Source organism: Salvelinus sp. IW2-2015, linkage group LG12 (assembly GCF_002910315.2).
Source record: "Salvelinus sp. IW2-2015 linkage group LG12, ASM291031v2, whole genome shotgun sequence".
Taxonomy (NCBI): domain Eukaryota; kingdom Metazoa; phylum Chordata; class Actinopteri; order Salmoniformes; family Salmonidae; genus Salvelinus; species Salvelinus sp. IW2-2015.
This window is the reverse complement of record NC_036852.1, coordinates 12,680,037-12,752,125: the sequence shown is the minus strand read 5'-3', so window position 1 is coordinate 12,752,125 and position 72,089 is coordinate 12,680,037. Positions and strand designations below refer to the sequence as shown.

Genomic DNA, 72,089 nt, shown 5'->3' with positions numbered 1-72,089 from the left:
AAGAAAACCATAATAGAATGTATCTATGTCTATGATGAAACATCCTGATTTGTGGTTCCTCCTTTAAAATCTTTATTTTATTTTATGAATAATCTTTATTTTATGAACGAAATGTGTTTATTTGTTTATTAGGCTACTGTGCAGTCTACAATACATACTGTAGTAAACATGGGAAAGTGCCTAATTCCTTACATAAGGGAGAGCAGGCCATGTCTGTAATACAGAATGCAGGGCACGCGGGAGGACAGTGTTATTTCATAGTTGTGATGTCTTCACTATTATTCTACAATGTAGAAAATAGTAAAAATAAATAAAAATCCTGGAATGAGTAGGTGTGTCCAAACTTTTGACTGGTACTTGCTTAATTAATTTGATTAATATTATGGTATTTCTACTCCATGAAAAATGAAAAACCCTCCGGGTTTCCGTTAGGATAGAACCGAAAATATAGCGCTGTACAACGTGACGCTCATAAATTCAGAGCATTGTTGGTTTGTAAATTCAGACCGTTTTTCTCTCGGAGCGCACACTGGACGTTCGGGCCAAGGAGTAGGGTTGATTTGAGCGTTCTGGCCTTACAACGGCCATAACGCTGGCTAGCTACTTCCAGACACAAATGAGACCACTCTGACTATTTTTCTCGCCCTAGCAGAGCTGGTAAGGCAGTTTTTGTGTTAACCAGAGCGTTGATGACTGTAAATGTGCTGCTGGAAATATTCAACGGGTATTGAGCGCTCGTAAAGTAATTATTCTGCGCTCTGGTACACTGACGAGAGTGCTCTGAAATCCATGTAGATAGAAGGCTGGACACATGACATTTTTAACAACGTTCTTTTCTGATAAAAAACTAGTTAATTGCATCCGCCATGGAGCCCAGTTTCATAATATGACCATATTTCCCAGCTGCTTGCCGTCGTTTTGAAGTAATCACGAAAAAAAACAGGCCTTAGTGCATTTTTCACCCTGCCAGCTCCTATTAGTTATATTGAGCACCGTGGTACCAACTCGCCTTCCGAACGTCCTATTCCCAGTTTATTGTTCAACGTCACAATGCCTGCTTCACTATTGTTGACAATGAGACCTGCTCACATTGTTTTATAGTTAAAATGTAAACAACAAAAATAATATCGGAACTCTGCAGTCTTCCCATTGTTTCCTATGGGGGAAATATAGGCATGTCTGTCTATTTCACAAAATATCTCGCAATGTGTATATTTAGATATTTTTTCAAGTCGACGCCATTTTAAACATGAGAATCCCCTCTTTTTAATTATGTAAGCCTGGGCAGCTAGCTCGGTTGTCATCAAATGCTAGCCCCCAAATATTTTTTGCCCTTGGAACGCTGAGCTCCCCCCATTGTTTTCCTATGGAAAGGCATGCCGGTCTATTTCGCCAAAAAGCTTTTTTCAAGTAGGGCACCATTTTAATCAGGAGAATCTCCACCTTTCTAATTATGTAAGTCTGTGCAGCGAGCTCGTTTGTCATCGATCGCTAGACCAGAAAGTCTGAAGTTTTTATTTTTTCCCTACTTTTTCTTTCAGAGACATAAGCACAGTTGACACCATCGAGGTGCGGATGATACTTTCTACACAAGTAGTTTTTTTTCCAGTTTCGTCCCACGAACAGATTGTAGTGGTAAAAGAAAAAGGGATACATTTTTAATGGAATTCTAACCATCACTCCAGTAAAAACAGGCTCTGCGAACGTTCGATTCAATTAATTTGCTATGGGCTCGCGCTAGTGTTCCAGTTTAGCCAACGTTCTTAAGCTGTTTTTCAGCCTTGGGTGATTTTTGACTCGTTCTATTGTCCAGCCTATAGATAGCCAGAGCGAATTTACGAAAGCACCCAAATGTCCATTGAGAAAACACAACGACTATACCATTTAGCTAAGCTAAAAATGACAATTATAATCAAGTCAATAAACGTTGGGTAGATAGTTAGCCTATAGTTAATATACTGGCAAGTTTGATGTATAACTACTAACGTTAGGTAGCTAGCTGACTGTGACGACCCTCCCACTCTGTCTGCCGAATTCTKTCTCTTGGCTCTTGTTTTCCTTAAATAGGATGTCGGTGGGCGGAACCGGGAGGGTCGTCAGTGAAATGGGACACACCTGGGCTCGGCTGTGTCCCAGGATAAATGCACCTCTTCCCCATTCATTGGGGAGACTCTCCATACAGACACAGACAGATTTTGGTTGTGGCTATTTGGTTTGTTTGCGTTGGCACCTTTCAACACCCCTCATCACATGTATACACGTGACCACTCACTTACACTACTGACTAAACACACACCATTGTTAATTGTATTTACTTTACTTCAGTTAATAAATATGTTTTGTTATKTTTTATCTCCACGTTGTCTCCATTTTTGTTACGGGCTTCGAGCCGGTTCGTGACACTGACATACCAGTACATACTGCTGTAATGATATGCTATGTGGTTCATAAGGACAGCGTACCTAGCAAATTGTCAGCCAACATAACATGCAAGGTAACTTATTTGAAAAGTAATTACTTTATTACATTGAGTTGCAAGCTACCCCTTGGTCGTTAGGTCAAATCTGGTCTGTGATAGGAGTTTTTTTTTCTTCTCACACCTAGCTCAGCTATTAGACTATTCTTTAGTAAAGGTTTTATAGTCTATTGTTCAGCTAAGAGCCCCCCTCCCCAACTTGCAACAAATTGTTGTTCCCATCTCATCCCTTTCCCTCTTCCATGCGTCATCATTCTGCTCCTGAGTGGCTCGCTTGTGGGCGTGCTGGCAGGATATGGCAGCATCTTCGGTTGTGTGTCAAGAATTCTGCATACAGTAGCACATTTGTATGAAAGTGTGGTTCTTCACAGGCAAATTGTTATATGCTATGGAGCTACATTTTGTGTCTTTTTGTCGAGAGAAAAAACGTTTTTATTTTCAATCAAAAATAATTATTCTGAAAGCAACTTTTTCCCCGACAGAAAAGGAAGTCAAAGCGGACACCTACGAAGATGGCATCTCAGGTAAGCAGCACTGGGCTGTATTGACATATCCCAAAAAGGACATCTGCTGATTTAAATTGAATGGTCATATCTCAGTTATTGTTTTCATATCTATAAAAAATAAGCTATTTTCTTAACTTTCAGAGAGCGAGCTGATCAAGGGGTCGAAAATGTAGATATTGCTAGATGTTCACTGTCCGAGGAACAGGCCATGGAAGCTTTATTGCTGGCAAAAGTGTCCATAATTAATTAAACTGTTCTGTGTTCTTTTTCTCCATCTCTGTCTGGTTTTTTGTAMATTTTTTGTACCTGTCTCACATGCATTAATTTAAAAAACTTTAAGATGTCAGCTGCTAATTTTCAGATTTACACCACATTAACACAGCCAATTTTTCACCTGTTGTTGTTCTGTTGCTGCCAATTCATGATTTCCCTGGTGGTGAGACACATAGCCCTCTATATTTAAATGTTTCACGTACACTCCGATAGGTGTCTGCGTCACATACAGTATCTTCTATTGACATTATCTTCTATTGTTTGTCCTCATGTGTCTGTTTTTCAGCATAAAGTAATCTGTAGCCACTTAATGTAGACACCAGGTGAGACCACACACACACACAATAACAGTCTCTCTTCTTCACTTCATCCCTCTCCCCCTTCTCCCTAAATCCTCTAGGTTATATCAGCTGTTTAGGTGAACCCCTCCCGCATCTGAACTGGCTGACACTGAGGGCACAGCATGATCATAGGTGAGATGTCAGTTGGTCGGGTCAACAGGAAGTATTATTAAAGAGATGCTTTACATTGAATTACAGACAGAGATGTAGTAGTCCCAGAGTTAATGATCCAAGGTCAGTTTAGCATTTCACCTCCTGATTATGATGACTGACCCTGTTAGAATAAAAAAAACAAGGCTTAATCATGCTCTCTCTCTATCCATCTGTCACTCGTCTGCAGGTATGTTTGGATGTGAGAGAGGAAGCCAGTCCCGTCATCGCCACCTCACCCGCTCTTAAGATAAACAGGGGGCCCAAGGAGACACCGCAATTGTGATGAACTGAGAGAATATTAGGGTAGCACTGTAATTCATGAATCATATGCTGTCTGCCAATGTTCTTACCTCTTTCCCTTTCTGTCTTCTACACCTCTCTCCCCACCTCAGAGCAGGAGTGGTAAACACTGTTGAAGTGTATAATTGTAATACATACATGCATACTTGCAGATATGCAAGCAGACAGTATTTAAACGACGTACAATATGCACTCAAGTTTAACTGAAGTATTATCAGAAACCCGTTTCATCGTTTTCTCAGCTTCTCATTTCGTAAAAAACGGTCAAACTGATGACATTTCGCACAGGAACAATCTTTCCACTGTTTTGGAGTTATTGCATTTATTCGGTCCCTAAACGAAATACAACTTCATCAGTGTTAATTAGAATACTAATACATAATCTTTTTTGATGTAAGACATTATTCTGGTGAGCACTACTTTATTTAGTCTTCTGGAGAAACAAGTTATGACAGAAGAGAACCTGCATGTATCTAACTACAGTTAACAAATAAATGGCCTACCAAATGTCAGAAATTATAAGCAGAAATGTATCTAAATTAGGGATAAAAGTAGCCTAAGCCAGTAGACTACAAGGTCCAGTACAGAGCATCGGCAAAATAAATGATTATGGTGGATAGAACTGCTCAGCTAGCCTACATTCTGAAGTGATTTGTTTGACAATTAGATGAAAACATCACACAACACCCATGATCTCCGAAACTAAGCCTACGCAGACCGTGAAAAACAACCGTAAACTGGATAAGATGTTTACATGCCACAGTATCCTGTCTAAAATCAGCATATCCCAGGCATCTTATCCGGGTTTCTCATAACCAGAATTCAAGGTTTTTCGGGTTATTGTAAATGGGATATGATGTTTATAGGAGTCAAAAACAGAATACTTGAGTATCCCAAATAACAATGGGATATTGGAGTGCATGTAAACGTGGTCAGTGATATGCATGGGCATATTTTGAGGAGGTTGAGATGCAGCTCTTCCTCAGTGTAGAATCAACTGGACATGTACTGTTACTGTCCTGACCCCATTCAGAATGTACCCCATACACTTGATTGACCCACATGCAATCCACAACCCGCCACACCATAGTCCCTGTGTTTATGCCTGAATGCCTCCGGCAGTGTATATCTGTCTCAAACATGTATATAGCGAGAACACATCTGACTTCATGTACAGTATCAGCACAGGTTTTTTAAATGATTTTTTTTTTGCACTTGTAATAAAAAGGGCAACCTTCATAACAAATATATTTTTAAACAAGCATTTTGTTTGCTTTATTCAAAACGAGAAATACCAGGATGTAATGCAGAGATGAAGAAATTGAGCGACGTCGCCGTGATATTTTAACAACCATCTAATTTTGCCATTCATCTTAAATAAATATTCTATGGAATGTTAATTGTGTAGCTCCACTGTGTAACCCACAATAGATCAGGTGAAAAGAGCAACATTAACTTTGCTGCACATTATGCACATTACAAAAGGCTACATACAACCACATAACATGCTAATAATATCAGAAATAACTCATTATAAAACACAGCAACACAATTGTGACCTTATTTGGGGATGAACATCTGTTGAATCAACACAAGAAACCATTTCAGGTTGTTTATTCGTAAAGGCGTCATTCACGTTTTCTGGTAAATCTTTTACAGCTTGCTGTAATTATATAATTTTTTCTGACTATTCATATATGACTCAACACTATACACGCCAGCTACTACAGCAACTGAAATGACTGCAACACTTAACAAAGAGCTGCAGTTAGTTTTGGAATGGGTAGCAAGGAATAAGTTAGTACTAAATATTTCCAAAACTATTGTATTTGGGACAAATAATTCACTTAACCCTAAACCTCAACTATGTCTCGTAATGAATAATGTGGAAATTGAGGTGACTAAACTGCTTGGAATAACCCTGGTTGGTAAACTGTCATGGTCAAAACATATAGATATAACAGTAGCTAAGATGGGGAGAAGTCTGTCCATAATAATGCGCTTCTCTGCCTTAACAACACTTAACAACACTATCAACAAGGCAGGTCCTACAGGCCCTGGTATTGTTGCACCTAGACTACTGTTCAGTAGTGTGATCAGGTGATATTATATGTGGTGGTGTAGGGATGTTATGTGATGTACTGTTTTATCTTTAGCTCATTCATTACAAACAGTTCACTGTTTTATCTTTTGTTTTATATATAATGTGGGTGCTTTGGTGTGTTTGGACCCCAGGAAGAGTCTAATGGGGATCCCTAATAAATACAAAATTATACACTGAGCATACAACACATTAAGAACATCTGCTCTTTCCATGACAGACTGACCAGGTGAAAGCTATGATTCCTTATTGATGTCACTTGTTAAATCCACTTCAATCAGTGGAGATGAAGGGGAGGAGACAGGTTAAAGAAGGATTTTTGACACAACAGTGGGAAGCATAAAGCATTGAAGTCAACATGGGCCAGCATCCCTGTGGAACGCTTTAGACACCTTGAAGAGCATGCCCTAACTAATTGAGGCTGTTCTGAGGGAAAATATTGAGTGCAACTCAATATTAGGAAGGTGTTCCTAATGTTTGGTAAAACTCTGTGTCTGGGACAATCTTCACTTTATGGGTTGGCTCAGCTAAGTTCCTCCCCCGTCAGCCATGTTTGTGACATTAGTGAAGTGATGTGGTGACTAGTGTCGTTGTGAGCTCGTGAGATAACAGCGGCGAAGACTTGGCTTCAGAAGCTGGACAGAATCCAGTATATAGCTTTAAGGATATGTTCTGGTGCATTTAAATAAACATCTGTATGTGCCTTACTAGTGGAGGCAGGTGAGATGCCTTTGGATATACAGAGTAAAAAATTGTCATTAGCTTATTGGGTTAGGTTGAATGGCTGTGAAGTTGAGCATCCCACTGCTACACTTGTAGATGACGGTTGGGAATATACTAGTAGACAGGCAGTGGTTTTGGTTGGACAGTTGGACAGTTGGAAGCTTGCTAATGAGAGTGGTTTGAAGGAGTTGGAGGTTGGCCCTTCTGTGGTGATAGGGGATGTTCCTCCATGGTTACTCCCAGATCCTGTTGTTGATCAAGCCTTGGTAGAGAAAAGAGACGATTGGTCACAAGTCAGTGATAGAGGGTAACTGGTTAACAATTACATTGTCGGAAGTTTTTCACAGATGGATCCAAGGACCCAGAATGTGGGCGCACAGGAGCAGGCGTTTATGTTCCTGAATTTGATGTGCAGATATGTAGAACAGTAACAGATGAACTGTCAGTATACTCAGTTGAACTGTTGGCGATAATAGTTGCCTTCCAGTGGGTGGAGGAAGTGTAACCTGTTAGAATTATAGTATGCTCAGATTTGCTGTATGTATTGAATAGTTTATCATATGGTAAATGGAATAGGAGTGACCTACTATTGGAGGTATTCATGTTATTATGGAGAATTGAGAGAATTGGTGTATTAGTGAGATTCTGCTGGGACCCAGCACATTTGGGTGTGGAAGGGAATGAAATTGTAGACCAGTTCTCCAAAAGAGCTTTAAAACGAGATATAATTGATATTAATGTTCCACTGGGTAGAGGTGAGGCCAAACATAAGATGTGTGGCAGAAGAGATGGGACTCTGAGAATAAGTATTTACAGTGCATTCGGAAATTATTCAGACCCCTTCCCTTTTTCCACATTTTGTTACGTTACTGCCTTATTATAAAATGTATTAAATTAAAAAAAATCCTCATCAATTGACACAATACCCCATAATGACAAAGCGAGAACAGATTTTTAGAAATGTTTGCTAATTTGTTCAAAATAGAAACCAGATACCTTACACCCTCTAGTGGTGTGGGGTCTGTGCTTTGGCAAAGTGGGTGGGTTATATGCTGCCTGTTTGGCCCTGTCCGGGGGTATCATCGGATGGGGCCACAGTGTCTCCTGACCCCTCCTGTCTCAGCCTCCAGTATTTATGCTGCAGTAGTTTATGTGTCGGGGGGCTAAGGTCTGTCTGTTATATATGGAGTACTTCTCCTGTCTTATCCGGCGTCCTGTGTGAATTTAAGTATGCTCTTTCTAATTCTCTCTTTCTCTCTTTCTTTCTTTCTCTCTCTCTAAGGTCCTGAGCCCTAGGACCATGCCTCAGGACTACCTGGCATGATGACTTCTTGCTGTCCCCAGTCCACCTGGCTGTGCTGCTCCTCCAGTTTCAACTGTTCTGCCTGCGGCTATGGAACACTGACCTGTTCACCGGACGTGCTACCTGTCCCAGATCTGCTGTTTTCAACTCTCTAGAGACAACAGGAGTGTAGAGATACTTTCAATGATCGGCTATGAAAAGCCAACTGACATTTACTCCTGAGGTGCTCGCCTGTTGCACCCTCGACAACTACTGTGATTATTATTATTTGATCATGCTGGTCCTATATGAACATTTGAAAATCTTGGCCATGTTCTGTTATAATCTCCACCCGGCACAGCCAGAAGAGGACTGGCCACCCCTCGTAGCCTGGTTCCTCTCTAGGTTTCTTCCTAGGTTTTGGCCTTTCTAGGGAGTTTTTATGCTTCTACACCTGCATTGCTTGCTGTTTGGGGTTTTAGGCTGGGTTTCTGTACAGCACTTTGAGATATCAGCTGATGTAAGAAGGGCTATATAAATAAATTTGATTTGATTATTTACAAGTATTCAGACACTTTGCTATGCGACTCAAAATTGAGCTCAGGTGCATACTGTTTCTATTGATCATCCTTGAGATGTTTCTACATCTTGATTTGAGTCCACCTATGGTAAATTCAATTGATTGGACATGGGCTCCTGAGTGGCACAGCGGTCTAAGTCACTGCATTTCAGTGCTAGAGGCATCACAACAGACACCCTGTTTTGAATCCAGGCTGTATCACAACCGGCGGTGATTGGGCGGTGCACAATTGGCCCAGTGTCATCTGGGTTTGGACGGTGTAGGCCGTCATTGTAAATAAGAATTTTACCTTAATTGACTTGCCTAGTTAAATAAAGGTTAAATATTTAAAAAATGTATTTAAAAAAAATTGGAAAGGCACACACCTGCCTATATAAGGTCCCACTGTTGACAGTGCATGTCAGAGCAAAGACCAAGCCATAAGGTCGAAGGAATTGTCTGTAGAGCTCCGAGACAGGATTGTGTTGAGACACAGATCTGGGGAAGTGTATAAAATAAATTCTGCAGCATTAAAGATCCCCAAGAACACAGTAGCCTCCGTAATTCTTAAATGGAAGAAGTTTGGAACCACCAATACTCTTCCTAGAGCTGGTTGCCCGGCCAAACAGTAATCGAGGGAGAAGGGCCTTGGTCAGAGAGATGACCATGAACCCGATGGTCACTCTGACAGAGTTTCAGAGGTCCTCTGTAGAGATGGGAGAACATTCCAGAAGGACAATCAATCTCTGCAGCACTCCACTAATCAGGTGTTAATGGTTGAGTGGCCAGACGAAAGTCACTCCTAAGTAAAAGGCACATGAAAGCCCGCTTGGAGTTTGCCAATAGGCACCTAAAGAAACAAGATTCTCTGGTCTGATGAAACCAAGTTGGAACTCTTTGGCCTGAATGCCAAGCGTCACATCTGGAGGAAACCAGGCACCATCCCTATGGTGATGCATGGTGGTGGCAGCAATTTCTGCTTCAACAAAGTACTGAGTAAAGGGTCTGAATACTTATGTAAATGGAAGGAAGAGTTGGTGTTTGCTCGATTGCGCTTAAGAAATTGTACATTGAACTTGTCATTACATGTGGTTGGCAAGCATGTGAATGGTTTGTGTCTGGAGTGTATGGTCGATGAAACGGTGGAGCATATGTTGTTATTTTTGTAAGTATGTTGAAGAGAGGGTTGGATTGAAGTGTAGGGTCATTCAGGTTGGGAAAGGATTTTGTGGATGGGGAAGGGTCTATTAGAAGTTAGTAGTGCTCTTTTTTATTTTCTCTGAAGTACTGCGTTAGGTAGGAGGATTTAGAAACGTTATAAACCGTGAAGGACCACACACTCCAGCACAGTAGGTGGTGGCATGCACCTTTAACGTTGGTTTGCGGACCACTATTATATCATAGAAGAAGAGCTCGCGAGATCTGGATGTATTGTACGAGGCTAGTTGTGAACGGAATGCAACTTTGTAACGCCGAGTACAGCAGCTTTCAAGATTCGGTTTATGCATGTGGGCTTTACAATCAAATATTGAAGCATGTCGAGGTAGCGATCAGGCACAACGGACGACTTAACGACACATTTGGAAGTGGCAGTTGAGTTGCCTGCTAATCTACATTACTTAGCTATATTGAGAACTGTCAAGCTAGCTAGCTACTTGTCTGTCACATTTGACACAAGAGACTGGACGAGTGGCTCCGTCGCCAGGTACATCCTATTCTTTTGCACTCAGTTGTAACCATGTGGCCCTGCATAACAATATTTAGGCCGCTTCTATTGAAATTAAGAAGCAGGTATGCTTTCTCAAAGGACACTCAGCTAACGTTAGTGTCACCAAGCAAACTGATCTTCAGACCCAGTGCATCATGTACAGGGGTGGGGAAGAAATGGACTCGACCAACAGGATACGACACGGGGTTGAAGACCTACAACAGCCTCACCAAACAGAAAGAACCACTGGTATTGGCGAAGGAAGGAATTGCTACTTGGTATGGAAAACATGGGATTTCATATAGCTAATTTACTGCTGCTGACCGGGTATTGACGGTAGTAACTATTTGTACTGTTACTGCAGGTATAGCTGTGGACCCACTGTCTATGACCATGCTCACCTGGGGCATGCATGGTAACCCACTCTCAAAGTATATTTTCAATGATACAAAATTAAATGTCATAAGTTGATTTTGCTGTACTGAAACGGCTGAACTTTAATCTCTCTCTTAGTTCCTATGTCAGATTTGACATTATCCAGAGGGTTCTATCCAGGGTCTTTGGCATCAATGTCATTCATGTCATGGTCATCACTGACATCGATGATAAAATCATTAGAAGAGCTTTGGAGGTAGGCTTATTATTCCTCCAATGCAGCCCTTATAATTGAGATGCTGTTGTGCTGATGATATTGATGTATTTTTCGTACTTTGATTATATTTTTGATGACATTGCAGAATAGCATATCTCCAACAGTCCTCGCCAGAATGTACGAGGAGGAATTTAAAAATGACATGTTAGCCCTGAAGGTGTGTGAGTATGTAATGTTTGCTGGGTGGAAGAAATTTGAGCTTTTGTTAGCTGTGTATTATATAGTACTTACCCTGCATATATTAATTACTGCACATATATTTGATATGTTGGCAAAGATATGCATGTTTATTTATATTTTTCAAGGTTCTTCCTCCTGCTGTGTACTTGAGGGTCACTGAGAATATACCTCAAATCGTGGCTTTCATTGAGGGCATCATCAGAAATGAACACGCCTATGCCACAAAACAAGGTATGTCTATATGTAAAAGTCATTGTTGATACATTCTCGTTGTTACTTTCTCAAGCCAAGATCAGTTTGTAAATAGTTGCAGGATCTGAATTCCAGGTGTTCATTCTTCTGCAGGGGACGTGTATTTCGATATCGGGTCCATCGGGGACCGTTACGGCAAGCTTATGGGTGCTAGAGATGCAGTTGGTGAGCCTGGTACGTGTTTACATCACTTCATTGTGACATGTTTTTGTCATACTTTAAAAAAAAATATTTCACCTTTATTTAACCAGGTAGGCCAGGTAGACCTGGCCAAGATAAAGCAAAGCAGTTTGACAAAAAACAACAACACAGAGTTACACATGGGATAAACAAAHGTACAGTTAATAACAATAGAAAAATCTATATACAGTGTGTGCAAATAGGGTAAGGAGGTAAGGCAATAAATAGGCCATAGTAGCGAAGAAATTACAATTTAGCAAATTAACACTGGAGTGATAGATGTGCAGATGATGATATGCAAGTAGAAATACTGGTGTGCAAAAGAGAAAAAAATTAAATAAAAACAATACGGGGATGAGATAGGTAGTTGGATGGGCTATTTACAGATGGGCTGTGTACAGCTGCAGCAATCGGTAAGCTGCTCAGATAGCTGATGCTTAACGTTAGTGAGGGAGATATGTCTCCAACTTCAGCGATTTTTGCAATTCGTTCCAGTCATTGGCAGCAGAGAACTGGAAGGAAAGGCAGCCAAAGAGGTGTTGGCTTTGGGGATGACCAATGAAATATACCTGCTGGAGCGCGTGCTACGGGTGGATGTTGTTATGGTGACCAGTGAGCTGAGATAAGGCGGTGCTTTAAGTCAGAACCTTTCAGAGTAGTGATGCTGGGCGGGCGGGCGGGTACGGGCAGCGATCGGTTGAAGAGCATGCATGTAGTTTTACTAGCGTTTAAGAGCAGTTGGAGGCCACGGAAGGAGTGTTGTATGGCATTGAAGCTCGGAGGTTTGTAAACACAGTGTCCAAAGAAGGGCCAGATGTATACAGAATGGTGTCGTCTGCGTAGAGGTGGATCAAGGAATCACCCGCAGCAAGAGCGACATCATTGATATATACAGAAAAAAGGTTCGGCCCGAAAATTGAACCATGTGGTACCCCCATAGAGACTGCCAGAGGTCCGGACAACAGGCCCTCCGATTTGACACACTGAACTCTATTTGAGAAGTAGTTGGTGAACTAGGCGAGGCAGTCATTTGAGAAACTAAGGCTGTTGAGTCTGCCGATAAGAATACGGTGATTGACAGAGTCGAAAGCCTTGGCCAGGTCGATGAAGATGGCTGCACAGTACTGTCTTTTAATGATGGCGGTTATGATATCGTTTAGTACCTTGAGCGTGGCTGAGGTGCACCTGTGACCAGCTCGGAAACTGGATTGCACAGCGGAAAAGGTACGGTGGGATTTGAAATGGTCAGTGATCTGTTTGTTCACTTGGCTTTTCAAAGACTTTGGAAGGGCAGGATGGATATAGGTCTGTAACAGTTTGGGTCTAGTGTCACCCCCTTTGAAGAGGGGGATGACCGTGGCAGCTTTCCAATCTTTAGGAATCTCGGACGATACGAAAGAGAGGTTGAACACACCAGTAATAGGGGTTGCAACAATGGTGGCGGATAATTTTAGAAAGAGAGGGTCCAGATTGTCTAGCCCAGTTGATTTGTAGGGGTCCAGGTTTTGCAGCTCTTTCAGAACATCTGTAATCTGGATTTGGTGAAGGAGAAGCTGGGGAGGCTTGGGCAAGTAGCTGCGGGGGTGCGGAGCTGTTGGCCGGGGTTGGGGTAGCCAGGAGGAAAGCATGGCCAGCCGTAGAGAAATGCTTATTGAAATTCTCGATTATCATGGATTTATCGGTGGTGACAGTGTTTCCTAGCCTCAGTGCAGTGGGCAGCTGGCAGGAGGTGCTCTTATTCTCCGTGGACTTTACAGGGTCCCAGAACTTTTTGGAGTTAGAGCTGCAGGATGCACATTTCTGTTTGAAAATGCTAGCCTTTGCTTTCCTGACTGACTGTGTGTATTGGTTCCTGACTTCCCTGAAAAGTTGCATATCGCGGGGACTATTCGATGCTAGTGCAGTACACCACTGGATGTTTTTGTGCTGATCAAGGGCAGTCAGGTCTGGAGTGAACCAAGGGCTATATCTGTTCTTAGTTCTACATTTTTTGAAAGGGGCATGCTTATTTAAGATGGTGAGGAAATTACTGTTAAAGAACAACCAGGCATCCTCTACTGACGGGATGAGGTCAATATCCTTCCAGGATACCCGGGCCAGGTCGATTAGAAAGGCCTGTTCGCAGAAGTGTTTTAGGGAGCATTTGACAGTGATGAGGGTTGGTCGTTTGACCCCGGACCCATAACGGATGCAGGCAGTGATCGAAAACAGCTGAGGTGTATTTGGAGGGCAAGTTGGTCAGGATAATATCTATAAGGGTGCCCATGTTTATGGATTTAGGGTTGTACCTGGTGGGTTCCTTGATAATTTGTGTGAGATTGAGGGCATCTAGCTTAGATTGTACTTCCTTTGTGTTTGGAAGACTGCATTATGCTTTTTCAAAACCATAGGCAATGATTGACTAACTGATACATGTTTTGGGTAGGAACTAAGCTTTAACATACTGTTTCCTAGGGGACACAGAGAAACGGGACAGCAGAGATTTTGCCCTGTGGAAGGCTTCCAAGCCGCAGGAGCCCTCCTGGGAGTCTCCCTGGGGCAAGGGAAGACCCGGCTGGCACATCGAATGCTCCACCATTGCCAGGTGCCAACCTCATTTTACTAACCCTTGGTTATTGAAGAATAACCCTATATTCATCATTTAGGACTGACATAGTACCAGATCTGTTTGTGCTGTCTTGCCAATGAAAATGACCACTGGAGTTGGCAAGACGGCACAAACAGATCTGGAACCAGGCTACTTTAGGTCATCATCATGTCTTTGCTTTTGTTTTCAACTCATTCTCTGTCACAGCAAGAAATATTTGCCTACCTTCCATGGCTTGTGTTTAATCTGATAAAATATGCATTTTATTATCACCATGTAATTTATATGTTGGGAGTTCACCGTATGGAGTTAAATAATCCCCCTGGTGTCTGTCACTTTGGGCTGAAAGTATATGGGAATGCATTTCGATCCGTTTTCCGAAGGTTTACTCTCACCTCTCTGGTCTCCAGCTCTGTGTTTGGAAGTCAGCTGGACATTCACTCTGGGGGCGTCGATCTGGCCTTCCCTCACCATGAGAATGAGATCGCCCAGTGTGAGGCCTACCACCAGTGTGGCCAGTGGGGGAACTACTTCCTGCACTCAGGTAGGACTCCACAGTCCCGTGACACGTAGGTCGTATTCAGTAGGGCACACCGTAGCAAAACGGAAATGATTTTCTTCTTATTGTACATGTCCAAGGGAGTCTCTTTATGTTTCAGTCGGTTTTATTTAGATTGAAAGATAATTAACATGACTGATGTCCACTTACATGGATTATGCTTTACTCAAGTCCTCCATGGGTAACGATGGAGATAATTAATATCTGTATTTCTACTTTTACTTTGTTTTCTTATGCAGGACATTTACATCTTAAAGGAAGTGCTGAGAAAATGTCAAAGTCCTTGAATAATTATATATCGATAAAGGTAAAGTGTTGATCTACAGTACATTACTACTTTTAAATCAATAAACATCATTACATGGTTTCAGGCTTGCACTATAGAAAAGGTAATTCGTTTTATAACAAGCCTTCATTCTTCCTAATTGAGGTAATATGTACTTCATGTGTATTCATCTCTCTCACTTGTAGGATTTCCTAGAATCGTACTCCGCCAATGAATTCCGAATGTTCTGCCTTCTGACCAAATACAGATCAGGTGTGAACCCTTTTTGGTTGTTTTGATGATGGTAAACTGGTTTTAATTCTACTCAAGTGATGTTGAGCTCTGGGGTCATCTTTTTTGTTGTTCGCAGCAATCGACTACAGTGACGCCAGCTTGAACGAAGCTCAGAGCTCCCTGGCAACCATTACTGCCTTCACCCATGATGCCCAGGCCTACATGAGGGGCCAGCTGCAGTGCCAGGCTGTGCAGGAGGGGGCATTATGGGAAAGGTAGGGCCTACATCTCCTTTCTGCTATTATACTTTATATGCAGTGTAGTACCGCATTGAATACACACACACACATTCATTCTAGTGCAGGAACGTCGCATCAGGAGAGTCACGTGCATTCTCAGTTCATTGAGACATTACTGCCATTTTCGTTTCTGATGACGCCTTTGTCAGGGTGATACGTTCACTGGCATATTTTACACAAGGTGGGTCACTTATCTATGTTTAAGTGTCGTAGGTCAGGTTGAACAGTTCATTTTCCTACCATATCCCATGTCCTTCGGAAGGTAAGCAGATTAACCTCGACCAATTCCTTGGCGTCTGTGTTTTCAAGGTTAGCTGAAACCAAAGCAAACGTTGTCAGAGCGCTGGCAGATGACTTTGATACGCCAAGGGTCGTTAATGCCATCATGAGCCTTGTTTACCATGGGAACCGCCATCTTCAGCCCGTCACTAAGGTAACCTGTCCAAGATGAGAACCATGACAAATGTAGCGTACCACTCTGAGGAACAGTTTCAGGCAAAGAAAGTCAACGTCTCAGCATGTCAACACACAACTAACCTGAATAAGATGTAACATAATCACAAGTCATACCTTCACACATTGCATTGAATTGTTACAAAGATGACACAATTTCTCATGTAGATATTCCTGTGTTTCATAAGGGGATGGCTTGTACTGTATGGTGAATGGTTCACTGTTACTTGTTGTGCCTTGTCTGAGTAGCCTGACAGATCACCAAGGAGCCCAGCTGTGTTTGGGGCCTTCCTCACCTACATCAGGGAAGTCTTTGATGTCCTGGGGGTCGACCTGCTGGACAGAAAGGTCAGAGATTAAAGTTCATAGTAACACACAGCTGGCTGACATTATGACGGCACAATAGGAGTGTATCTCCTCAAATACTCAGCGCACCACTAAGGCCGGGGTTCAATCCGATCGGGCTTTGCACCTTTTAAAGCAATGTTCGCGGAGACCGTATTCACAGTAAATGCAGCATATGTCGGCTCAATCAGAAATAGACTTTAAATATCAATAAGCACTATTATACGGATCTACCACTGATTGGATTGAATCCTGGCCTTATTCCAGTGCAACATATGATTGTGTGTCTGCACCGTTTTAATGGTAAATGTCCATAAACGATTGCCACCATCTCTTTGATGTAAATGCCAGCAGTATTGGTAGTATGGGGTAGTATGTTGTCTTTTTGATGCAAGTTACTTTTTTTCTGTGGTTAAAATGGCACCTATTATTGGCCTAAAATCAGGTTAATTATAACCATTTTATGTTACATTTGACATTTTAGTAATTTAGCAGACACTTTTATCTAGGGCGACTTAAGTGTAAGTGCATACACGTAAGTGCATACATTTTTGTACTGGTCCACCGTGGGAATCGAATCCACAAACCTGAGCCACACAGGACCATAACCCTAACTGCTTTACTTGTTCCATATCTCACCTCTCTTCATCTTCAGGAGGCTCATTCTGTTGATTCTTCGGGGACCCTAGAGAACGTGGTGGAGCAGTTGGCTCGTTTCCGTAGCGATGTGCGGGCCTTCGCTTTGTCCGTGGAAGACACGCCCCTTGGAGAGCCCGCCCATGCCAGTCCAAGACAACGCTCCGAAAAGTTACCTCTCCTCAAGGCCTGCGACACCCTGCGGAAAGACCTTGCGTCTATGGGAGTGCACATAAGGGTTAGTGTGTGTGTAGGTCAGTGGAGGCTCCTCAAAGGAGGAAGGGGAAGACGATCCTACTCAGTGAGTTTCATTAAAAATAGTGAAACATTAAGAAAGTTATCCTTTTTAGATAAATCTATACTAAATATATTCACACCAAATAACTGATTAAAACACTGTTTTGAAATGAAGGTCTACAGTAGCCTCAACAGCACTCTCTCAGGTAGCACCATGGTGTAGCCAGAGAACAGCTAGTTTCCGTCCTCAGGTTCTGTATTGAAGTCAATAAACCCAAGGAGGCTCATGGTTCTCACCCCCTTCCATAGACTTACACAATAATTATAGCAACTTCCAGAGGACGTCCTCCAACATATCAGAGCTCTTGCAACATTAACTGACACGTTATCCTACCAATCAAAAGTGTGGACATTTACAAGCTAAAATGAACGAGAGAAACTGTGCAAATTACTTGTGCTAATTTTGTTAGCATTTTGGTAATAGACACCCAATGGACTTTTTGTATTGTTAGCGCCCCCTTGTATGCTAAGCTGGTAATAGCATAAATCCCAGAATGGCAGAATAACAGTATAAAAATCTGGATAACACCCAAGCATATTGTAGCGGGTTTACTAACGCGTTACTTCTAGTAGCTATGTTGACTGTGACATTAACTAATATGGTGATAATTGTAGGCTGTGTGTAGCGGTTAGCGGGTATGTTATGAAAATTTGTCTTGGAGAGGTTTTTTCACTGGGTCACAGACAGCTGTTGTGCACCAAGGTCCACAAGTGAAGAGAAAAGGTAAGATGCGAGAAGGAATTATACATCGAGCAAGGTGATGATGCTGTTTGTATGTGGCTGCTATGAAAGTGAACTGTGTGTGCGGGTGATCAGGGGTGTATTCCTTCTGCCAATTCTGTTGCAAAACATTTCTTAAATGTAAGTAAATGGGATGGACCGACCTGCAATAGAAACTCTTGTTTTGGTTGTAAAATGGAACAAATGTTTGGACTAGATGCAGGCAAGAGTGTGCAAGGCGGTATTGAATGTGTCACTGCCACCTTTCTCTCAAACTCCATATGTTAATACGTTATAAACTTACATATGTAGGTTAGGTTGTAGCAACCTCATGATGGGTATAGGGTAAATTCAAGTATCATGTAGAAGCCTAAACCTATCGATGTTACATTGAGCGGGGTAAATGGAATATGAATGACATGAGTAAAGAAAGCTTTGGAAGCACTGGATTAGCTCTCATTTAGCATTTAATTGTCAGATTTCCTTTAGGCAAGTAAAATTTGAATGAAGAAAAAAATCACATTTAACACTTGAAGTATTTTTCCTCAAAAGTAAAACCTTAGGTTTTAAAGTAAAACTAATCCAAGAAGTTGAACACTTAGAAACTTTATGCCATCTATTGTCTAAAAATACATCCTGCATAGCTATGAACTGATATTGCAAAATATGCCATACTGTTATAACTTGCTTGAAAGACTTGAGTGTTTGTAGTATGAGGAGGTTTAACTGGGTGACATTCCTTCATTATGACTCAAGTTGTTCTTTTTTTTTCTGGATTCAGGACAGAGGCCCCAACTCCACGTGGGAGATTTCGCAGAAGAGGCCAGCTGGCCAGGACAAGAAATAATAGAACAGAATTGCGAACAGAATGTGCTTAGATTGAGTTTTGTATGAAGATTGAGGACTACCACAAAGACTGGGAGACATGGTTGGACATGGTTGGAGCTGCTATGATGTTGACGGTTTACTCAAGACTTTGGAAGGATTGGTATAATGGAATTTGTCATAGGGCAGGTTGGACTATATCACAGGCATTGGATATGATACTATCACATAGTTATAAATGGGATTGTCATAAAATTATACTTAGGTCTGCAAAAAAGTGTTGACAGAATTGTATATAAAATATTGTTAATGTAAAATATTTTTCACCAAGCTACTTGATTCAAAGTAAAATGTATTTCAGGGGAATGACTATCAAATATGTAAATCTTTTGAAATCAGAATTGTCAAATTATTCCTGTGCAAAATGCCATTTAAATTATTACACACTAAAACAAAATATAAATGCAACATGTAAAGTCTTGGTCCCATGTTTCATGAGCTGAAATAGAAAATCAAAGACATTTTCCATATGCACAAAAAAGTTATTTTCTCAAATGTTGTGCACACATTTATTTACATCCCTGTTAGTGAGCAATTCACCTTTGCCAAGATAATCCATCCACCAGGTGTGACATATCAAGAAGTTGATTAAACGGCATGGTCATTACACAGGTGCACCTTGTGCTGGGGACAAAAGGCCACTTTAAAAGGTGCAGTTTTGTCACCCAAAATAATGCCACAGATGTCTCAAGTTTTGAGGGAGTGTGTTATTGCCATGCTGACTCCACGAATATCCACCAGAGCTGTTGCCAGATAATTTAATGTTCAATTCTCTACCATAAGCTGCCTCCAACGTTGTCCAGTGGATTTTGCCTGCTATTTTTGTTCAGTGTTTGTCTTTCTGTTGTTACATTATACTAATTGCTACTGATTTCATCAACACACACACATTAGAGGGGGTGGAAATATAGAAGTAAAAATATGCCAACCATTGTGATTAAACGTTCATTTCTCAGTTTATTAATTGTTATCAAATAAACGTCACAAGACAAATATAGCACAACAAATACAATAGCTACACCCATGCAAATTTAAAGGGGAACCCCTCTTTGGGTTGGTGGAGCACATTTACATTTTCCAATCAAATCTCAGTAATTTGATTGATGTTCTTGCATGCTCGTTGCCCAGATAGTACTTTAAAACGTCCAGCAGTCGTTCGCCCAAGTTTCCCCTGTCATCATTTTCTGAGTGAACTCTGATCATTGAGCAAGCTGTGTCACAATTTCATTGATATATCCGTTCATGTAGAAACGAGTCATATGCTTTTTTTATTCTGCGGTGGATGCTAAATGGGTAGAAGTTGACTCACGGTTGGTTTGGTAAATCCTATGCATTCTTTCACTTTAGACCGACACATGCTCTATGCATGTCAAAACCGAAGGCCACCTGACAGACTGGAACAGTAAGGAAGCTTAATTGCTTTGACAATTTTATCAAATACGTTTTTAATGAAAGTCAATTGCACTTTTGAGATCGTGTCGCCTGTTCGGGTGTCTAGACGGAGAATGAAAAGACCCATGCCTGAAATGAAAAGGGCGAGGAGGCCCGACGTGAAACTGGTTATATTGGGGGACATGAACGTTGGGAAGACCTCTCTGTTACACAGGTACATGGATAAACAGTTCAATGATACCATTAGTACCGTCGGCGGTGCGTTCTACTTAAAGCAGTGGGGACCCTACAACATATCGCTTTGGGACACCGCAGGTAGGTATTTTTTATGATAAAATGTTTTATTTCCAGTACTAGTATAGCACATGGGGAAAGTGCAGTGTCAATTTCTACTTTTATTTAGCATTTTTAAGTGCACAGACAGACTAATTGCAACGAATTATACTATACCCATCAAGCGTAATTTGTTGACAGACGCAAGCATTAATATGTATTTTCCAAATTCACAGGGTTTCAAGAAAAAAAATTGAATTTGTATTTTATGTCTAATTTTGGGGGAGGATTGTTTACAGTGAGGAAAGAATGGGTGGAGGTAGTGCTTGCCACAGTAGTTAGGTCTACTTTACATACAGAGCTCAACTGAAGATAACATCTTATCTTGAGTGACTGGATTTTTCCATTCAATACAGCAACCAGTAGTTTTTGTGTGTGGAATACCCACAGCATAATACAAATGGGTATATATGGTAAAAGTTTCTGTCTGCCCATGTATTGTGGAGCGACCGTGCATTCATAAAAGCATATAAGGGAAAGGGGGATACCTATTACCTCATATTGACTCCCGCAAGGGAGATGGGTTTCTTGGAACAGTTCTTAGGGTGCAAGTCTGTTACCCAGAAGGCTGAGGGTTCGCAGACCACCTTGGACAAGCTCACTCTCCCTTCTTGATTCCTTACACTATGTAACCATCTAAACATGCTTCATGTTTCACTACTAGGTCGGGAGCAGTTTCACGGGCTCGGCTCCATGTACTGCCGGGGCGCGTCCGCTGTCATCCTTACCTACGACGTGACCAACTGGCAGAGCCTGGCCGAGCTGGAGGAGCGCTTCCTGTCTCTCACCGACACAACCAATCACGACTGCATCTACGCCGTGGTGGGCAACAAGGCTGACCTTACTGACCCCCCCAATGTGGAAGAAGACTATGAGGGGGGTTACCCCGTCCACACACCGCTCTATGCCTGCCACCTCATCCCTCCAGCCTCCCCTACTACGGTCTCCCCCGTGGCCAACCGAGAGGTTCGAAAGGAGGACGCCGTGGCGCTCTACCAGCGTATCCTCCGGTACAAGGCGCTGGATGAGTGTGTGAGCCCGCCTGCAGAGAGGATGTGCTTTGAGACGAGCGCCAAGACGGGTGCCAACGTGGACGAGTTGTTCGAGACGCTGTTCGAATTGGTGCTGCCGTCCATCCTGAGGATGAGGTCGGAGAGCGAGGCCTCACCCACCATTGACCTGGAGGACTATGGGCCGGTGTCCAGCAAGCAAACCAAGGGGGGCTGCTGCTGAACGGTGTAGGGTGAAGTAGCCCCAATATGCTGATCTTGGGTCTATTTTGCATTTTCCCCACAAATGGGTAAGGTTAGGATTGTGGGAGGGGAAGCTGATCCTAGATCTGTACCTTGGGGAACGTTTACCCCAGAGCCTGCTGAAGACTACAAGGAAGTAGTCTTGGGGAGAATCTCAATTGTATACTCCTCGCCTCTTCTCTCCTAGTATTCTTCTCATAAAAAGCCAGAGGTCCCTTCCCTCTGACCATCTCCAAACCTATTGGAGGAGCTGGAGAGAGGATGAGAGGAGTATGCAATTGAGAATCTTCCCTGGAGTTAGGGGTTGGTATTCACAGACGTACACATACGTACACCCACATTGTTTCTACTTTAATACAGAGGGATTACTCATCAAGTGAGCTCAACTGCTCAGCTAGGCCAGGTTACCGAACAGGCACTGGGCATGTGCCCCCGGGCCCCTAACCCATGTTTTTGTTGCATATGATACCAAAATGTGTAGAATTGTAGGAAATTTAGGTTTAAAACTGCAAAATGATCTTAACCTCATGGCAAAATGTGAACAAAATGAGATGCATTATAAAATACCAATAAAACAAAAAATCTGCCCAATGGCAAAAGTGTAGAATTGTAGGAAATTGGCTTTAAAACTGTATTTGTCAAAATTTGCTCTTAGCCTGATGACAAAATGTGTAGAATAGCATTAGAAAACTTCACTTTTTTCTCTGCACCATGGCAAAATGTGCTAATTCTGTAAGTAAATCCAGTAGTCCGGCACTGCTGTTCAGATTTGATGGTTTCACACTAAAAAGGAAATGTCACTTGTTTTTTAGTCAATTCTGATCTTGGGGAATTTTTGGACTGAGTTGCACAAAAATGTCACTTTTCTGAGCTGTTTGTCCTTGATAAAAAAATGTAGTTTCACTTGATTTTTGTGGCATTTGCCATTTTCAGACACCTTTTTATATCTTTGTCTTTGTTTACCATCTGCCTAAATTAAAGCCATTCTACCTCCAATAATAGTTATTGAATTTCCGCTTTCTGTGAATAACATGTTTTTTAATTTCGAAGGCACCATGTTATTCAACATATGGTGTAAAATGCTACCACAAGGGTGTAGTGTAGGGACTGTTTTTAGAGAGCTCCTATTGAATATGGAGGACTAGGAATATGGCCAAAGAACCAAAATATCCTCTTTACCCCAAAATAATTATGTTGCCACCTTGACTAAGAAATCAAACAGAATTGATGTACTGGTGAGACTGAGTCCCTGATGAGATTTCAAACTACTGTGCTTCATTTTAAACAACATTTTCACATATCCACTACTCAATGTTCTTAGAACATTTTGATTCTCTGGGAATTTAGAACGGAAACATTTCGATATGTTCAGAATCCACAACTAGGGCTGAATGACATGTTATTGTGGCCACTTTACTCACCTGTCACCTTAGCCTTTGGAACAAGTGTTCTAGTAAGAGGTTTACATGCCCGAGTGTCTGTCTAGAACTGTGCCGTGGATATGATGGTGTTTGTTTGTGTCTTGAGCTGGTTAAATTAAGCTCCCTACCTGACAATCTGGGATGGACTGGGACCAGAAATGTTCTACATAGATAGATACTCAGCAAAAATAGAAATGTCCCTTTTTCAGGACCCTGTCTTTCAAAGATAATTTTTAAAAACACAAACAGATTACAGACGGTAGGCAATTAGGTCACAGTTATGAAAACGTAGGACACTAAAGATACCTTTCTACTAACTCTGAAAAACACTTTGCGTTTATTGTCGAAGGAATGAGCGTTACACCGAGGCCTGTACTCTGGAGCGGGATCGAGGTGTAGGGTCCGTCGTGGTCTGGGGCGGTGTCACAGCAGGCAATCTCAACGCTGTGCATTACAGGGAAGACTTCCTAATCCCTCATGTTGTACCCTTCCTGTAGACTCATCCTGACATGACCCTCCAGCATGACAATGCCACCAGCCATACTGCTCGTTCTGCGTGTGATTTCCTGACAGGAATGTCAGTGTTCTGCCATGGCCAGCGAAGAGCCCGGATCTCAATCCTCGAGCACGTCTGGGACCTGTTGGATCAGGGGGTGAGGGCTTGGGCCATTCCCCCCAGAAATGTCCAGGAACTTGCAGGTGCCTTGGTGGAAAGTGGGGTAACATCTCACAGCAAGAACTGGAAAATCTGGTGAAGTCCATGAGGAGGAGATGCACTGCAGTACTTAATGCAGCTGGTGGCCACACCAGATACTGACTGTTACTTTTGATTTTGACCCCCCCCCCCGCCCCTTTGTTCAGGGACAGATTATTCAATTTCTGTTAGTCACATGTCTGTGGGACCTATTCAGTTAATGTCTCAGTTGAATCTTGTTATGTTAATTCAAATATTTAAACATGTTCAGTTTGTTGAAAATAAACGTAGTTGACAGTGAGAGGACGATTCTTTTTTTGCTGTGTTTAGAAAACTCCCGTTGGCAAAAAAATGAAGTGCAACACAAATAATTTGTTCCGAACTGAGAGCATGTCCACGATGTGTCATATGAGGGCTGAGAATATTGTTCAGATGAATGATCAATTGTGCAGAAAAACAGAATCATCAGGGAATGGTAAAACATGCAAGCAGAGTCTGATCACCCTCTTCCCGACTGAGATTTCTGCAGAGTATTTGTGCTTCTATATCAACTGGCTCTTCAAGAAAAGGACATGCCATGTCTGACACCTCCTTCAGTCTGCAGGCTTTTGATAAAGAGGAGAAACTCGGGGTAAGTTGAAAACCTGCCAGCGAGCAGGTTAGCTTAATGGAGTATGTTGCCATAGTGACTGACTCAGAGTTAAGCTGAACTGGCTTTGTAAAATGGGGCCCAGGTCATCTGATAAAGCAACATCAATCTCCTTATTGGTCAATAGCCCTTACACCGCCTGGAGGTGTGTTTTGGGTCATTGTCCTGTTGAAAAACAAATTATAGTCCCACTAAGTGCAAACCAGATGGGATGGCGTATCGCTGCAGAATGCTGTGGTAGCCATCCTGGTTAAGGGTGCCTCGATTTTCTAAATAAATCACCAATAGTGTCACCAGCATAGCACCCCCACACCATCACACCTCCTCCTCCATGCTTCACAGTGGGAACCACACATGCAGAGATCCTCCGTTCACCTACTCTGCATCTCACAAAGACACGGCGGTTGGAACCAAAAATCTAAAATTTGGACTCTTCAGACCAAATGACAGATTTCCACTGGTCTAATGTCCATTGTGTCTGTTTCTTGGCCCAAGTAAAGCCTTTTCTTCTTATTGGTGTCCTTTAGTAGGTGTCTCTGCAGCAATTTGACCATAAAGTCCTGATTCATGCAGTCTCCTCTGAACAGTTGATGTTGAGATGTGTCTGTTACTTGAACTCTGTGAAGCATTTATTTTGGGCTGCAATCTGAGGTGCAGTTAACTCTGCTGCAGAGGATACGTTAATTAGAGATAACTCTGGGTCTTTCTTTCCTGTGGCGGTCCTCATGAGAGCCAGTTTCATCATAGTGCTTTATGTTTTTTTTGACTCATTAGGCTCAAACGCATTAAGAAGGAAAGAAATGCCTCAAATTAACTTTTAACAAGGCACACCTGTTAATTGAAATGCTTTCCAGGTGACTACTCTATGAAGCTGGTTGAGAGAATCCCAAATATGTGCAAAGTTGCCATCAAGGCAAAGGGTGGCTACTTTGAATGAATCTAAAATATATTTAAATTTGTTTGACACTTTTTTGGTTACTATATGATTCCATGTGTTATTTCATAGTTTTGATGTCTTCACTATTATTCTACAATGTAGAAAATAGTAAAAATAAAGACAAACCCTTGAATGAGTAGGTGTGTCAAATTTTGACGGGTACTGTATATGACGGGTACTGTGTATATATACAGTATCTGTCGAAAGTTTGGACACACCTACTCATTCCAGGGTTTTTCTTTTACTATTTTCTAATTTTAGTACAAATAAAGAAAAACCCTTAAGTAGGTGTGTCAACTTTTCCCTGGTACTGTGTGTGTGATATATCTCTATCTTGTCATTGGTCAAGCTCTTTGACTTAGATACTCTGATCTCATGGACGTTGTCAACACTGAAAACAGTTGGGCCTATGTTTATATCCACTGTAAGTAAAGCAGGTTGATCTTGACTTAAATATTGACCTACTGTTTGACTCCCAGACGTCTGTTTTTTTACCATGTATTGTATTCATAAAGGCTGTGTGCTTTCTACAATAAGTTTCACTTCGCCCACACATGCTAAAGAAGTTTGTCTTGTGTTTGTCAGTGTAAATTGATTGGAAAGGGGTATAGCACTGTAGTGGAAAAAAAATTCTGTTTGTACTTCTCACTGTCTTTGCATTTGCACAGCAGCTGAATAGGTCTAGATGTAATATGTTAACATTTGTTAACATAGACACTAGTAAGCATGCATGTTTGCCAATCCATATAGTAGGGCTGCACGATTAATCGAGTTCAGATCGAAATTGCAATATTGACATGTGCAATATCCGTATCGCAAGAGGCTGCGATTCTCCTTTGACACTCCATTAATACAACAAAAACTATACTATGGCATCTCTTCCAATGAGATGCGCTAGTGTTTCCCAAACTCGGTCCTTGGGATCCCAAGGGGTGCACGTTTTCATTTTTGCACTAACACTACACAGCTGATTAAAATGATCAAAGCTTGATGATTAGTTGATTGTTTGAATCAATTGTGTAGTGCTCGGGCAAAAACAAGAATGTCCACCACTTGGAGTCCCGAGGAGTGAGTTTAGGAAACCCTGATTGCTGACCAAGCGGGCTCTCAGTTTTTGCATGGCATGCACATGCTGGCCAATCACAAGTGTCCTAAGCGCAGTTAGATGCTAGAGAGGAGAGCGAGAGCTTTACCTCAATAAACCTCGGGGAAATGAGTGCTGCGACTGCTAATGGAGATCGATTTGGTGCCAAAGCATCTTCAGTGGTATGGCAGTATTTCGGCCTAAGGCAAACAGATATTAACCATATGCAAGTGTTGTGTAAAAAGTGCTTCAGAGTTGTGACGACAACAAATGTATTCAATAATCTGAAGAACAATCCCCTACGACGACAATCCCCCCCCTCAGCCACAGCCAGCCACCTACGTTAAACAGGCATTGATTGACGATTAGTTTTCAAAACATCCCGCAGACACAGAAATCACAGAGGCTATCACCTCCACTGAGCAAAGAAAGCATTAAGAAAATCTGCTCTTTCCATGAAATAGACTGACCAGGTGAATCTGGGTGAAAGCTTTGATCCCTTATTGATGTCACTTGTTAAATCCACTTCAGTCAGTGTCGATGAAGGGGAGGAGACACGTTAAAGAAGGATTTTTAAGCCTTGAGACAATTGAGACATGGATTTTGTATTGAGGGGGAATGGGCAAGACAAAGGATTTAAGTGCCTTTGAACGGGGTATAGTAGGTGCCAGGTGCACCGGTTTGTGTCAAGAACTGCAACTCTACTGGGGTTTTTCAACCTCAACAGTGGCCCACCACCAATGGACATCCAGCTAACTTGACACAACTGTGGGGAGCATTGGCGTCAACATGGGAATCACCTAGCCAAAGAAATGGTTCTTATTTACACAGTCAGTAAAGACAGCTTCAAGAATATGAAAAACAAGCTGGACAGCACAGATACAAGATTCCCCCTCCCATGTCACCATCCCAAAACTGTAAAACAAAGTTAAGAGAGAAGTTGAAACAAAACACACATGTTGATTATTAGGTTACTTTATTTGTATTTATTTTGTCTTTATTTAATCTGTATTTAACTAGGCAAGTCTTTAACCGGGCTCCCGATTGGCGCAGCGGTCTAAGGCACTGCATCTCAGTGCAAGAGGTGTCACTATAGTCCCTGGTTCGATCCCAGGCAGTATCACAACCGGCTGTGATTGGGAGTCCCGTAGGGCGGCGCACAATTGGCCAGGGTAGGCCTTCATTGTAAATTCGAATTTGTTCTTAACTGACTTGCCTAGTTAAATAAAGGTTACATTAAAAAAATAAGTCAGTTAAGAACAAATTCTTATTCGTAGGCTGTCATTTACAATGGCGGCTTACTACGAGACTACAACAGACCTTTGGTCTAGTAAAACAACCGAGTCCTACTGTACATTAGTTTGACAGTAGACTTCATTGTTGAGGAGTTTCAACTGAACGGTCGGTGCTTGCAAACATCATAGGCTACTTCTCCAGAGATCACACAGAAGAAAACATCGCTCTTGGGTTGAGAGAATGACTGGGGCCTGATTGAGGAGCAGCAAGTGTACATAAGGATAACAGAGCAAATGTTTTAAAGGCCATCGCATTGAATGGACAAGACTCCATTGTTTTGGACACGGGCTGCACCTTGCAATCGTTAGGCTACGTGCTACAGGTTTTTAAGGCACTTAGACTCATCATTTAAATTATAATAATGATTGAGCCTACACATACAGGGTAATTACACAATCATGATCTTCCTTTTCCATCTGCAGCCTATGGCTACCTGAATGAATAACTTAGGTTATTTAAGAACTCAATGGTAAAATAGGAAATATGAATTCAATGTTTGTTAATTAATGAACAAGGGCTGCACTTATTGCACATTAGATTTTAATGATCCTGTTAAAAATTTATGTTTGTTAATATGTGTATGTAGGTTCAATAATCTTGTCTATTATGTGTAACAGTGTTGGAAAATATATTTTTTTCATTAAGTTTTGTATTCAGTTAGCACAGTATGTATTAATTCATACGAACTCATTTTAGAAGTGATGCTCTCTACCCTGACGCTTGTTTTAACCATGTCTGATGGAATTAAGTTTTCACCTAAGTGTTTGAAATTCACATTTCATAATCGCAATTGCAATATCTGCCCACAAAAATCGCAATTAGATAGTTTTGTCAAAATCGTGCAGCCCTATCATATACTGTACCTTCCCTCCATAGGATGAGCTCTGGAGGACCTCCTCAGCTCTCCCTACCTGAACAGTGGGCTTCCTCCCTGGGGATATTAACCAGGTGACCCACCCCTACTTCTGGAGCGGGCTTATGCCAGTAAAGCTAAATCACCCTTGTGCTAAGTAGCTGAGTTAATTCCCCATAGACCAATCCCAGGGGTGTAAAATGGCTCGCAGGGAGAGAAAGTTGTGGTCAAGTGTCTAGCACTGGCCCTATAATTCCTCAGTAGGATTATACAGTGAACGAAAGAGCCAAAGAGTAGCATGGTCCCAGATATGTTTGGTGTAACAATGACCATAGGAGTTGGCAAGGCAACACAAACAGATCTGGGAATACGCTAGCTCAAGGGTCCCCTTAAAACAAAATTATGTCATAGGGTCCACATGGACTCAAATGGCCACACCCCTTGATGCCCTCTCTGGCGCTCTCTCTGGGTGAAGTCTCTTGGTCTGTCCCCAGTGTGGATTTAATCCCACCCCACACTGGCACTATGTTTGGGCACCATATGGATGAATGAGGGGGTCAGTATCCTCAGATCGTATGATTAAAGCACAAGTGGTTAAACTTTAAACTCTCCTAACCTTACCCTCAACAACAACCTGCCATGGCCCACAAGGGAATTTGGGAATTCTGTTATGGGACAGCAGGATTAAAGAATGTGCTTACTTCACACTCTAGATGCTGGCTTGACACTATTCCAGCTCCCGCCTGTATTTTAACGATTTAAGGGAAACAACTGAATGCTGAGAGGGAAATGTCACCAACAGCCTTTCTCATCTTTTACAATCAGGCCAGTCATCTGTATTTATCTACCATAGCTTGAAGTTGTAAATAATTTCAGAATACAGCAATAGAGAATGTGATTTTAAGATTATTAACTTTTTTTGCAACAGCAGCAGCTTATTTGTTTCCTTGGGCATTCATCAATTGTTGGCTATATGTAGTATGTTTGTTGGCTATATGTTGCTTTGGATATTGTGCGTGTGTGTTTCTGTGTGTGCGTGCCCCTGCAAGTGCATGCATGTGAACGGGGGGCCGTTGGAGGAAAGTAACAGAATATTTTTAGATCAGTGGGACAAGGTTACAAACACTGCCTGAAAATAACTGCTATAACTTGATAGCATGTAAACAAAGTGGTTATTCCTAAATACTCTGCTGCCCTTGCTAACACGACCAGTCACCTCCAGAACAGCTGGCTAGCCTCTCAATCACTGACCAATCAATGAGCTGTCCTTCATCTGACATAGCCATTAACGGCCTCTTTGTCTTTCCTTAATGTGACCACAGGAGTGAATGATGAATAAGGGCCTATAGATAGAGATACAACCCATAACAGAGACCCACAGCAGCAGGGACATGGATGATTGACAGTTAAGGGGGTGGTGGACCATTCTTGATACACGTGGGAAACTTTTGAGCATGAAAAACCCAGCAGCATTGCAGTTCTTGACACACTCAAACCGGTGCGCCTGGCACCTATTACCATACCCTGTTCAAAGGCACCTAAATCTTTTGTCTTGCCCATTCACCCTCTGACTGTGGGATGCAACAACTAACAAGGAACTTTGTTCTGGTATGCAGATTTTTCATCACTGATCATTTGGACAAATCACGATTTCGCAGCTCGCATCTTTAGAATTTCGGAAGGGGATGGGGCATTTGGCCTATACACTTACCCGAAACGTTCTCTGAGTTTCTGTTCAGAGGGTTGGAGACTGGGCTAGTCCCGTTAGTACATTTTCTAACACATCTCCCCCAGAACTTAATCGAGCATCTGATGCAATTACGCAAACATCTTGTTCTGGGTGTTYATTTGAAGCTGACAATGAGTATGGGGTGATTCTCATTAAAATCAATCTGTTTAGAAGTCCATCACTGAGGACCTATACTCCCATCTGCTACCCTGAGCATGGCCTACCCAACCCAGACACAGTGCATGTATGGCTGGGGTAGCTACCTAGGGATGACATGGTTTTCCAATGTTAACCTGTGAGGCAGTGTGTGCCCCACATAACCTTTTAGAAAGCAATAGTAGATATATTGTAGATGCACCAATCTCACTCACTCACTTACTCACCCAACCATGCCTCTCGGAACACAAGGCCTTGACACAAGATGACCAATGCTTTGTGGACTGCTGGTGTCTCCAGCCTTCCTCCACCTATCCTTCACCATGTCTCACTTTTCCCTTCAGTGCCTCTCTTTTCCCTTCAGAGGCGAGGAGAAAGGAAGCGAGGAATCAAGGAAAGGCTAATGAGATTGACCCAGAAAAGGCTGCAGACACTGCATATGGCTGTCGTACGCGCTTTAATCCACCTTCCAGTCACGTCCCAGCCAGGCCAGCTGTACACCTGACATCAGCAAACGCTAATCAGATATGAAAGCAAATATGTAAATGACCCAACCACTTGAAGAGGGGCTGCAGACTAATTGGCACTGATGTATCCATGTGCCAGTCATGTCTTACAGTGATTAACTGTTAATAATTCAGTAATTATGGTGCTGTGATTAACTGTTTGTGGTGACCCTGTCGTCATGCTGTGCCGAAACATGAATCTCTCAATCTCTCAAGTCTCTTATGATTTCACTGTTCTTTTAAAAGCTTCATAGTCCTTTAAGAAACATTAGGTGGACAGCTTAAGTGTTTCTCAGCAGACGTTCTAACTTGCGCCAGCATCTTGTCTATGCTGGTTGGTCCTTGGCTAAAGTAGGATGCTGTTTCAATGTCATTGTGGCTGCAGTAACTGCCCTTTATGCCCCAAATACTGCATCTCTTACAGCTCTACACCAGATGGGTGCAACACTGTGAGGAAAGGGGGCCTCCTGATTTGAATATCAGATGGGCTTGCCTGGCATAAACAAAATACTTGTTTTGAAATATCATCTGGGCCTAATGGTTATTGAATGTAGGGCATTGGTATAAATAACAACTCATAACCTGAATATGTATAGAATGCATTAGTGAGTGTACATTAGTACATTAGATGTAGTGGCCATCTGGACCTATTGGGATTGTAGGAAAGAAGAAGGCTCAGGACTATTCAATGTTCACCGTCCCCTTTTGAGGAAAACAGCACTTAGCCTTTTTCTATACATCTGTTTATGAGAGGAAGGGATCTTCCTCCTTACAGAATCTTTCCAGATCCTTGATATTCTTCGGTCTGCGCTTATGGACAGCCCTCTTCTATTCAAACCACAGGTTTTCAATGGGGGCAAGTCGGAGGACTGAGATGGCCATTGCAAAACGTTGATTTTTGTGGTCAATTAACCATTTCTTTGTGGATTTTGATGTGTACTTGGGGTCATTGTCTTGCTGGAAGATCCACTTGCAGCTAAGTTTCAGCCTCCTGGAAGAGAAACCAGGTTTAGGTCTAAAATGTCCTGGTACTTGTTCAACTTATCGTAGACATTAACAAGGGACCCAGGACCAGTGGAAGCAAAACAGCTCCATAACATCAAAGATACACCACCATACTTTACAGTAGGCATGAGGTTATKTTTTGCATATGCATCCTTCTTTTTCAAGGCAAAACCAACCACTGGTGTGCATGGCCAAAAGGCTCTATTTTGGTTTCAAGTTTACCACTGTTCCAGTGGTTTTAAACGTCTTAATTGTTGCCCTAATAGTGGTATAGTGGTATATTACATTTTATTAAGTGGTATATTACATTTTTCAGTTGTTGTTATTGCCTGATTTATAAAAGTCACAAACCATTTTTCTCTTTTTTCATTGTGAGTTCTTTGCCTTTCCCAATGGTGATGGAAGACAAGGGGATTGTACGTCTGTTACCTAATTTTTATACTTTCAAAATAAAGAGAGTCGCACACTCCGTATATAAACTCCCAGTAATTTATTGGGTGACCCTGAAGAAGACACAGTGATGGTGACCCTGAAGAAGGCATATTGGTAAATACCCAATAAATTACTGGGAGTTTATATATGGAGTGTGCAACTCTCTTTATTTTGATAGTTTATAGTTTATTCGCCGTTAGCACCTCCACACAAAATAATCTTTCTGGGTCTGCGCCAGCTCATGTTTTTTATTTTAGCTAATTTTTATACYCCAGTGAAACTGGAAACCATGGAAGGCCACATAACATTTCCTTAAAATGAGATTAACCTAAAAAAGTTGAATGTTAATGCAGATTTAATGTTGTTTATTTTGTTTATTTTATTTCTAAAAATCTTTCGGGGTTCCAATAATTTTTACACCTACGATCACATACGCTCTGTGTAATTAACGTACACACACACACACACACATGCGCACACACACACACACACAATGCCACTAATCCAGTTTGACAGTTTAGATTGGAGACCAATCGACTTCCTGAAACTGGGGGTGATCATTTGGTAAACTAATCCTATGAATCGAATGAAAACAAACAAGCAGCATCTGAAATTGCACCCCTATTCCCCATGTAGTGCTCTACTTTTGACCAGGGTCCATATAGGTCAAAAGGCTGCGTCTGAAATGGTCGTATTCCCTGCTTGCAGTTTTTAGTATGATCAATGGGCCCCACCCCTGTCGGTATTTCGACCAGGCTTACCACAAGTTTAGATAGCTGGCCCCTATCTAAAAAATGTTATCTGACATGGGCTAATTGAGTGACTGCTGCTGCACAACCACATTTAGAAATTGCACATTGTGTATTCTATTATTCTAACTCTCAACAGTAAGTTGAGACCGACTGAGTCCCCCCCCCCCMAAAAAARAACTACAAAAGGGGGACCGCAAGTCGCCGCCAGTTGCCCACTCCTGCACTATATAGTGCACTACTTTTGAGCAGAGCCCATATAGAACCCTCGTCAGAAGTAGTGTATTATATAGGGGGTATGGTGCCATTTCAGACACAGCCAAAGACAGGGCTCAGCACATGGACACAATTCAAATGCTAGTCCTAAATTAGTCCAGATTCTTGTATCACCCTGGAGCTGCAATACTCTGAAATGTTAACCACATAGTTACTACAGCATATTACTACCAATATTTGGCTGGCCATAGCTAAAGCCCCACGAAGGGATGCTCATCTAAACAGCCAGACCCTAAAAAGCCAGTCCCCTGGCAGAGGGACTTTGCTAAACATGCTGGCAGACTGTTAATAGGTGCCTTTCAATCTCATTGACGGCGGGGGGTCAGACACGCTAGTGTCAGGATTTATTACCCGTCTGTATTGAGTGTTCCCCTGTTCTCCTTGTAGCTTTCCTCCCATTCCGTGATGGTGGAGATGACCGGTGATTAGGCTGTTGGCTGCTATGGATGGCCGCCGCTGAGGTGAGGTTATTTCAGGGTTGTTGTTGTTAGTTGCTGTTGTGTAAGGGAATAGATCCCTCGATGTCCTGTCTGTTTGTCCGTCTGACTTCCTAGCACCTGCATATGCGCACATGCACATGTGTGTGTGTGTGTGTGTGTGTGTGTGTGTGTGTGTGTGTGTGTGTGTGTGTGTGTGTGTGTGTGTGGGTAAGTAAAGAAATACAATATAAGTAAAAATACATTTGAAAATAACAATAGCAAGGCTATATACACACGCCGGTTAGTCAGGCTTATCGAGGTAGTATGTACATGTAGGTATGGTTAAAGTGACTATGCATATATGATGAACAGAGAGTAGCAGTAGTGTAAAATAGGGGTTGGCGGGTGTTGGGACACAATGCAGATAGCCCGGTTAGCCAATGTGCGGGAGCACTGGTTGGTCGGGCCAAATGAGGTAGAATGTACATGAATGTATAGTTAAAGTTACTATGCATATAAGATAAATAGAGAGTGGCAGCAGCGTAAAAGAGGGGTTGGGTTGGGTTGGGGGGTTGGGGTGGGGGGGGGGGGGGGGGGGGGGCACACAATGGAAATAGTCCTGGTAACCATTTGGTTCCCTGTTTAGGAGTCTTATGGCTTGGGGGTAAAAACTGTTGAGAAGCCTTTTTGTCCTAGAATTGGCACTCCGGTACCGCTTGCCATGCGGTAGTAGAGAGAACAGTCTATGACTAGGGTGTCTGGGGTCTTTGACAATTTTTAGGGCCTTCCTCTGACACCGCCTGGTGTAGAGGTCCTGGATGGCAGGCAGCTTTGCACCAGTGATGTACTGGGCCGTACGCACTACCCTCTGAAGTGCCTTGCAGTCGGAGGCCGAGCAATTGCCGTCCCAGGCAGTGATGCAACCGGTCAGGATGTTCTCGATGTTGCAGCTGTAGAACCTTTTGAGGATCTCAGGACCCATGCCAAATCCTTTTAGTTTCCTCAGGGGGAATAGGCTTTGTCGTGCGCTCTTCACGACTGTCTTGGTGTGTTTGGACCATTCTAGTTTGTTGTTGATGTGGACACCAAGGAACTTGAAGCTCTCAACCTACTCCACTACAGCCATGTCGATGAGAATGGGGGTGTGCTCGGTGCTCCTTTTCCTGTAGTCCACAATCATCTCCTTAGTCTTGGTTACGTTGAGGGATAGGTTGTTATTCTGGCACCACCCGGCCAGGTCTCTGACCTCCTCCCTATAGGCTGTCTCGTCGTTGTCGGTAATCAGGTAATCACTGTTGTTTCGTCTGCAAACTTAATGATGGTGTTGGAGTCGTGCCTGGCCATGCAGTCGTGGGTGAACAGGGAGTACAGGAGGGGACTGAGCACGCACCCCTGGGGAGCTCCAGTGTTGAGGATCAGCATGGCAGATGTGTTGCTACCTACCCTCACCACCTGGGGGCGGCCCATCAGGAAGTCCAGGATCCAGTTGCAGAGGGAGGTGTCTAGTCCCAGGTTCCTTAGCTTAGTGATGAGCTTTGAGGGTACTATGGTGTTGAATGCTGAGCTGTAGTCAATGAATAGCATTCTCACATAGGTGTTCCTTTTGTCCAGGTGTGAAAGGGCAGTGAGTGTGGAGTGCAATAGAGATTGCATCATCTGTGGATCTGTTTGGGCGGTATKSAAATTGGAGTGGGTCTAGGGTTTCTGGGATAATGGTGTTGATGTGAGCCATTACCAGCTTTTCAAAGCATTTCATAGCTACGGACGTGAGTGCTACGGGTCTGTAGTCCTTTAGGCAGGTTGCCTTTGTGTTCTTGGGCACAGGGACTATGGTGGTCTGCTTGAAACATGTTGGTATTACAGACTCAATCAGGGACATGTTGAAAATGTCCCTGCCAGTTTGTCAGCACATGCCCAGAGCACAAGTCCTGGTAATCGGTTTGGCCCCGCAGCCTTGTGTATGTTGACCTGTAAAGGTCTTACTCACGTCGGCTACGGAGAGCGTGATCACACAGTCGTCTGGAACAGCTCTCATGCATGCCTCAGTGTTGCTTGCCTCGAAGCGAGCATATAAGTGATTTAGCTCGTCTGGTAGGCTCGTGTCACTGGGCAGCTCGCGGCTGTGCTTCCCTTTTGTAGTCTGTAATAGTCTGCAAGCCCTGCCACATCCGACGAGCGTCGGAGCCGGTGTAGTATGATTCAATCTTAGCCCTGTATTGACGCTTTGCATGCTTGATGGTTCGTCGCAGGGCATAGCGGGATTTCTTGTAAGCTTCTGGGTTAGAGTCCCGCACCTTGAAAGCGGCAGCTCTACCCTTTAGCTCAGTGCGAATGTTGCCTGTAATCCATGGCTTCTGGTTGGGGTATGTACGTACAGTCACTGTGGGGACGACGTCCTCGATGCACTTATTGATAAAGCCAGTGACTGATGTGGTGAATTCCTCAATGTCATCGGAAGAATCCCGGAACATGTTCCAGTCTGTGATAGCAAAACATTCCTGAAGTTTAGCATCTGCTTCATCTGACCACTTTTTTATAGACCGAGTCACTGGTGCTTCCTGCTTTAATTTTTGCTTGTAAGCAGGAATCAATAGGATAGAGTTGTGGTCGGATTTACCAAATGGAGGGCGAGGGAAGAGCTTTGTACGCGTCTCTGTGTGTGGAGTACAGGTGATCTACAATTTTTTCCCCTCTGGTTGCACATTTAACACGTTGATAGAGATTTGGTAGAACTGATTTAAGTTTCCCTGCATTAATGTCTCCGGCCACTAGGAGCGGCGCCTCTGGGTGAGTGGTTTCCTGTTYGCTTATTTCCTTATACAGCTGACTGAGTGCGGTCTTAGTGCCAGCATCTGTTTGTGGTGGTAAATAAACAGCCACGAAAAGTATAGCTGAGAACTCTCTAGGCAAGTAGTGTGGCCTGCAATTTTTCACAATATACTCTACTTCAGGCGAGCTAAATCTAGAGACTTCCTTAGATTTTGTGCACCAGCTGTTGTTTACAAATATGCACAGACCGCCCCCCCTCGTCTTACCGGAGTGTGCTGTTCTATCCTGCCGGTGCAGCGTATATCCCCCTAGCAGAATATCCATGTCGTCATTCAGCCACAATCCCGTGAAACATAGGATATTACAGTTTTTATGTCCCGTTGGTAGGATATTCATGATCGTATCTCGTCTAATTTATTGTCCAATGATTGCACGTTGGCGAGTAATATTGACGGTAAAGACAGCTTTCCTACTCGCCTTCTGCGGGTCCTGACGAGGCATCCGGCTCTTCGTCCTCTGTACCTGCATCGCTTCCTCTTGCAAATAACTGGGATGTCGGCCCTGCCGGGTGTTTGGAGAATATCATATGAGTCTTGCTTGTTGTCGAAAAAATCTTTGTCTAATCCGAGGTGAGTGATCGCTGTCCTGATATCCAGAAGCTCTTTTCTGCCATAAAATACGGTTGCAGAAACATTATGTACAAATTAATTTACAAATATCGCGAAAGAAAACACATAATAGCACAATTGGTTGGGCGCCCGTAAAACTGCTGCCATTTCTTCCGGCGCCATTTTAGAACCAATCTTGATACAAAAACGACTTATTATAATAAGTTATGATATTTCTACATTGATTTATGTTTCTCTCTCTGCATATTCTCCTATGTTTATTTACACTACACAGCTCTATTCGTTTCCGTACGCCACTTGTGTCAACATCCCAGACACATAACATGATATTTAATTGAAGAAATTAGGATTATGGCAGGCTAGCCCTATCAGGCTCTGCTCTCTAATTTCATGTGTAATTCTGCACCGCTGAAAAACATCAACAAAAACAGCCTGTCAAGTGGAATGTAAAAGGGCTTAAAATTATCCTAACTAATCATACTCAAATAGAAATAGCACCGAGCCCAAACAGGCGGTTTATACACAACCTAACGTTGACATAATCCACATTTCCTGATATACTACAATAGCTAGTGGGAACATGATTCTAGGGCCATTTTAAGTTCAATCGAATAGGGAAAAAAACTTTTTGTATGAACTATGATAGTTGTTTCCCAAATAGGAGAAAAGCATGATCTTAATTGTAGTATAATAACCAGAGAGGAATAACAGACTTATGTATATACCATATCATAGGATTGGTATGTACATGCAGTTACTTTTACTTGATTGGTACCACTTTTACATCTAATGTTCTTTTTCCCATTTTGATAGGGACATAGCTGTGATTCAGAACACAGATAGGGGTAACATCTTGATAGTGTACTGTGCAGGAACTTAGATTATAGGCTTCACATACACAGTAAGGTAGAATATCAATGAACCTCATTTGGGATCTCTATTGTTTCCCAAGGGTTTTGCTTAGTCAATCACGAAGAGTTGGGGATTTGCAATTRGCCACGGACTGCATGCAATGCAAACAAAAACGAGTAAATAGGATGTCACTAAATGGTCGCCTAAAGTGTCATGGTCCCCTGGAGGTGTTGTCTAGTTCCCGGTTGGTCACGGGGACGTCACCTAATGGTCGCAAAGAAACATCCCCCCCAGGGCACGCACACCATTGCCAAGCCCATCAAGACCCTGATTGGTGATCCAATCACAGCTCTTTGTCTTTTGGCAATGCTAGGGACACCCCCCCCACACACACAAGCAGTGCTTTTAACATACAGTGTTTTGAACTTACATATTTGGCACACTTTGACATACATGATTACATTGTGTATATTTATTCACACAGTGTTAATTCTTTAATGTGTCCGGGATTGGAACTCATAACCTCTTGGTTCATTGCGCCGAAACCCTTAAGGGACCTAATGGGAACGTTGCATAATTATCAGGACTTCCCCTGTATGCTGGGTAATCATGTGGATTTATGTATTGTGACAGGTGGTTGGGAGGGAGAGCAGAGCAGCTGCATCTCTTAGGCAGATGGCACGCTATTCCCTAGTGTAGAACTTTTGACCAGAGCCCTGTACTATATAGGGAATAGGGTGCCATTTGGAATGCAGCCTCATGCGACAGCTGTGAGTCTTTACAGGCCCCTCTCTGCCCTACTCAGCTCTGTGATGATTACATGTGTTGGGTTAGCAACATTGTGAATGATCATCATGGCAAGACATTCTTCTGTGCTCCCTCTTCTATGGCTTTGCCTGGCAATCACCCAGAGAGGAGTATATTCAAATCATAAAAATGTTACCACATACAGTACCAGTCCAAAATTTGGACACACCTACTCATTCAAGGTTGCTTTTTTTGTGTGACTATTTTCTACATTGTAGAATAATAGTGAAGACATCAAACTATGAATAATACATATGGATTCATGTAGTCACCAAAAAAGTGTAAAATATATTTTATATTTGAGATCCTTCTTAGGGCACCCGCGTGGCGCAGCGGTCTAAGGAACTGCATCTCAGTGCTAGAGGCATCACTACAGACCCTGGTTCAATTCCAGTCTGTATCACAACCGGCCGTGATTGGGAGTCCCATAGGGCGGCGCAAAATTGGCCCAGCGTTGCACGGGTTAGGGTTTGGCCTGTGCACTGGCCCGCCACAGGAGTTGCTAGAGCGCGATGGGACAAGGACATCCCGGCCGACCAAAACCTCCCCTAACCCGGACGACGCTGGGCCAATTGTGCGTCACCTCATGGGTCTCCCGGTTTTGGCCCGCTGCGACACAACCCGGGATCGAACCCGGATCTGTAGTGACGCATCAAGTTCAGAGAGCAGGATGAGATAAATCAAAGGTAGCTAGTATTTAGCATCGTGGCCCACAATTGGCAGGATGATCCAAGAGTTCGCAGATATTTGCTCCCTTGCTGCTTTTTGACTGTAACACCAGTGTAACTCTAATGTTTATACCCTTATGTTATACTAGGGAAATTGTGTTTTCATAGCTAAGGCTGACAGTGTAGACTTGTGAAGAGCATAGCCCAAAGGCCRGCAGATGGCGATATTGAGTCATTTCATCTTACCGTCCAAAGGGAGTGCATGTAGCTGGCTATACACTCATATCCCCCGTGGACCGGTTCGTACATAATACATTCTCCATTCAGGCTGAAAAGGTGGCGATTTCCTCCTTAACTCTATTTAATGGCGAGAAGGCAGACAAAAATGGGGGAAATATGGGTACTTTCTTTATGAAACACCATTTTCTACCACCATGCTAGAGTGGCTAAGGCTTCTTGCTGATGTTGCGCTCTGCGTTCAGCCAGGGGTAATCAACACACTGCTGTTACCTGATTGGCTGAACGTTATACGCAACATCCAAGACTAACATTCCTAGCCATTAGCCACTCTAGCATGGGTGTGGAAAATGCATATTTTCCCCTTTTTTTCTCGCCTTCTTGCCAATATAATTTAGTTAAGGAGGAAATCAACACCTTTGTAGCCTGAATTGAGAATGTTTTATGTACGAACCAGTCCACGTGGGGTACGAGTGTATAGCTGGTTGCATGCACTCCCTTTGGACGGTAAGAAGAAACGATTCAATATTGTCATCTGCCAGCCTTTGGGCTAGGAGGAGCAGAATCAAAAACCTCTGCATAATCAAAACAGTTGCTTTGTGAGAAGAGTTAGCCATTGTTATGTAAAGGACAACTGAAAAGTACCAGTGGCCCCAAGTGAGAGCAGGTCCCCCAGAGCCATGGCCCAGTGAGACACGGATGCCAGGCCGCATAGATGGAAACAGAAAAGTCTGAGCCTTTTGTATAAAACACTGGGGTAAATTCTCTATGGAAATGCGCCATAAGACAAGTCAATAAAGCAGTAGCTTTACAAACAGGTGTTTTTATATGCAGGGACCACGAGCTTAGGTTAGCCTATATGAAGCACTTTTTTATTTATTTTTTATTTTATTTAACCTTTATTTAACCAGGTAGGCAAATTGAGAACACGTTCTCATTTACAATTGCGACCTGGACAAGATAAAGCAAAGCAGTTCGACACATACAACAACACATAGTTACACATGGAGTAAAACAAACATATAGTCAATGATACAGTGAAAAAAAATAAGTCTATATACAATGTGAGCAAGTGAGGTGAGATAAGGGAGGTGAAGGCAAACAAATATATGTATAAATAAATAAAAATATAAAAAGGCCATGGTGGCGAAGTAAATACAACACAGCAAGTAAAATAAAAACTAAAAACACTGGAATGGTTGGTTTGCAGTGGAAGAAAGCGCAAAGTAGAGACAGAAATAATGGGGTGCAAAAGCGGGCGAAAATAACTAAATAAATTAAATACAGTAGGTAAAGAGGTAGTTGTTTGGGCTAAATTATAGATGGGCCTATGTCAGGTGCAGTAATCTATGAGCTGCTCTGAGTGGTGCTTAAAGCTAGTGAGGGAGAAATAAGTGTTTCCCAGTTTCAGAGATTTTTGTAGTTCGTTCCAGTCATTGGCAGCAGAGAACTGGAAGGAGAGGCGGCCAAAGGAAGAATTGGTTTTGGGGGTGACCAGAGAGATAAACTGCTGGAGCGCGTGCTACAGGTAGGTGTTGCTATGGTGACCAGCGAGCTGAGATAAGGGGGGACTTTACCTAGCAGGGTCTTGTAGATGACCTGGAACCAGTGGGTTTGGCGACGAGTATGAAGCGAGGGCCAGCCACGAGAGTGTACAGGTCGCAGTGGTGGGTAGTATATGGGGCTTTGGTGACAAACGGATGGCACTGTGATAGACTGCATCCAATTTATTGAGTAGGGTTTTGGAGGCTATTTTGTAAATGACATCACGAAGTCGAGGATTGGTTAGGATGTCAGTTTTACAAGGGTATGTTTGGCAGCATGAGTGAAGGATCTTTGTGCGGAATAGGAAGCCAATTCTAGATTTAACTTTGGATTGGAGATGTTTGATGTGAGTCTGGAAGGAGAGTTTACAGTCTAACCAGACACCTAGGTATTTGTAGTTGTCCACATATTTTAAGTCAGAGCCGTCCAGAGTAGTGATGTTGGACAGGCGGGCAGGTGCAGGCAGCGATCGGTTGAAGCATGCATTTAGTTTTTACTTGTATTTAAGAGAATTGGAGGCCACGGAAGGAGAGTTGTATGGCATTGAAGCTCGCCTGGAGGGTTGTTAACACAGTGTCAAAAGAAGGGCCAGAAGTATACAGAATAGTGTCGTCTGCGTAGAGGTGGATCAGAGAATCACCAGCAGCAAGAGCGACATCATTGATGTTACAGAGAAGAGAGTCGGTCCAAGAATTGAACCCTGTGGCACCCCATGGAGACTGCAAGAGGCCCGGACAACAGACCCTCCGATTTGACACACTGAACTCGATCAGAGAAGTAGTTGGTGAACCAGGCGAGGCAATCATTAGAGAAACCAAGGCTGTGCGAGTGGCCGATGAGGATGTGGTGATTGACAGAGTCAAAAGCCTTGGCCAGGTCAATGAATACGGCTGCACAGTATTGTTTCCTATCGATGGCGGTTAAGATATCTGTTTATGACCTTGAGCGTGGCTGAGGTGCACCCATGACCAGCTCTGAAACAGATTGCATAGCGGAGAAGGTATGGTGGGATTCGAAATGGTCGGTATCTGTTTGTTGACTTGGCTTTCGAAGACCTTAGAAAGGCAGGGTAGGATAGATATAGGTCTGTAGCTGTTAGGGTCAAGAGTGTCCCCCCCTTTGAAGAGGGGATAACCGCAGCTGCTTTCCAATCTTTGGAATCTCAGACGACACGAAAGAGAGGTTGAAAAGGCTGTAATAGGGGTGGCAACAATTTCAGCAGATAGTTTTAGAAAGAAAGGGTCCAGATTATCTAGCCAGCTGATTTGTAAGGGTGATTTTGCAGCTCTTTTAGAACATCAGCTGACTGTATTTGGGAGAAAGAGAAATGGGAAGGCTTGGGCGAGTAGCAGAGGGGAGGGCAGTGCTGTTGTCCGGGGTAGGGGTAGCCAGGTGGAAAGCATGGCCAGCCGTAGAAAAAATGCTTATTGAAATTCTCAATTATAGTGGATTTGTCGGTGGTGACAGTGTTTCCTATCTTCAGAGCAGTTGGAAGCTGGGAGGAGGTTTTTCTTAATTTCCTCCATGGACTTTACAGTGTCCCAGAACTTTTTTGAATTTGTGTTGCAGGAAGCAAATTTCTGCTTGAAAAAGCTAGCCTTGGCTTTTCTAACTGCCTGTGTATACTGGTTTCTAGCTTCCCTGAAAAGTTGCATATCACGGGGGCTGTTCGATGCTAATGCAGAACGCCATAGGATGTTTTTCTGTTGGTTAAGGGCAGTCAGGTCAGGAGAGAACCAAGGGCTATATCTGTTCCTGGTTCTAAATTTCTTGAATGGGGCATGCTTATTCAAGATGGTGAGGAAGGCATTTAAAAAAAATGTCCAGGCATCCTCTACAGACGGGATGAGATCAATATCCTTCCAGAATACCTCGGCCAGGTCGATTAGAAAGGCCTGCTCGCTGAAGTGTTTCAGGGAGCGTTTGACAGTGATGAGTGGAGGTCGTTTGACCGCTGACCCATTACGGATGCAGGCAATGAGGCAGTGATCGCTGAGATCTTGGTTGAAAACAGCAGAGGTGTATTTGGAGGGCAAGTTTGTTAGGATGATATCTATGAGGGTACCCGTGTTTACGGAATTGGGGTGGTACCTGGTAGGTTCATTTATAATTTGTGTGAGATTGAGTGCATCAAGCTTAGATTGTAGGGTGGCTGGGGTGTTAAGCATGTTAAAATTTAGGTCAAGGCTATTACGGTTACAGAAGTCATCAAAAGAGAGCGCCTGGGGAATAGGAGTGGAGCTAGGTACTGCAGGGCCTGGATTCACCTCTACATCACCAGAGGAACAGAGGAGGAGTAGGATAAGGGTACGGCTAAAAGCTATGAGAATTGGTCGTCTAGAACTTCTAGAGCAGAGAGTAAAAGGAAGTTTCTGGGGGCGATAAAATAGCTTAAAGGAATAATGTACAGACAAAGGTATGGTAGGATGTGAATACAGTGGAGGTAAACCTAGGTATTGAGTGATGATGAGAGAGATATTGTCTCTAGAAACATCATTGAAACCAGGTGATGTCATCGCATATGTGGGTGGTGGAACTGTGAGGTTGGATATGGTATAGTGAGCAGGGCTAGAGGCTCTGCAGTGAAATAAGCCAATAAACACTAACCAGAACAGCAATGGACAAGGCATATTTACATTAAGGAGAGGCATGCTTAATCGAGTGATCAATAAGGGTCCAGTGAGTAGAGGTTGGTTGGGGTCACGGCGATCCAGACAGCTGGCCGGGTAGATGGCTATCGGTAGCAAGATAGCATAGTATGGAAGTCTATTTGTAGATACCTCGTGCGTTTCCGTCGGTAGGTTAGTGGGGTTCCGTGTGGTAGAGGGGATCAATCCAAATTGGCAAAATAGATATAGTGACCCAAGAAAAAAAATAAAWAAAWWAATAATAATAATAATTGTCCGATATACTTATTCAGATAGCATTGTTTTTCCAGCACAACGAATAACAAGTGTGTTGATGACGCATAGCTTACACACCGAATGGGAGTAGGGGGCATCATTTATCCATGAGTGAGAATGTTGTGTTAGCTGAGAGGTCAACTGTGCATGCAGATTTGTATTTTAGAAAAAAACAGAATAGGGGGTCAATGAAATAAAATAAATGGTATTAAATCTAGTCGAGTTTCTCCAGTAGGCCTTTATGTAACATCCCCAGACTGGAAGTGTCTGGTGGGACTATTACATTTTTTCCCACGGGAGAAATAAAGTTATTCTAATTCAAAATAAGCCAGATGGTGGCAGCATTTCAGGCTTTTACACGCAATAGACGCTCCTGACGCACCAAGTAAAGAGAACCCAAAACAACACACATCTCATCCATGTCGTCACTATCACGATTTAAACACCTATACTCCAACCTAAACGTGATTCCCACACTATGACAAGCGATTTAAATGATTTTGTTGAAAAACTATCTATATGCATTAGATATGTGTGCACTAAAACACAATTAGCACAGGTCCATCTGCGAGATCAAATGGTGTAAATTGCAGGCTTGTTGATGAACCATAAGTGGAAAGTAGAACGCATATAGAGGTCGAAAACGCAGCGCACTGCTGGAAAGGGACAGGGATATCCAAGCAAATATATATCACAACGCACGGTTACTTTTAGGTGGAGCGACGCTTACTCAGCAAGTGGGGCGCACCATGACATGAAGGTGTTTATAATTTTACAGCATAATGTGCTCTGCACTACAGGCTCACAATACGAATGGTGCTCAGCTACATATTGTGCATTTGATTAAGAATAAACATTCACAGTTTCCCACAATATAAAGGGTAGGCCTATTGTATTTCCACAGCAAAAAACTACAACAAATGTAATCCTTTATATTATGCGCCGATGCTGAAGGCAAAAAGATCATAGTTCAATGCAAGAAGCAACACCGAGCCTATTTCTGCTATGTAGAATGCCTGCATTTGGACACTAATCAGTTATTACATCGTTACAATGTAGCGGAAGGAGGCGTTAATTGGCTATTTTGATACATTTAGCCTACGTTACAGTGATCTCTGCTGTACTGTACATGGAAATGAAAAACTGGCAATATAGGAGGCGGGCTTAAAAGAACGAGAGGGGAGGGATAAGGCTGCTGTGCGTCGGGTCCCGTTTACTAGCTGTCCGTTCGTTCCACCAATGAGTCCAATGAGCTGGGCAGAATTGGCTAGATTGACAGGCACGCCTCTTCAAGGTTGCGCCGCCTTTTATGACTGTAGTTTTCTTTCTTTTCTTTTTTTTTTTTTACTGCAAGCCAAAACTGGTTATAAGAACGTCACATGTTGTTTTTCTCTCCAGCGCAGTCACTGTGGCGTTATTTGGTGCTTAACTGTTGCAGATAGCGGACGGGAACATCGGGTCATGGAATAAGTAAGCGGATTCTCGGTGCTTTGGAAAATAGCACAAAACAACTTCTCTAAAAGTAAGTGAAGCGTGCGCATCAGAATGGCGAGTCCCCAAACGAATGGAGGACACTTGTTGTCTAATGTGACCAATAACAGTAATAACATTAAGAAATGTGGATATCTAAAGAAACAGAAGCATGGACACAGACGTTTTTTCGTATTGAGAGAACCCAGCGAGAGTTTTCCTGCGCGGCTGGAATACTACGAGAGCGAGAAGAAGTGGAAAAACAAGTCGGCTGCTAAAAGGGTGATACTGCTGGACTCCTGTCTTTGCATAAACAAGCGCGCTGACTCCAAGCACAARCACCTCATCGCCTTTTACACCAAGGACGAATACTTTGCAGTGGCAGCCGAAAACGAGCAGGAGCAGGAGAGCTGGTTTCGAGTGTTGTCGGATTTGATCGAAGAGGGGAAAGTCTATGACAGCCCCGCGTCTAATTCCACCTCTCTTTTCTGTTTCGAGGAGGCGAATTACAGTATGATCACGCCGGCCACTGCCTCTTGCAAGGAGGTATGGCAAGTGAATTTGAAATCCAGAGGACTGGGTCAAACAAAACATTTGACAGGGGTGTTTAGGCTGTGTTTATCCAGTCGGACTATCAGCTTTGTGAAACTGAACTCGGAGGTTGCAGCTGTCAGTTTACAGCTCATGAATATCCGGAGATGTGGCCACTCCGACAGCTTTTTCTTCATCGAGGTTGGTAGGTCAGCTGTCACTGGCCCCGGTGAGCTCTGGATGCAGGCGGATGACTCGGTGGTTGCGCAAAACATCCACGAGACCATCCTGGAGGCGATGAAAGCCATGAAAGAGCTGTCAGAATCAAGACCGCGCAGCAAGAGTCAGGCGGCTAGCACCAACCCCATTTCCGTGCCCACAAGACGCAACTTGAACAATCTGCCCCCAAGTCAGACAGGGTTGGTGAGGAGGTCGAGAACAAACAGCATAGTGGCCACATCCCCAATGAGCAAGTTCACATCCTGTCGGATAAGGACAGCTAGTGAGGGGGATGGCAGCATGGTCAGGCCAGTGTCTATGTCAATATCTATGAGCGGGAGCCCCACCAGTCCCTTCTCCAACCGGAACCCTCTGAGCAGGTCCAATACGCTCTCCACTGGCCGCACCTGCCGGATACTGGAGTCCAGCCTCCAGCACAGCCGCTCCATGCCCATCTCCAACTCCCCTCCCTCAGTCTGCAGTTCCATCTGCCTCTCCCCCATGAGTGGGACCCTCCCCACCCCTGTTGCGGTCCACCGCCCCTTCAGCTGCAGCGCCTCTATCTCAGGCTCCCTCAGCGACGCAAGCTTCATGCTATGCAACGAGCACTGCTCCAGTCCAGGCGACACCTCCAGGCTCCTACCCCTCACCAGGAGTGACACCCACGACTCCCTCTCCAGCACTCCTCCCTCCCGGGAGATCAACGACCTGTGTGGCTACATGATTATGGACAGGACGAATGACCAACGGCAGGTGTGCCAGGAGGAGGACTTGACATCGGGGAAGGCGTACAGGAAGAGGACATACTCCCTCACCACACCACGCCATCAGAGGGTGCCCGCCCAGCTGTCCTCTGCCTCGTTGGATGAGTACACCTTAATGCGGGCTGCCCACCACACCAACAGCGGGCACCACTCCGGGCGCAGCTCCACCTCCGCCTCCCCAAAGGTGTCCTACCCCAAATCCAATGGTAACCAAGTAGGGGATGATGGCTATATGCCTATGATGGCGGGCGTGGCAGCGCCGCCCGGGGGTAACCACAGCAAGGCAGATGCTTACATGCCCATGAGCCCCATGTGTGTCTCGGCTCCCAAGCAGATCATTAGCCCCTGGGCCCAAAACCACCAGTACGAGGCCGGCGACCAGACCAACTCACCCAGCAGCGGAGGCTCCTTGGAGGACAGTGGCTACATGAGGATGTGGTGTGGCTCCAAGTCGTCCGTTGAAAGCCCAGACAGCCGCTCGACCTACATGAACATGTCCCCTCGCAACGCCGCTTACACCACCTCGCAGACCCCCCCGGACTACTTCCTAGACCAGCTTCCGGGTGGTGAGCCTTCCATCACACCCATCTACTCCACAGACTCCCTGCCACGCCCCATCAAACTCCACCAGGCTTCCAAGGAGGCGGGGGACACTGGTGACCAGTACGTCCTGATGAGCCCGCAAGGCCATCAGTCGCTAGGTAGGGAGTCAGACGACTACTACTCGGTGATGACCAATCCGGCCCCGCCCAACTCCTCGGTGCCCTCGCCCATCAGACATAGCCGGGGGACTGAGAGCCTGACATCCCACCGGGGGAGGATGGGGCGGCCCAACCGGCTTTCTCTGGACAGCTTTAGGATCCTACCCTGCATGAACGAGCACCTCTTGCCCGGGGAACCCAGGAGCCCGGGCGAGTATATCAACATAGACTTCAGTGAGGGCACCAAGTACTCCCCGCCGTCAGCATCCAATGAGAGCCAGGAGTCGTCTCTGGGCTCCTGTGGCGGCCAGCCGAGGTCCCCTCTCTCCGACTACATGAACCTGCACCATGTCGTCTCACACTCACCCAAGGCTGGAGACACCCCTGYCGGACGGTTGGACATGGTCCCTGAGTCATCCCTGTGCCCTTGTCCGGATGGGGAGGGAGTGTACCGTCTCAGATCGAAGAGGGATTCCAAGTTCCCCCAGAGAGGCAAGGATGAGTACACCGAGATGACATTTGGACTTGGAATGGCCAACATGCCTCCCCAGTTCGTCCCTCAGACCTCAGCAAGGTACAGTACACTCAGTACTCTAGCCATAATGTCAGTTGTAATAACGTTATTCAGTAAAGTTATTTGGCTAGTTATAGATTAATAGATTCCCCTGGCATAGCGGGCACTTTGTGGTGTTTTGTAGGTGGATTGAGTTCAAGGGGATTTGAGTTCATGATAAGGATAAAATATTTTCTGTATCACATCTATCTATGGCTGTTTTGTAATAGACCATGTATTGTAATACATATTAACTCTGTTTATTATCTTCAGCCCCAGTGCCAGAGAGAAGAGGCTATCCCTGGGTGAGCAGGTCCTCCCGGGGGGCATGGGGGTGTTCCGTCTTGGCGCTGCCACCCCCGTGGATCCTGACGGGGCCGCCAAGGTGATCCGGGCTGACCCCCATGGGCGCAGGCGGCACAGCTCCGAAACCTTCTCTTCTACGGCTACCGTCACCCCCGTGTTCCCCTCGTTCGCCCATGGGGACGCCAAACACCACAGCTCGGTGGAGAACCTGTCGGTGCGGAGCAGCGAGAGCTCAGACGAGGAGTGTGGCAGCCCCATGAGTAGAGAGACCTCTATGGGCTTCCAGAATGGACTGAACTATATTGCCCTGAACCTGATGGAGGACAGGGACCGGGAGGGACCTTGTTGCGAAGACCTGACCACGGTCAGCTTTAAGCCGGCCAGCAGCTGCAAGGGAGCCCTCCATGGATTACATGTCGCACCGTACGTCTGTTTGGGGTTCAAGGAGGCGGTCACCTCTGTCAAAGGTGAGTGATGCTTCTCTGTGTGTGTTTAGTAGCTGGCTGGCTTTMGCTGCCCATTTCATGGCTGGCCAGAGTTTGTAAACGTAGGGTTAGAGGTCTGCAGTGGTCATATACTTATGGCAATGGTGCTGAAAACAACTTTGTCCAAACTTTATAGGAAGAAAACATGATACTTAAATCAACACATTTTTAGACATAGGAGAATATTTCAATGTTTGTTGACTGGCTGCCTTAGAGACCATACTTTGATTCTATGTTTGGGGTGAAAAATGTGTCCAGCTCTATGGTGATCATGGACATTTTAGTTTATGGCTTCACTCATTTATACTGGAGGGTGCTGTCACTGTCAACAACGATAAGGGGAGAACTGGCATTTATGAAGGACTGGCAATGAGTTAGAAATGAATGTTATTTCAGTTCGTACAGCATAGGCCCCCTCCTACTTTTCAGCTTGCTATTCTGCCATGTGTATTGCGATAGACGAGATAATGAAAAACACATGAGGGGAAAAACATATTTCGAAATGGACACGTTGAGATTACTTGCTGTGGCGCCCTTGGCTTTCGACTGCACAAAATTAGATTGTTCTGTTTACCACCAAAGATGCGTAGGTGGTACATGAATTCAAAACGGACCCGCAGCGTGACGAATGTCGGACTTTTGAAGCACTGAAGTAAACAAGTAGTGGGTGGGTACGTAGGCACCATGACACTGCAGGACATAATGTTGCATTGTTGGCGTTATTCACGTCCTTTTCCAAATATAAATTACAGCAAAATTGATTTTGGGCACCAGCCATCTTATAAAACAAGTGTTTATTCTCCGTGTCATACTAATTATATTAGAGAAGGCACACGAACGAATATGGTTGCTCGAATTACACACTGAAATGACACAGTGTGCAGGCGGAGTGTATGCATGAACATGGACAGTGAAGAACGAAGGGTCGAAATAATGTCAATATAGATTAACGTTGATGTAATGGCTGAATCTTGGTTTGTTTACATTAAACTTACATTGATCTCCTATCGACAAGCATGTTTATAGCAATTATCAATGCATTACATGTTTAACACATTGCGCAATGGCATCATCTTTAGGCTTGGGCGGTATACCATATATGGGGTATTTGCAAATAGCCACAGGATGGTTTTTCAATACCATCAATACTGTTTAAATGATTTCTTAGAATTTTTTTCATAAATTTGAATATTTGTAGCTACTTTTTAAGTAAATACCTGCAGTCAACTTGTGCAATACGTTAGGAGATAAAGAACATTGCATTCTTAATTTCATAAGCTACATAAACTACATTATGAAGTTTATGGTAGTCCCMAGTCACGTGGTGTTTGTTTACAAGCGCATAACAATGAGACTGGAGCCTTGTAAGTCACTCACTGTTGTGCAGCACGCGCCAGTTGATCTAATTACAGTATTGAATTCACAACTAAATGTTTGCTATCTAGATATCTTAGAACTGTTAACTGTCTAAAATCTGCTAAATGCTCTGCAGTTGTGCAATTGGTTTGCTAATTTAGTAGCTAGTTAGCTATTTGGCTGAGTGGTTAGCTTCTTCCAAAATCAAACATTTGCTTGGTAACAGCAGAGAATCCCTTCTTGGATCAAGAGCCTTTCTGGCTAATATTTGTTTTGTACGTGCACCAAACTAAGTAGCATTTTTGAGTTGCTTGTATACTTGTTTAGGTCAGAAACTGTACAAAATGTTCGCAATGCGCTCGTTAGCGTTTTGTTAGCATTCTCAATCGGATTTTACATGTACTTGTTAGCATTGCTAACCTAAGAATTAGTGTATAGTAGGGTTTGAAAACAGTGCCCCTGGTGTTCAGTGCGGTATTACCGGATGTCCTTGTATGGCACAAGGTCGGTATGAAGGTATGACAACCTGGATACCGCCCAAGACTAATCACCTTATTATTTGTTTTAAAGTGTTTGCTAAAAAAACAACATCTACTATACATAAGCAATAAGGCCCGGGGGGGTGTAGTACATGACCAATATATCACGGCTAAGGGCTGTTCTTACGCACAACGCAGCCGTAGTGCCAGGATACAGCCCTTAGTCGTGGTATATTGGCCATACACCACAAACCTCTGAGGTGCCTTATTGCTAGTATAAACTGGTTACCGACGTAATTAGAGCAGTAAAAATGTATGTTTTGTCATACCCGTGGTATATCACGACTGTCAGCCAATCATCATTCAGGGATCGAACAACCCAGTTTATAATGTCTGATATACAACGGCTTTCAGCCAATCAGCATCCCAAACTACACGGTTTATAATGACTGTTAATATACAGAACGAGTCAAAAGTTTTGACACACCTACTCATTCAATGTTTTTTATTTTATTTTTTACTATTTTCTACATTGTAGAATAATAGTGAAGACAGCAAAACTATGAATTAACACACACGGAATCATATAGTTACCAGATTCTTTCGATTCTTCAAAGTAGCCACCCTTTGCCTTGGGAGCTTTGCACACTCTTGGCATTCTCTCAACCAGCTTCACCTGGAATGCTTTTCCAACATTCTTCAAGTTGTTTGCACATATGCTGAGCACTTGTAGGCTGCTTTTCCTTCACTCTGCGGTCCAACTCATCCCGAACCATCTCAATTGGGTTGAGGTCGGGTGATCGTGGAGGCCAAGTCATCTTATGCAGCACTCCAGCACTCTCCTTATTGGTCAAATAGCCCTTACACAGCCTGGAGGTATGTTGGGTCATTGTTCTGTTGAAAAACAAATGTTAGTTCCACTAAGCGCAAACCAGATGGGATGGCGTATCGCTGCAGAATGCTGTGGTAGCCATGTTGGTTAAGTGTGCCTTGAATTCTAAATAAATCACAGACAGTGTCACCAGCAAAGCACCCCCACACCATCAAACCACCTCCTCCATGCTCCATGGTAGGAACCACACATGCGGAGATCATCCGTTCACCTACTCTGCGTCTCACAAAGACACGGCGGTTGGTCCCAAAAATCTCAAATTTGAACTCATCAGACCAAATGACAGACTTCCACCGGTCTAATGTCCATTACTCGTGTTTCTTGACCCAAACAAGTCTCTTCTTCTTACTGTTGTCCTTTAGTAGTGGTTTATTTGCAGCAATTCGACCATGAAGGCCTGAATCACACAGTCTCCTCTGAACGGGCCTGATTCACACAGTCTCCTCTGAATATTTGATGTTGATATGTGTCTGTTACTTGAACTCTGTGAAGCATTTATTTTGGGATGCAATTTCTGAGGTGCAGTTAACTCTAATATACTTATCCTCTGCAGCAGAGGTAACTCTGGGTCTTCCTTTCCTGTGGCGGTCCTCATGAGAGACAGTTTCATCATAGCTCTTGATGTTTTTTGCGACTGCACTTGAAGAAACTTTGAAAGTTCTTGAAATGTTCCATATTGACTGACCTTCATGTCTAAACGTAATGATGGACTGTCGTTTCTCTTTGCTTATTTGAGCTGTTCTTGCCATAATATGGACTTGGTCTTTTACCAAGTTGGGCTATCTTTTGTATACCACCCCTACCTTGTCACAACACAACTGATTGGCTCAAACGCATTCAGAAGGAAAGAAATTCCACAAATGAACTTTCAACAAAACTGGTTGAGAGAATGCCAAGAGTGTGCAAAGCTGTCATCAAGGCAAACGGTGGCTATTTTGAAAGAATCTCAAATATATTTTAAATTTATTTTACACTTTTGTGATTACATCATTCCGTATTTGTTATTTTATAGTTTTGATGTCTTCACTATTTTTCAATGTAGAAAATAGTCAAAATAAAAACAAACCCTTGAATGAGTAGGTGTCCAAACTTTTGAGTGGTACTGTACTACTATAATAACACTTTTCACGTTATTCATTCATAAATATTTATCTGCAGCGCTAGTATGCAAATCCTCCAGAGATCTGTTTAGGAAAGTGCTGTGAGAATGCTGTACTCAAAGTAGGGATCCATCCTAACCAAGCTAGATCATCTTGTCAGTGTTTTTATGACATGTCAGCCCTTGGCAGCTCCTTATACACTGCCTGTTCCTTCCATGCCTCAGTCAGAAAGGCAGGCAGGCAATAAAATGTTCTGCAGCCCCAAGCAACCATCACTAAATCATCCAAGGCATATCACAGGTCCGTCTCACAGTCCTGGTGTCACTGGGGTCAGTTTTCTGGCCCAGAATAGTCCCTGTGGCGGCTATAAACAAACCAATATTCCAGTCTCGGGCAAGGCACAAGAGTCAGTGTTTTGGCAGTCATTCACTCATTGTACTTTGTAAACATTGAGGTGCAGGAGACTTGTTGACAGGTGAGGGTATTTTAGTTGCCCTCTCCTTGTACTTTTGTCAAACACAATTAGTGTGTGTGTGAGAGAGACTGTTTCTCTGTGTGTGAGGCCTCATCCATGTTACGCGTCCCTTGGGAGGTGGCATCCGTGCCATTGTCTTTCATGAGTTTGGCTAGTCGCTCCGCAGGTCAGAAAAACAAGTGAGCTCATTGTTTACTAGACGCCAGGTAATGACGAGGTGTCACGCTCAGAATTCCTGTCTGTGTTGCGAAGGCTGCTGGGAGGGATGGGTCAACTGAACACTATTGGGTTTTTGTTCCCTATTGGCGCAATGAGGGGCCTGAACTGGGGGGATTGAGGCCCCGGGATGGGGCAACAAAAAACATCAAAACATGTACATGTGGTCTGGCATGGACACAGTACATACGACAGAGGTGGTTGCTGTTGTTGTTGGCAGGTGATGTAATTGTTGTCATGGTTACCTGTGTCAAACCAATTAGCTCTGATTTTATTGAAGTGATAATGCCTTCGAAGCCGGTGTTTGGAGGATATATTGGCACAGATGTTGTTAGGCAAACCGTGCCAATATATCCTCCAAACACCGGCTTCGAGAGCATTATCACTTTTATACAACGGGTTACCAACATTGACGTTTTTTGTATTTTTATTTATTCATACTATTTCATTCTTCCACAAGATATAGTCCTACCCAAGCCGGCTGGTCGTTCGTTCTATCGTTTCGGTTTCCAGAGATGCGAACCAGTCGTTCTGTTTTTTTTTTTGTTCTGTATCTATGGACGCGACCCAGATGTTCGTTCTAAATGTTCCATTGCCATACTGGCTGGCAACATTCTTATCGCTTGCTAGCTAGCCAACTGCGACTAACTTACAGTCACGTCAAAAAGTGCAGCCAGAGTAACAGCAAAGTAGCAACGTTTGCATTTGTTTAACCTTTCTGGTGCAGGCGTTCCGCTAGCGACACACCTCGACAACATCCGGTGAATTTGCAGAGCGCCAAATTCAAAATACAGAAATAGTCATAATAAACATTCATAAAAAATACAAGTGTTATATATCGGCTTAAAGATTAACTTCTTGTTAATCCAGCCGCTTTGTCAGATTTCAAAAAGGCTTTAGGGCGAATGCATACCGTGCGATTTCTGAGGACAGCGCCCTGCTTACAAAAGCATACAAACATTTTACAACCAAACCAAGTAAAATAATTACAAAAGTCAGAAATGGCGATAAAATTCATCACTTACATTTGAAGATCTTCATATGGTTGTAGTCACGAGTCACAGCTACACAATAAATGTTCGCTTTGTTCGATAAAGTCCCTCTTTATATCCCAAAAACTCTGTTTTGTTCAGTAATCCACTGGCTTCAAGGCGGTCAAAACATGCAGACGAATACATCCTAATAGTACCGGTAAAGTTCGTCGAAACATGTCAAACGACGTTTATAATTAATCCTCAGGTTGTCAATTGTCTAAATAATCGATAATATTTCAACTGGACAATAGCGTATTCAATAGAAAGGAAAAACAACAAATGGTGCGCAATCGGTCACGTGCGCAAAACCAGCTCTGCATTCTTCCTCAGTCCAATGACAAAAAGGTCTCATTCTTCTTCATTTTTCAGAAAACAAGCCTGAAACAATGTCTAAAGACTGACATCTAGTGGAAGCCATAGGAACTGCAATCTGGATCATAACCCATTAGATACTGTATATGCATTCAATTGAAAATACCCACATCAAAAAAATCTGAGGGTTTTCCTCAGGTTTTTGCCTGCYATATCAGTTCTGTTATACTCACAGACATTATTTTAACATTTTTGGAAACTTTAGAGTGTTTTCTATCAAATCTACCATTTATATGCAAATCCTTGCTTCTGGGCCTGAGTAACAGGCAGTTAACTTTGGGCATGCTTCTCATCCAGACATCGAAATACTGCCCGCAAGCAGTTGTGTTAAGCTGTTTTTTAGTGACATTTATTTGGATACATCCATAACAATGAGCCAATGAGGCGCAATTTCGCCTGGCATACAAAATATGCTCTCGTCAGGACACTGTTGTTCAGAGCTAGCCAACAACACAGCTTACACGATCACTTCAAACTGAAGCTGGAAAGACCGGAAACTAGCTGCACTTTGTTTCGTTTTACCTTTGTTCAATTGACATGTTTGTATATATCCCCCAAAATTATGCTAGCTAATTCATGATTTTGACTGGCTGAGGATCACTGCCTGCCTGTCTGTCTTGTCCCAACTCCCGAAACGTTCATTACTATGGGACAGTTGGAGATCGAATTTTAATATTGAAACAATGTTGCAAATGTCGGAGAGACAGACCCCAGCTAGCAATGAGGAATCTGCCACTTTTCCTGGGGGCCGGAACTGATTAAATCGGCCCGGTGTCGGACTCAAAATGGATGACTGCACAGAATCGGCCCAAGTACATCGGGCCGTTTCCGTCTACCGGAATTCAGCCGCCTTTGCCGGTATCTTAYCAGAATCCCCCCAGAACCGTCCCGATGCAAATTTAAATAAATGTATCCAAAATTATCCAATTTTATTTTTTACATTTTATATATATATATTTTTTTCAAATATTACTATTATACATTTTATAAATACAAATTATACCCATCCACAAAAAAAAAACGTTGGAGGAAACACCATACACCTGGTAACCGTTTCAGCGTTTCACCTGGCCCGCCACATGAGTCGCTACAGCGCGATGGGACAAGGACATCCCGGCCGAACAAACCCTCCCTATTCTCGGGAGGGTTTGGCCGGCCGGCATGGGTCTTGAACCAGCATCTGTAGTAATGCAGTTAAATACTACACAGGACTCTTAAAGAATTTCATTTAAATGTTAATTGTATTTTTTTGATTACAGAAACAATGAAAAAAATATGGGGAAAAATATAATGAAATGTTAATTATATAAAGCAGCCCGTGTAATCATCTGCCAGAGAGTAGCCCCAGTCGTCCAAAGCCCCAAGTAATACATTTGGGCCAGATTACTCACGCCGGAATCGGCCCGAGCTCAGTCCCTGCATCCTAGCCATGAGTAATACTGTCATAATAACAAAGGGAAAACAACATGTTTTTAGACATTTTTTGCAAATTAATTGAAAGAAATTAAATACAGAAATATCTCATTTACATAGCTATTTACACCCCTGAGTAAATACATGTTGGAATCACTTTTGGCAGGAAATAGCTGTAAGTCTTTTTGGGTAAAGCTTTGCACACCTGTATTGTACAATATTTGCACATTATTTGTTTTATTCTTCAAGCTCTGTCAAGTTGGTTGTTGATCATAGCTAGACAGCCATTTTCAAGTCTTGCCATAGATGTTCAAGTAGATTTAAGTCAAAACTGTAAGTAAGCCACTAAGGAACATTCAATGTTGTCTAGGTAAGCAACTCCAGTTGTTAAGTTAACACATTTGGCCTTGTGTTTTCGGTTATTGTCCTGCTGAAAGGACAATTTGTCTTCCAGTGTCTGTTGGAAAGCAGACAACCAGGTTTTCCTCTAAGATGTTGCCTGTGCTTAGCTCTATTCCGGTTCGTTTTACCATAAACTCCCTAGTCCATGCCGATAAGATGCATACCTATAACGTTATGGCGCCACTAGGGTTGCAAAGGGTCAGAACATTTCTGTGAAATTTCTGACATTTTTCTGGAARTTTTCCATGGGATGTTAAGCCTGGGAATTTTGGGAATTTTGTGCATGCACAGTGCATTCTTCCATCACATGTGCATTGCACTCTTCCATCACATGTACAGCTGATTCTCAAGATATTGCACACTAATGAGATGCTATTGAGCCCACACTACTACACTGTCTGAGCCAAGGACTACATGCTTTCTGGTAAGTTTTGATTACAATATTGGGTGGGGTGAATATATTTTATGACACAATTTTTTGTTAACTAGTAAATGGTAGCCTACAGCAAAGTGTGTTTAAATCATTTCTAACTTGTTAACAGTTTCTGCTCGTTAGTTTTTGCAACCTTGAGCCTGCTAACTGAGTGTTAATTCACCTGTTTCCATACATGTTTCATTTTAAAACATTTATCTTACACAGGAGTTGTTTAATCTAACTGTAACTTTTTATCTGTACATGGAATTGTATTTTTTATATAAAAAAATAATAATAATCTACTCTTTGCAGGAAAATGCCACGGGCACTATCTGATGTGTGTAAACATTTCACTGCAGCTAATGTAGAAGGAAAAGCTGTGTACATTTGCAAATAGTGTGCAAATCATATGTGAAGAATGCAACAAAGATGCAGAATAATATGGCCAAGTGCATAAAGTTCCCTCAGTGCTCACAACAAGCAACCTCTGACAAAAGTCCCTCTACTTCTATTCGAGGTTAAAATGATGAATCAGACACCTTATCGATAGCAACAGCTCATGGTCCTCCTGGAATCAGAAGTTTTTTCTTGACTCAATGGAGGAACGTAGTCAGAGAAATGCTGATGAATGTCTTGCTCGAGCTGTGTATGCAACTGGTTCACCTCTGATGCTCCCAGGCAATGTCTATTAGAAGAGATTTCTGAATGTTTTTCGCCCAGCATACACCCCCCCAACCAGACATGCTTTATCTACTCATTTGCTGGATGCAGAGTTCAGGTGAAAGTCAAGCAAATCATAGAGAAAGTGGACTGTTTTGCAATCATCTCTGATGGGTGGTCAAATGTTCGCGAGCAAGGAGTAATTAACTAAATCTCCACCCCTCAACCAGTATTTTACAAGAGCACAGACACAAGGGACAACAGACACACCGGTCTCTACACACCGGTCTCTCTCTGCAGATGAGCTGAAGGCAGTCCTCAATGACCTTGGACCACAAAAGGTATTTGCACTGGTGATAGACAATGCTGCGAACATGAAGGCTGCTTGGTCTAAAGTGGAGGAGTCCCACTGTCACATCACACCCATTGGCTGTGCTGCTCATTCATTGAATCTGTTCCTCAAGGAAATCATGGCACTGAAAACAATGGATACACTCTACAAGAGAGCCAAGGAAATGGTTAGGTATGTGAAAGATCGTCAAGTTATAGCAGCAATCTACCTCACCAAGCAAAGTGAGAAGAATAAGAGCACCACATTGAAGCTGCACAGCAACACATGTTGGGGTGGTGTTGTCATCATGTTTGACAGTCTCCTGGAGGGGAAGGAGTCTCTCCAAGAAATGGCCATATCACAGTCTGCCGATATGGACAGCCCCATCAAGGGGATCCTCCTGGATKATGTAATTTGGGAGAGAGTGTTAAGCAGCCTGACACCTATAGCAGTAGCCATTGCACGGATTGAGGGAGACAATGCATTTTACAGATGTATGTTGAACATGTTTTTGGGAGATGCGATGGATCAATAATCAATAATTATGTCTACTTATGATAAGGTAAAAGGTTTATGTTTCTGTCTCCATATGATATGGTAAATATATCCAATGCAAAAAAACAACTACATTTATATGGTATTAATATTAATTTGCAATATATTCCTGTTAATTCCCATATATTCCCATGGAAAGTTTCCACCTCTGAATATTTCCCAAAATGTGCAACCCTAGGAGCTACCATCATTCTTGAAAATATAAAGAGTGGTACTCTGGCATATGTTGTGTTGGGTTTGCCCCAAACATAACACTTTCTATTCAGGACATAAAGTTAATTTCTTTGCCACATTTTTCTGCAGTTTTACTTTAAGATGCATGTTTTGAAATATTTGTATTCTGTGCAGGCATCCTTCTTTTCACTCTGTCATTTAGGTTAGTATTGTGGAGTATGATCCATCCTCAGTTTAATATCTGTGATCGGAGAAAACTAACTGTTTTAAAGTCACCATTGGCCTCATGGTGAAATCCCTGAGTGGTTTTCTTCCTCTGCTGCAAGTCAGGAGGGTCGCTGGTATCTTTGTAGTGACTGGTTGTTGGAGGCATTGGAAARCCTYCCTGGTCTTTGTTTCAATCTATGTTTTGAAATTCACTCTTCGACTGAGGGGCCTTACAATTATCTGAATGTGTGGGGTACAGAGATGAGGTAGTCATTCAAAAATCATGTTAAACACTATTATTTCACAGTCCATGCAATTTATTATGTGACTTCTTATGCACAAAGAGGTAAYAAAGAGGTTGAATACTTATTGACTCAAGACATTTCAGCTTTTCAGTTTTTAATAATTTGTAAAAATGTCTAAAAACAATTATATTTGAACATTATTAGGTATAGGCCAGTGGCCCAAAATATMAATGGAATCCATTTTAAATGTAGGTTGTAACACAACAATGTGGAAAAAGTAATGGGGTGTGAATACTTTCTGAAGGCATTGTATATGTGACTACGGCACGCCGGATGCTTTTAAAAGCAACAAACAAACCCAATTGTGAGGCGCCCGAACAAGGTGTACAGCCTCGGCGGCAAATTGAGCTAATCGGTTGTTTACTGAACAGTCTCTCGGACCAAAACAACCATCCGCGATAGCGAACTGGAGGGGTCAAAGTGCTTCAAGGTACACTAAACAGTACATGCTTTTGTATGTGGACATCCCTTCAAATGAATGGATTCGGCTATTTTCGCCACTCCTGTTGCTGACAGGTGTATGAAATCGAGCACACAGCCATGCAATCYCCATAGACAAACATTGTCAGTAGAATGGCCTTACTGAAGAGCTCAGTGACTTTCAACGTGGCACCGTCATAGGATGTCACCTTTCCAACATGTCAGTTCGTAAAATTGCTGCCCCGGTCAACTGTAAGTGCTGTTATTGTGAAGTTGAAATGTCTAGGAGTAACAACGGTTCAGCCACAAAGTGGTAGGCTACGCAAGCTCACAGAACGGGACCACCGAGTGCTGAAGCAAGTAGAGCGTAAAACAGTCTGTCCTTGGTTGCAACACTCACTACCGGGTTTCAAACCGCCTCTGGAAGAAAGTCAGCACAAGAACTGTTCGTCGGGAACTTCATTAAATGGGTTTCCATAGCCAAGTAGCCGCACATAAGCCTAAGATCACCATGCGCAATGCCAATCGTCCATACAGAAATGGTTTGTCGAGATCGGTGTAGAAGAGCTTGACTGGCCTGCACAGAGCCCTGACCTCAACCCCATCAAACATCTTTGGGAKGAATTGGAACGCCGACTGCGAGCCAGGCCTAATTGCCCAACATCAGTGCCCGACCTCACTAATGCTCTTGTGGCTGAATGGAAGCAAGTCCMCGCAACAATGTTCCAACATCTAGTGGAAAGCCTTCCAAGATGAGTGGAGGCTGTTCTAGCAGCAAAGGGGGGACCAACTCCATATTAATGCCCATGATTTTGGAATGAGATGTTGGACGAGCAGGTGGCCACATTTTGGTGACTTCTCGCTAGTCAGAGGCCTAATACGGTGTTTATTAATCAACTTCAAAGCCACACAATGAATGAGTGGGAGGAGAGGGAGAGAGACATGGCGGTTTTGCTAGGTACAAAGTACCAACCCAGCTCCAGCCATTCCAGGTATTTAGCGCCTCCCCGACATCATGTGCGTCTGCCTGGAATGCCACCACAGGATTGTATTTGGACAAACGGCGCCCCTCAGACAAACTCAAACTCCCTCTTCTCTCTCCGTCACTGTCAATCAGTCAAAGGAGTTGGGACTCGGTGGTGACACTGTTGATCGAGATTTAGTGTGATTATCTAGACGACAGTCAGTTGCATAAATAGAGAGGTCACAGGGACAGTCACTGTGTTTCTTTATTTTCTGCCTCAGCAAGCCAGGCCACCAACTCTGTTTACCTCTGTGTGCTAATGTAAACCCTATCACACTAACCTGAGAGTGTGCTAACGTGAGCTAACCCCATCTATCCCCATGATCTGGACGCTCATCCTATGTGAACAAGGTGTTAAGAAATTAGTAGACGTGGCAGGCAGAGGCTAGGTTTAGGGACGTCTCTGTCTCTTCCTCTCTGGAGGCTAATAGCCTTTTATCTGATCAGGTGTTTCTCTCTCTCTCCTTTCGCTCTCTCATATACATTTGACCACACTCTCTGGGATTTGACGTAAGGTGTTTTGCCCTAATGGCTGTTAGCAGCAAGGGTAAACACCCAGAGTGTTTTTGTGTGCAGACACACACACTTGGGCCTCCTTGAGAGGGGAGTGCGTGCTCCTATGAGCAGCGCGTGGTGAAAACGGCAAATTCTTCTTGAGTGGTGGCAGACGGCTGCATCCGGGACGAAGGGGGGGTAATACACCTGCCGTGCACCACTATCTTACCCTCAACCCCCACATTTGCCCCCTCCTCCACCCCCACTTCCTCCACCTCATTAACCGATGGACCACGAGCATGTAGCACACACGTGGCTCTGTCCCAAATTGCACCCTATATGATGCACTACTTTTTATCAGAGTGCAATGGGCCCTGGCCAAAAGTAGTGCACTATATAGAGAATAGGGTGCCATTTGGGACGTAGGAACAAGCATTAGTCACTGGTGAGCACTGGACAGTGCCTTGCACGCCAGTCAAGGCAGGCTAGCACCACCCACTACTATACACTAATAACTACACACCATGTGCTGCCTCTGCTGCTGCAGGTGCAGCCCAGGGGCCAGTCTAATGTCCATCAACCCGGGGTGAAGGGGGGGGGGGAGAGAGGTGGGGTGATGAAGCCGTAGCGAGTAGCTCACACTCTAGCACAGCTATCTGATATCCACCCCATCCAACCTATCCGTGACTGAATCCGAGCCGCGATTGTTCATCTCCAGAGTGCGTGTTGAATCGGATGTGGTCAAAGATCATCATCGTCAGCATTTGTCAGTGCTGCTTTCGGTTTTAGAAACACGCAAATACAGTAGAATAGTGGAACATCACGCACGACAGATGCAGATTCTTTTCGCCCTGGGCCAGGCCTAGTGTGTGTGTTACGTGTTTTGTTTGTTCTTAGAAGAGGTCATCTGGTTTCAAAAGCACAACACACACTCTCCCCTCACCTCTTTTACTTTCTCTCTCTCCCTCACTCCGGGATCAGAAGTCAGGGAGCATGCTCAATGAGGCTCTGCTTTCATTTCGAAAGTAGATGAGATTATAGAGAAGAGAATATTAGAGCCAGTTCGACCCTTCGACCCTGTTTTGTCTGTCTCTCTTTCCCGCTCTTTTCCTGTTCTCTCTTTCCTCTTTTGGTGTTCTTTTCTTGTAGTTATTTTTGTTGTTGTTGATAACTCTGTGCTACCTCTCTTTGCATGTTTGTCTCTCACTCACTCTGTTTGGTAGTACACACAAACATCCCCTCCCAACACACGCACTGCTGTGTCAGAGTTTCCGGCAGGTGGCGGTTGCAGTGCAGACGCTGTGACACGGTGACTAAACTAGGCCAGGATGTTCCCGGCTCCAGATAACCCACGCGGCAGGCGTCGCCAGGCAGCGCTCCCTTACATTTAGCCTCAGCAGCAGCAGCCATGGTTAGAGTTAGAGATGAGATTATGCACTGTGTGTGGCTGGGGATTAGACACCGCCACCGTGTCCAGGTTGCTCGTTATGGAGGTGGGATGAAAGTGTGCATACACACACTCTCAATCTCTCTCTCTCTGCCTTAGACTCACGTAAACACACACCATCTTCCAAAACCATTCACAAATTTGCTTTAGTAGTTAGCGGAGCTGAAGTTCAGTTTCGGCATTGTAAACTGCCGAAGTCCACCATAGTGGCATGTGTATTATGTGTGAATAAGCAGTCTATAATGTGTACAATCACTGAACAGCAACATATCAGAGCCTTTGCAGTGAGGTACAAGGGCCTCTGCCCCAACCGTGCCGTCTGTAATGAGGTTTGCAGCGCCGCTTTGCTCTCTAAGCCCCTCCTACCATCACCGGTGGCCGGGCCCATTCTTGGAAGACCCAGATGGCATAGAGGAGCTCCACAACTGAAGGTGCTTTATCCCCCTACTGCAGTACTCCTAACCCCCCTCCTCAGCCCCTACAAAGCTGCTGCTGCTTGCTTGGTGTGATACCGTCCAACGCATCGCCCCACTGAGCTATAATAATAACCGTCCTTTTTCTTGATCTCCTTATTGTTATTATTACTATTATTGATATGATATTCATATTCATATTATTATAATTATTATAATTATAATAATAATAAGTAATGTCATTATCATTAGTAGGCTTAATATAGAAGCCTTGTATAACCACCATCGAGCTGTAGGCCTAAGAGTGCATCCTGTTTAGTCTTAATACCGTAACTTACTTAGGCCTATATTTCAATACTTGCAGTATATAAGCTACAGTAATGTATCAGCTACAGTAATGTATCAATCATGAATTAATTCATGTCATCACACAGCATAAGAGTCATTCATGATTTGAAATGCAATCAAGCCTTTAGTTTTTTTTTAAATGGCAAAGTGACTCTTGAATAATTAGCATAAACAATAAATAAATAAACCGTGCATTTTGGAAATTGCATTCACGAATGAATGCGACTGGTTTTAGTCTTTGCTGTAATAAAGGCTTTGCAAAAAACAATAGACTCTGGTATGCTTGTAATTTATTTAGTGTTCCAAACGGTCAGAGAAATGATTGTACCTGTTTGGTACACACAATATGCACGCGGCGCTTGCTCCTTACCTTACTTTTCTTGATCTCCAGTATTTTCCACAACTAGTCAAACTTATTTCAAACATCTGGCTTTCCCTTTACCTCATTAGCAACCAGTAAACATTCCCCCATATCGAGTTTGTCAAGTCCTCTGCATCCATTTTGCTGTCACGTGTTAAGGCGTTCGGAGTTTGTTGAATTTATTGATGTGATTATGRTATGCTATAGTTCAGGCCCTATTGGTCACATGTGATGCATACCTGTGTCACGTAAAGAGAACAAGGGTTGAGGGAATAAGGAATATTTTTCCTTAACAAATGAGGGATTTCGGTAACAGACTTTCTCAGTCACAAATGGCTGTAGTTATTATTGCAGCTTCAGCAACATGGACAGCGCGATAAACACAGTTGTTATGTGGTGGTCGCTCCAGCAGAGAGAAGAGCGAGACAATGGGTGCAAGTCACACAATCACTCGCTGTAATTTTTTGTAACACAGCTCAGCAAGTTTGAGCCCGGCCCGATCAAATCAATTGCGGTCGGACTCCCTAGTCGTGTGTGTGTGTGTGTGTGTGTGTGAGAGAGAGAGGTGCGACGCACACTTGCTGTTCGTTGTCTAGCTTTTTCCCCCCGACAGCTACAGATGTAGGATGTTAATTTGAGCCAGTTTACTACAGCAGGAGATTAATCCTGCAGCAACAGGAAATGTAGATTATAGTTAATGGAAATGTTTTGTAGGGGTTGATTTCTTAGTTAGGGCCTTGACCCAGAGTCTGACACTTTAAAGTGGAAATCACAAACTTTAGAAGCCTTTTTAAACTTTGAATACACTAAGTTTGCTGCGCCGGACAATTCTCAGAAACAAAAGACTGATCAAATTAACATCCTACATCCTATAATTCGGAGTGTGTTGTTGTGACACACAAACAGGCTCAAAATGTATCTCTCCGAGGATGGAATGAATGGTAACAGGAGGCTGTTTTACATCCATCTCTCTCCTAATGTCAGATACCAGCGTGGGTTTTTTGGTCTATAGGAGTTGTTTGTGGTAGCAATGGAAACTAAGAACCCTAACTTAAGGTAGCTTGACCAACTAATCATAGGAAATCTAAGAGATTTATAAGCAATCCAAGAATTTAAGCTAATTGCAGTCTGTACTGCTCTATGTAATGCAATGCTCTTCTTTCATTCCCCCACAGACTGAACAGGACAGCGGACAATCCAAGCCCTCATCATCCTTGCTCTGAGATGGRCCGTCATACATTGGGGTGGCCGAGACAACCTGCTGCTGTAAATGAAGTCAGTCGGTGCCTCGTGACCCAACAAACACCCCCACCATGACTAACTCTCTCGCMCACGAAGGGGAATCCTAACACTGGTGCTGTCCCAGAGACTCTGTACTAAAAAGTAGATGGGGGCAGAGGCTCCTGTATGTGGGGGGCCTCTGTGTCTAGAGGCTATATTTCTAGCTCTGTTTATTTGTTTAGAATTTTCTCTCTGGTTTTTGGTTTTGGCTCGTGGACTGTGAGTAGCCTGTCTGTTGACCCCCAGGACATGTAAAGCAAACCATGGTAAGGCACAGTATGTGTACTTACACCCTCCTCAAAAGACGCGGCCCCCCCGCACACACACACGGTACGCAGATATTATTTATTTGCTTACATGAGTATGGATGGGTCAAAGTTTGTGTCTGTGTGTGTAAAAACGGACACCATGATCGTTTCAGTAACACATTCACTAACAGACCGTTTAAAATAATCCAATCCCTACCTCAGAAAGAGCAAGGTATGAGAAACGTATAGATATATTTAGGTTCTATTTATTTTGGAATGTTTCATGTAGACCAACACAAAGCCTTGTCTCTGGTTCTATTTGTACTGCACAACAAAGAAAACCTGATTTATTCTACTATTTTCTTAAATCTAATTTAATTTTAGCATGCTTTATCGTGCTACAGTTGAAGTCGGAAGTTTACATACACCTTAGCCAAATACATTTAAATTCAGTTTTTCACAATTCTTGACATTTAATCCTAGTAAAAATTCCCTCCAGCATCTTCACAAAGTCCTCTGCTGTTGTTCTGGGATTGATTTGCACTTTTCGCACAAAATTTYGTTCATCTCTAGGAGACAGAACGCGTCTCCTTCCTGAGAGGTATGACGGCTGCGTGGTCCCATGGTGTTTATACTTGCGTACTATTGTTTGTACAGATGAACGTGGTACCTTCAGGCATTTGGAAATTGCTCCCAAGGACTAACCAGACTTGTGGAGGTCTACAATTGTTTTTTGAGGTCTTGGCTGATTTCTTTTGATTTTCCCATGATGTCAAGCAAAGAGGCACTGAGTTTGGTAGGCCTTGAAATACATCCACAGGTACACCTCCATTTGACTCAAATGATGTCAATTAGCCTGAATTTCTGGAATTTTCCAAGCTCTTTAATGGCRCTGTCAACGTAGTGTATGTAAACTTCTGACCCACTGGAATTGTGATACAGTGAGTTATAAGCGAAATAATCTGTCTGTAAACAATTGTTGGAAAAATTACTTGTGTCATGCACAAAGTAGATGTCCTAACTGACTTTCCAAAACTATAGTTTGTTAATTAACAAGAAATTTGTGGAGTGGTTGAAAAACGAGTTTTAATGACTCCAACCTAAGTGCATGTAAACTTCTGACTTCAACTGTGTATGATATTGTGAGGATAATAATATGATACAATTTAAGATGATTTATTACTAGTTCCAGTTAGGTGAGACATGCATATTAAAGTACATTAATGTAGGAAGAACGCAAAGATGTTGGTCTGTGTACTTGGTCTGTGTACTTCCTAGTAGTAGTCAGAACCTCAGCTATCCCAGGCATTTACTGTATATGCAATACATTACGCATAATCCCTAGCTCTAACCTGATTACATGGTAGAACATCTCAATGATATAGTTATGGGGGTAGAACCACATGATTTTGGTTCATGGGGATTGCCACTGCTGCTGTAAGCATGAGGAGTACCTAGAGCCAGGGTCCTGTTCATTAGGCATAAAATGGCCTGAAACAACCAGAGACTACTTGGACTTCTAAACGTTTGGTGCCCTAATGAACACTACACAATTTTTACACCTATTTCTCACAATTTGTTAGATTGTAATACACTAGAGACACATCTGAATGTATCAGAGCACTCGGTGTCGTAGAAAACGACAATTGAAAATTAAGTGGKAGGTGGAGACATTTATCAAACTGTTATTTAATATGTACTACACTTATGATTTATTTTCTCTGCAAAGGCCTTTTTGTGTAGATTATGTACATAAGAGTTTATCTGAAATATGTCGATTTTGAAGAGATACATTTAGTCAGGTTGCAATGAAATTACTAAACAATGTAAAGAAAATATTTTTCAAAACTAGTTTTTGAATTGTAAAATGTATGCTTTTACCWCCTCACAGTAACTTGTGAATACATCTATAATATTTAAAAAGAGAAATACCTTCAGTATATTTTGTTATCTTTGCCTTGTTGATAACAATTTACCCATATGTCATATGCAATAGTGAAATACATTAACTTAGTTTGGAACCAAATGTTGGTATATTTGTAAATAAAAAATTATAAAGGAAACTATTTTGCCCTTTGTATATTTATTTTGGCCAACTTTTGATGCTGTTTTTGTTACTGGAAACGTATAGTGTATATACAGTGGGGCAAAAAAGTATTTAGTCAGCCACCAATTGTGCAGTTCTTCACTGTAAAAATATGAGAGAGGCCTGTAATTTTCATCATAGGTTAACTTCAACTATGACAGACAAATGAGAGAAAAAAAATCTAGAAAATCACATTTTAGGATTTTTAATGAATTTATTTGCAAATCATGGTGGAAAAAGTATTTGGTCACCTACAACAAGCAAGATTTTTTGCTCTCACAGACCTGTAACTTCTTCTTTAAGAGGCTCCTCTGTCCTCACTCGTTACCTGTATTAATGGCACCTGTTTGACTTGTTATCAGTATAAAAGACACCTGTCCACAACCTCAACAGTCACACTCCAAACTCACTATGGCCAAGCCAGAGGCTGTCAAAGGACACCAGAAACAAAATTGTAGACCTGCACCAGCTGGGAAGACTGAATCTGCAATAGGTAAGCAGCTTGGTTTGAAGAAATCAACTGTGGGAGCAATTATTAGGAAATGGAAGAATACAAGACACTGATAATCTCCCTCGATCTGGGGCTCCACGCAAGATCTCACCCCGTGGGGTCAAAATGATCACAAGAACGGTGAGCAAAAATCCCAGAACCACACGGGGGGACCTAGTGAATGACTGCAGAGAGCTGGGACCAAAGTAAAAAAATCTACCATCAGCAAGGGCATTGAAGATGAAACGTGGCTGGTCTTTCAGCATGACAATGACCCAAACACACGCCCGGGCACAAAGGAGTGGCTTCGTAAGAAGCATTTCAAAGTCCTGGAGTGGCCTAGCCAGTCTCCAGATCTCAACCCCATAGAAAATCTTTGGAGGGAGTTGAAAGTCCGTGTTGCCCAGCAACAGCCCAAACATCACTGCTCTAGAGGAGATCTGCATGGAGGAATGGGCCAAAATACCAGCAACAGTGTGTGAAAACCTAGTGAAGACTTACAGAAAACGTTTGACCTCTGTCATTGCCAACAAAGGGTATATAACAAAGTATTGAGACACTTTTGTTATTGACCAAATACTTATTTTCCACCATAATTTGCAAATAAATTCATAAAAAATCCTACAATGTGATTTTCAGGATTTTTTTTCTCATTTTGTCTGTATAAGTTGAAGTGTACCTATGATGAAAATTACAGGCCTCTCATCTTTTAAGTGGGAGAATTTGCACAATTGGTGGCTGACTAAATACTTTTTTGCCCCACTGTATATTCAACCGTGCCTTCACTTTTAGTGTTCATCTTCTGTTTCTTACTTGAGAAGATTACTCCGCGTGGGCGGAGTAACACCCCTGAGGCCCCGCCTCCCGCTGAAGCCCCTCTTTCTGCAGAACGGACCGCGTGTACCTGGCAGGAGGAGCACAACAGGAAGTTACGACAGATGGTAGTAACGTGTGTAGAGTGTGTGTGTGTCAGTCAGAGTGTGTGTGTGTCGTCGAGTGTGTGGTGGTGTCAGTCAGAGTGTGTGTGTGTCAGTCAGAGTGTGTGTGTGTAGTCAGAGTGTGTGTTGTTGTGTGTGTGTGTGTGTGTGTGTGTGTGTGTCAGAGTGTGTGTGTGTGTCTGTGTTGTGTGTGTGTGGTGTGTCAGAGTGTGTGTATGTCCCGTGTGGCTCAGTTGTAGAGCATGGTGCTTGCAACGCCAGGGTTGTGGGTTCATTCCCCGGGGGGACCAGGATGAATATGTATGAACTTTCCAATTTGTAAGTCGCTCTGGATAAGAGCGTCAGCTAAATGACTTAAATGTAAATGTAAATGTAAGATTGAAATGTGAACTATACTGCCCTACCAAGCAAAAAAGGCAGAAACTGCTTGTTTAGTTGAAAATGAGTTGTCATTTTTGCTACATTAAATACATGCTTAATCATGTGGACAAGTATCCTGCCTCTATTGTGTTTTGGAGAAAATGGGGGTCATGTTAGCTGTAACTGCATAAAGTAAATGTGACAGCAAGGTTAATAAAAGCCATTTTTCTCAGTTGCCGCTGGACAGTTAGTTCCTTTCTGCTTGGTAGGGCAGTATACCGAGAGGGCACAGATTTCATCATGTTGTATTCCATTGTACATACTTCATAACTGTTTATTGTGATGCTCTAAGGAGATGATTTAATTCTAATTTAAGTATTGCTTTTGTTTGTAWTGATTATGGATAGCAACAGGCAATAATAAATAACTTTATTTAAAGAGATCTCTCTCTCATACAACACACAGGGTTGTAAAAACCCCCGCCCCCAAGACACTCACATTCTAATTTACACATTTTCTTCTACGTGGGTAATTCAGTTCACATGTTTGTGCCAGTCTATATTTTGAGCCCAGGAGAGGCTTTGAGGACAATCGCTATTGAGCACTGCACGCGACTACAGTCCCTATCCCAATTACCTCCGGTTTGTTTTTCAGGCAAGGGAGAAGCTACAGAACCAAAGAACGCAAAATATACATAATGAAAACAAAGCATGAATAAAGGGGCTTCGTTCCCAATTGGCACCTCATGCCCTCCATAGTGCACTACTTCTACCATAGGGCTCCAAGGTATTGCTTTCAGATTAATGGATGCCAGAGCTAACATAAAAATACTTTATCAGCCATACTGTTGAATTTATTAGATTTACTTAAAAAAAAAAATAATGTCAAAGAATTTATACTGTACATCAKTGGAGGCTGCTGAGGGGAGGACGGCTCATAATAATGKCTGGWACGGCGAATGGAATGGCGTCAAACTTGGAACCATGTGTTTGATGTATTTGATACCATTCCACTGATTCCGCTCTAGCCATTACGACGAGCCCATCCTCCCCAATTAAGTTGCCACCGACCTCCCGTGCTGTGCATTCTGCATTGTTGGCGTTCTCTGATGGTACTCAGTGGAAAATAAATACAGTCAGTATCACCAACTAACGCGTTTTTATTGTCTCAAATGGCAGCCTATGTCCTATGTAGTGTACTACTTTTGATCATGGCCAATAGGGCTCTGGTGAAAAGTAGTGCACTATGTAGGAAATAGGGTGGCATTTGGAACTCAATGGACCAACTCATGTAATGGGTTGAAAGGAAAAGAACCCTTCCTCCCGTCAGGATATTCCAGGCTTTTGAGTATTTCTGCCTTTTTCAGCTGCTTGAAAACATTTCTCCTTTTAGAAGGAGACCATAGAAAACTAATATTCAGCAAATAACTTCCTTCCTGTTTAGTGCCGGACGCAGGGCTTAATAGGGCAGCCAGAGAGGGCCAAGAGGGTTCTTTTTCTCACACACACACACACACACACACCACAACACTCTCACATCAATAGGCCAACTGCTCCAGTTGTCAACCATGGTGCACATAGTACTCAGCTGTATTGTCCCTGAGGAAGCTCTATCCGTCCTCGGTACGCTTGATGGAACAAACAACACGCCACTACGAAAAAACGCGTAACAGAGACAATGTTCTCTCTCCATTCAGAATATACCTGCCCATTTGCATCCCCATACCTCCCATCAGGATATTGCCGGGCTTCCGAGTACCGTTGCCTTTTCCTGCTGCCTGCAAACATTTCCCCTTTTAGAAGGAGACCATAGGAAGCTCATGTTCAGCAAATTACTTACTTCCTGGTTACAGTATCGGACATCAGACAGAGGGCTTAGTAAGGCAGCCAGAGAGGGTCTCTCTCACTCTCTCACACACACATACACACACACACACACACACACACACACACACACACACACACACACACACACACGCATGCAATACTTGATGACTGGAGCTCAGCAGTCAGGCAGAAATGCAGTCTTATGTGTTCTGTACCCCCCACTGAGCTACTGTTCTGTTCCAGTCTCACAGGACCTGTTTTATGGGCATATTTGTTCAAAACTACAACAGGAAAGAAAGAATGGATAAGAAAAGAAAGGGGGCCTTGAGTCTTCTTTGAGAGTGTGTTGTCCTTTGATAAATACAAGGGTATGACC

At 43.2% G+C, this 72,089-nt stretch overlaps 3 protein-coding genes across 4 annotated transcripts; all 3 read left to right on the top strand.

Moving 5' to 3' along the window:
• Positions 1–10,141: 10,141 nt before the first annotated feature.
• cars2 (cysteinyl-tRNA synthetase 2, mitochondrial) lies at positions 10,142–19,124 on the top strand. Of its 2 annotated transcripts, XM_023997860.2 has the most exons (15): positions 10,142–10,700; positions 10,787–10,837; positions 10,936–11,053; positions 11,160–11,231; positions 11,380–11,485; positions 11,600–11,680; positions 14,141–14,270; positions 14,684–14,817; positions 15,072–15,139; positions 15,304–15,370; positions 15,468–15,606; positions 15,940–16,063; positions 16,333–16,431; positions 17,084–17,302; positions 18,864–19,124. In XM_023997860.2, exons 1-15 carry the CDS (start codon positions 10,453–10,455, stop codon positions 18,927–18,929), a joined length of 1,722 nt encoding a protein of 573 aa, XP_023853628.1. In that variant the 5' UTR covers positions 10,142–10,452; the 3' UTR covers positions 18,930–19,124. The 2 variants fall into 2 exon arrangements, with proteins under 2 accessions (XP_023853628.1, XP_023853629.1); XM_023997861.2 differs by lacking the exon at positions 10,787–10,837 and having other exon boundaries at positions 10,351–10,700.
• Positions 19,125–20,135: 1,011 nt separating this feature from the next.
• LOC111971057 (ras-related protein Rab-20) lies at positions 20,136–22,266 on the top strand. Its single transcript, XM_023997859.2, has 2 exons — positions 20,136–20,674; positions 21,357–22,266. Exons 1-2 carry the CDS (start codon positions 20,416–20,418, stop codon positions 21,923–21,925), a joined length of 828 nt encoding a protein of 275 aa, XP_023853627.1. The 5' UTR covers positions 20,136–20,415; the 3' UTR covers positions 21,926–22,266.
• Positions 22,267–45,822: 23,556 nt separating this feature from the next.
• LOC111971054 (insulin receptor substrate 2) lies at positions 45,823–68,076 on the top strand. The gene is made up of 3 exons (XM_023997858.2): positions 45,823–48,820; positions 49,073–49,572; positions 65,660–68,076. Exons 1-3 carry the CDS (start codon positions 46,107–46,109, stop codon positions 65,662–65,664), a joined length of 3,219 nt encoding a protein of 1,072 aa, XP_023853626.1. The 5' UTR covers positions 45,823–46,106; the 3' UTR covers positions 65,665–68,076.
• The last annotated feature ends 4,013 nt before the right edge of the window (positions 68,077–72,089 follow it).

What these genes read in the sequence shown, in the direction of transcription:
- cars2 (XM_023997860.2), top strand. Translation starts at nt 10,453, where the DNA reads ATGTGGCCCTGCATAACAATATTTAGGCCGCTTCTATTGAAATTAAGA. An exon ending in AAGGAAGGAATTGCTACTTG is followed by an intron (nt 10,701 to 10,786) that starts GTATGGAAAACA and finishes CTGTTACTGCAG; the next exon opens with GTATAGCTGTGGACCCACTG. An exon ending in TCGACCTGCTGGACAGAAAG is followed by an intron (nt 16,432 to 17,083) that starts GTCAGAGATTAA and finishes CTTCATCTTCAG; the next exon opens with GAGGCTCATTCTGTTGATTC.
- LOC111971057 (XM_023997859.2), top strand. Translation starts at nt 20,416, where the DNA reads ATGAAAGTCAATTGCACTTTTGAGATCGTGTCGCCTGTTCGGGTGTCT. An exon ending in ATCGCTTTGGGACACCGCAG is followed by an intron (nt 20,675 to 21,356) that starts GTAGGTATTTTT and finishes TTTCACTACTAG; the next exon opens with GTCGGGAGCAGTTTCACGGG.